This window comes from Aegilops tauschii, chromosome 3 (genome assembly GCF_002575655.3).
Source record: "Aegilops tauschii subsp. strangulata cultivar AL8/78 chromosome 3, Aet v6.0, whole genome shotgun sequence".
NCBI lineage: Eukaryota > Viridiplantae > Streptophyta > Magnoliopsida > Poales > Poaceae > Aegilops > Aegilops tauschii.
The window spans coordinates 582,006,784-582,078,872 of record NC_053037.3 but is presented as its reverse complement, the minus strand read 5'-3'; the positions used below and the strand labels follow the sequence as shown (position 1 = coordinate 582,078,872).

The 72,089-nt window shown below is 45.6% G+C and overlaps 1 protein-coding gene and 1 pseudogene across 5 annotated transcripts; one reads left to right on the top strand and one right to left on the bottom strand.

Annotated features, from left to right (window-relative positions):
• Window positions 1-21,766: 21,766 nt before the first annotated feature.
• On the bottom strand, window positions 21,767-31,777 carry LOC109780474 (probable jasmonic acid carboxyl methyltransferase 2). Of its 5 annotated transcripts, XM_020339059.4 has the most exons (9): window positions 31,138-31,777; window positions 29,088-30,715; window positions 28,888-28,961; window positions 25,319-26,764; window positions 23,493-25,223; window positions 22,913-23,299; window positions 22,572-22,832; window positions 22,100-22,488; window positions 21,767-22,017 (listed from the first exon to the last, which is right to left on the bottom strand). In XM_020339059.4, the coding sequence occupies exons 5-8, from the start codon at window positions 23,565-23,567 to the stop codon at window positions 22,150-22,152; spliced, it is 1,062 nt and encodes a 353-aa protein (XP_020194648.1). In that variant the 5' UTR covers window positions 23,568-25,223; window positions 25,319-26,764; window positions 28,888-28,961; window positions 29,088-30,715; window positions 31,138-31,777; the 3' UTR covers window positions 21,767-22,017; window positions 22,100-22,149. The 5 variants fall into 5 exon arrangements, with proteins under 5 accessions (XP_020194648.1, XP_040241713.1, XP_073367287.1 ...); XM_040385779.3 differs by lacking the exons at window positions 21,767-22,017; window positions 22,100-22,488; window positions 22,572-22,832; window positions 22,913-23,299; window positions 23,493-25,223 and adding an exon at window positions 27,459-28,705 and having other exon boundaries at window positions 26,544-26,764; window positions 28,821-28,961; window positions 31,138-31,258; window positions 31,367-31,463; XM_073511186.1 differs by lacking the exons at window positions 21,767-22,017; window positions 22,100-22,488; window positions 22,572-22,832; window positions 22,913-23,299; window positions 23,493-25,223 and adding an exon at window positions 27,459-28,705 and having other exon boundaries at window positions 26,544-26,764; window positions 28,821-28,961; window positions 31,138-31,471.
• Window positions 31,047-61,902, top strand: LOC109780481 (uncharacterized; annotated as a pseudogene).
• Window positions 61,903-72,089: the final 10,187 nt, after the last annotated feature.

Genomic DNA, 72,089 nt, shown 5'->3' with positions numbered 1-72,089 from the left:
GGATTTTCTGGTTTCTCACAGAGGCATTGAAGCTAACCCGGAGAATATCAAGGCAATCACCTCTCTGGCTAAGCCGGCGTGCATAAATGACGTCCAGCGACTGGCGGGACGCATCGTTGCTTTGAGTCGATTTATAAGCCGGTTGGGCGAAAAGGGCATACCACTGTATCAGATGATGAAGAAAATAGATGACTTTGTCTGGAGTAATGCTGCTAATGCTGCTTTTGAGGAGTTGAAAAGACAGTTAGCTGAGCCGCCAGTCCTTGCTCCTCCTGTCGATAAGGAGCCCTTATTGTTGTATGTAGCCGCTAACACACGAGCCGTCAGTGTGGCCGTCGTGGTGGAGCGCAAGGAGGCGGGTAAGGAACATCCGGTTTAGCGGCCGGTTTACTATGTCAGCGAAGTACTCATTGAGTCCAAGCAACGGTATCCACATTGGCAGAAGCTTGTTTATGGGGTGTTCATGGCAAGCCGGAAGCTTAAGCATTATTTCCAGGGCCACCCCATCATTGTGGTTAGTTCTGCTCCTTTAGGAGATATCATCCAAAACAGAGAAGCCACCGGAAGAGTTGCTAAGTGGGCCATTGAACTTGGGCCTCATGATTTAAAGTATGTGCCACGCACTGCTATCAAATCTCAAGCATTGGTAGACTTCATCAACGACTGGACAAAACTGCAGATGCCTAAGGAGAGGCCAGATAACACATACTGGACTATTCACTTCGACGGGTCCAAGCAGTTGGAGGGCTCGGGGGCTGGAGTCGTTTTAGCTTCCCCTCGAGGTGACAAATTTCGTTATGTGCTACGGTTGATGTTTCCCTGTACTAACAATGTAGCTGGGTATGAGGCCTTGCTCCATGGTCTTCGGATGGCTAAGGAGATGAGCTTAAGCCGGGTGAGATGCTTTGGCGACTCAGATTTGGTGGCTCAACAGGTATCAGGCAAGTAGGATTCCAAGGACCCCCTCATGGCGGCTTATCGCCGTGAAGTTGATGCCATCGCCGGGCATTTTCAGGGTTATCAAGTGGAGCACATTGACCGCAGAAAGAACGAAGCGGCTGATGCCTTAAGCCGGCTGGGCTCTCAGCGTAAGCATGCCGCCTAATACTTTCTTTGATATTCTGCATAACCCTTCTGTCAAGTTGCCTACAGAGGAAGACTTGGCTATTCCTGACCCAGAAGCACAGTTGGTGGCGGCTCTTCATGTTATCCCAGATTGGACAGTCCCATACTTGGCTTACATGACCCGGGGAGACTTGCCTGAGGATGAAACTTTGGCCAGACAGATAACCCGGCGGTCTAAGTCAATGATAATTATCAATGGCGAGCTGCATCATCATAGTGTTACTGGGGCTTTTCAGCGTTGTATTTCCCCTGAGGAGGGTCAAGAAATTTTACGAGAGGTTCACGAGGGGGATTGTGGCCATCATGTCGGCTCGAAATCCCTTGTGGCGAAGGCTTTTCGTCATGGTTTTTATTGGCTGACGGCTCACGTTGACGCAGAGCACTTAGTCAGTAAATGTGACGGTTGTCAGAAGTTCTCAAGACGTGCTCACGTGCCGGCTCAAGAGTTGAGGATGATTCCAATCACATGGCCGTTTGCAGTCTGGGGGCTTGATATGGTTGGGCCTTTCAAAAGGTCCAAGCATAAGAAGACCCACCTCTTGGTGGCGGTGGACAAGTTAACAAAGTGGGTTGAGGCAGAGCCAGTTAGTAAGTGTGACGCAGCCACGGCGGTTCAGTTCATGAAAAAGGTGATATTTCGCTTTGGTTTTCCACACAGCATTATAACTGACAATGGTACGAATCTCTCTAAAGGCGCCATGGAAGAATTTTGCCAACGAGAGCATATTCGGCTTGATGTTTCATCAGTAGCTCACCCCCAATCCAATGGTCAAGCTGAGAGAGCCAATCAGGAAATCTTGAAAGGCATCAGGCCCCGGCTTTTGGTCCCTTTACAACGGACGCCGGGTTGTTGGGTGGAGGATTTACCCTCTGTGTTATGGAGCATCAATACTACTCCTAACAGGTCTATGGGTTACACGCCTTTCTTCATGGTCTACGGAGCTGAGGCGGTTCTCCCTAGCGACATCCGCCATGACTCGCCTCGAGTGGCGGCTTATGTCGAGGCGGACAATGAGCAAGCGCGTCAAGATGCTCTTGACTTGTTGGACGAACAACGTGACGTAGCAGCAGCTCGCTCGGCGATTTACCAACAAGACCTGCGCCGCTATCACAGCTGCCGGGTTATGTCCAGGACCTTTCAGGAAGGTGATTTGGTGCTCCGGCTCATCCAGGATCAAACAGATGCACACAAGCTATCCCCACCTTGGGAAGGGCCCTTTGTGGTCAGCAAGAACTTGCACAACGGGTCATACTACCTCATCGATATTTGAGAGCACAAAGATTCACGTAAGTTGGAGGAGGAGACCCGCTGGCCGTGGAATATAGCTCAGCTTCGGCCTTATTACACCTGAGCCACCGGCTCTCATAATGTACATATTTCTATAGCCATGTATATATTATGATGAATAGTAAAGCAGGACCTCTGTCCTTTTTTCCCCTCAAAAGGTAAATGTGTCATTGTTATTTTCATTATGATATCACATGGTCACTTGGAGGTTGATCCGGCTTATGATCGTATTCGAATCTAGCCGTTAAATATATGATCACTTGGGGGCTTCCTGTTCAAACATAGGTCGTATTCGAACCAAAGAGAACATAGCTGTCGATACCCACTTGATTGGCATATTGCCGAGCTCACTGGGGAGTTTCTTGATCATATTTGAATCATAGCTCAACCTCCTTTGGGAACCGACGTGGATCGTATTCGAATCAGCGTCGTTAAACAACTCTCAAGATCATTTGGGGGCTTCCTGTTCAAACATAGGTCGTATTCGAACCAAAGAGAACATAGCTGTCGATACCCTCTTGATCGGCAACGCCAAAGCCACTGGGTGCTATATGATCGTATTCGAATCTTAGCTTAACCCCTTTGGGACGGTTCTCTGGTCGTATTCGAATCAGAAGCCTCCAAATTTTTGAAGTCTCTTTGTTGCAAACAAGTTCTTTTGATTATATCTAAAGTGTTCAAGGGTGGTTTCTACTCCACCGGCTTAACTTTGGTCAATAAGGTTGATCGCACATGATAAGCATCATGTTACATAGTGGGGTTTTTACTCATTATTCGGATCACATAAACCGGAGGTGTACTTGAAGGATCACAGGTATGCTGTTATGGTTGTCTCAAGGATATAATGGAGGACCGGTTTGTTATGATTCCGGGTTATATGTAAAGTGTATGACTCTCCATGCGGTAAGCCGCCAAGGGACTTGTGATTTGTTTTTCTATGCAGGACAATTAAAGACAGCTCTTTAAACATAAGGAAAACAGAGGATCAAGCATAACCCGGAAGAATATAAAAGGGCAGCTTAAACAATGTTGAGCGCTACACACGTGCGCGATGGCACGACAATATTAAATGTTTGTCCTACTCTATTACATGACTCCCCGAGTCCAAAAGGTGAGGCATCGTCTTTTAAGACATAACCATGAGCCGCCTGCGAGATCAAGGGCGTTGTTGGCCTGAGGTTTCCGGGTTATCCCTCTCCGCTCCTCCGGCTGTTTCCATGACCTGGAAGGTTGATGATTTCCAGTCAATGTCACTCAAGGCTTCAAATTGAGCCTCATCATCAATTAACCCGGCCGGATCAACTTCAGGGGCGAAGGTATGCTTACAAGTTGGAGGAATCAGGCTGACTGCTTCATAGCGTGGTGTTGGGATCCTCTGATTCTCCGCGTCATAGCCCGGTTGATATTTGGTAAGATCTGTGTCATTACCAATCAGTGTGGCCACAGGGCGTACGCTCTTCACGAAAGTGGCGAAGTCTTTCTGGTCAAATGGGGTGCCATCCTCCTTTAGACTGGGATACCCAAGGGCGATGTCAGCCGGGTCTAGCTCAGGTAGAAATGCCTTGGCCCGGCTCAGAGCGGCTATGGCTCCGGCTCTTGCAGAAGCTCGTCTCAACTCTTGGAAGCGTTGAGGAAGTACGGCAAGCCGCCTGAGTACATCCGCCAGATGAGTCAGAACTTCATTTGACAGAGCCACAACAGCTAAGGCACGTTGGGACCCGGTGTAAAGTTGCTCCACCAAGGTATAAACCGCCTTTAGTTTTGTCAGCACGTTTTGATTAAGATTGGAGCTCCTGGGACCTGCATTGCAAAGTCAGGTAAGCTGATGACAATTGAGATGCTCTTTGGAAAAGATGTAAACTGGCTAAACACTTACAGAGTAACTTACCAAAGATTGTGGAGACCATCTGAGATACATGGCGTTTTAAGCCGGATAGCTCGGCGGTTGTTTCAGCAAGAGAGGCCTCCGCTTGTTCAACCCGGCTGAGCAAAGCCGTCATTTCATCCGCCCAAGCTTTTCTCTCTGCTTCAAAATTTTTCTTCAGTTTCTCTTGAGCAGATACACTGAATTCAAACTTGGAGTTGGCCTTTTGGGTTTCATTTTCTTGAGTCTTCAGGCGGTTCTTTAAATCCGAGATCTTCGATTCAAATTGCTTGACGGCGGCCTGTATAAATTCTGGGTCACCGTTAGGGTGATTATAATGCAACATTAAGTCCCAAGCACTTTCCAAGCAAAGACACTTGGCACTTGGGGGCTAATGCATATTGTTGTTCAACTACTTGATTAAAACAAGGTAAGGACCGGTTCAGATGTGCTAATTAAACCGGACCTTGAGTGCTAATAGGTAAGCCGGTTTTCTTGCAGTGCTTATTAAGCCGGTATTAAGTCTACAACATGTTTTATCATAAGTAATAGACTTGGGGGCTGGCATGGTAAGTATAACTATGGAGTAAGAAAGAGAGTTATACCTCAGATTTTTGCTGTATTTGTTTCACCATGTCAATCTCCAGATCCCGGCTGTTGTGCACTTGATTCACATAGCCAGAGACAATATCTTCAATGCTCAGATGAGCATAATCAGTGATGTCCAACTTGGCCCGGCGGCGCTCCAGAAGTTCTTCCTTGGCAGAGCACTTGGCCAGCACGGTAGGTCGTCCTGGTTCGACAAACTCAATCCGGGTGATCTCAACGTCCGGATCATCTCGATGAGCCGGGCTGCGGATCTCCGGGTTCTCAGAACTTTCCATAGCTTGTTCAACAGTGGGAGCAGCGGTGGCCTCAGGAGATGGTACAGCCGGCGACTCATCAGCAGAGGCATTAGGAGCAGCCGTTCTGAGTTCCGCCTCAGCCAGGACCGGCTCTTCGGCTGGCTTATTTTTCTTCGCCCTCTTGCTGGGCTTCACTTGTACACTGCAAGTCAAAGGGCTAGTGCAAAAACATGAGTAAGATAAGTACAAAATCAACTAATCATCATTACCCGGGAGCAGTTTCGAAAGCCGGCAAGCTGGACTACATTGAGTCGCCGGAGGAAGGCGAACCTGGTAGTTTGAGTCAGAAGAATTGAGTGGTTGATGAGGGACGCCCGCCAAATGATATAAAGAATATAAGTCGGAGATAACCTCAGTCCGGCGCTTCTTTGATGCTTCGGGTCAGCCGGAGGAGAGGTCTGCATCTTTGCTGGTCCGGGGTTGCCTCCGACTCTCATAAATCTGTAGCTTCAAAAGAAATTGAGGATCCTGATAAGCTAAAGGATGTGAAAATATTACTTTCCGGGTTACTCTTCGGACTTTCTGTCTTGGAAAAGGCTCGGAGTCGGAGGAAATTATAGTTACCTCTTCATTCATTTCATGACTCGTTCCGGTGTCCTCCTGCTGATAATCCGTGTCAATAAGATGGTTAAAAAAGGAGCCTAAAGAGTCAAGAGCTACCTCTGACTCGGAGGTGTCTTCCAGACGAAGCAGGTCCGAGGCGCTAGGTTTATTCCCCTTCTTACGGGGAGCGGTTTTCCTGACGGCTTTCTTAACTTTTCGGGCTTTCTTGGCAGCTTCGTCGTCATACTTGACCTTCCAGAATTTATCATTAGCCTGTAAAATACAACAAAGGTTAGTAAGTTAAGACAAAATCGTTAAAATGGAAGGTGAAGTATTCAGGTCAATGGTTTACCGCTGGAGCCGGGTTAGCCTTGCAGAAAGGGCTTAAGCCCACTCTCCCGCAATCTGCCAGGCTCTCGTTCAGAAGAGACTTAGTTGTATCATCAATGACGTCCTCAGGTAAGTCGTCTGGACTGTGCTGAAGAGGATCATCCTTCTGGCCCGTGTAATCACACATCAAGCCGGGGCGGCGGCTTAAAGGAATCACCCGCCAGGCAATCCAGACCCGGACCAGATCAATGCCATTTAGGCCGTTCCCCAGAAGAGCTTTGATTTTGTTGATGGTGGGAGTAAGTGGTTGACATTCAGCTTGAGATAATTTTTCTGGCAAGGGGTGATTTGACTCCAGACGCAGGGCGCGAAAGCCGGGCAGAGGGTTCTCGTCAGCCAGAGAAGTGTCTTGGCAGTAGAACCATGTCTGGTTCCAATCTTTCGGGTGGCTTGGCGGCTCAGCGTAAGGGAAGAGACAATCTCTCCGTCGTTGGATTGAGATTCCACCGAGCTCCAAGCTGGGCCCGTTGGCACATTCATTCTGGCGGTTCAAATAAAATAACTCCCTAAAGAGTAGCAAGCTGGGTTCTTCTCCGAGGTACACCTCACAGAACACTTGGAAGTTGCAGATGTTTGACACGGAATTGGGTCCGATGTCTTGAGGTCGCAGATCAAAAAAGTGCAGGACATCTCTGAAGAATTTTGAGTCGGGAGGAGCAAAGCCCCGGTTCATGTGATCAGTAAATATGACAACCTCCCCATCCTTGGGTTGAGGCCTCTCTTCTGACGGGTCAGGAGCACGATAGGACATGACCTCTTTCTTTGGCAGGTAACCCGTTTTCACGAAATCAGCTAAGATGCTGTCAGTGACGTTGGATCTAACCCAGTTGCATGTGACGGGTGCTTTGGGAGCCTTAGGCGGCATTGTGAAAGATGGAATCCTATGACCAAATAAAATTTCCGGTTCAAATTTAAGCCGGAGGAAAGTTTCAGTTCAGTATTCAAGATGGCGGCTTATGAAAGGGCCTAATGATATATGGCTAATTGTGTCAGGTTATTTAAGCCACCGTGGATATCATGAGCAATGAAGTTATTTAACTCTATTATGAATGATCCGGAAATTTCACAAAGCATGGCCTCTTTTAAGCCGGCAATATGAGCCGCCATGGCTAACAGACGCAGTTTTTGCCGTAGTGTTGCACAAACAAGTTATTTAACTCTATTTTGGATCAAACGATCATCCAGAAAAGAAAAATTTCTAGACCTAAAAACTGATACGGAGAAGTTTATAAGCTCTAAATGAGGTCTCTTTGCAAGCAAAAGGGATCTGCTAGTATTGAAAATGGGTGTGAAACGACTACCGCCGAAGTTATGCACTACTCTTGGATCAAAGGAGGCCATTGTGGAAGAACTGCGAAGGAATCGCAAGGAACCACGAAGAACACAGAAGAACTCGCGAACCCTAATGCGGATCTAATATACGGGACGGCGAGGACTTACTGGTGCTGATGAGCAGCGAATGTGCACCGCGATTCTCTGGTCAAGACAGGTCGATGCAGTGGCCTTGGTTGGTGCAGACGGGATGCGCGGCGGCGGCGGCGGAGCTCGGGCTCTAAGGTGTCGAGAGGAGGAAAATGATGGAAAGGGAAGAATGATGAAGACCTAGGTCGGGCCTACTTATAAGGGACGGCTGATGAATGGGCGCGAGAAACGAGGAGGCTGAAGACATGATTATCCAGCTGCAGAGACGCCTCGATTTTCGGGATAGTTATTAAGACAAGGATCCGTTGAGATACGTTTGAGCAGAACGTGCATTAATGGTGGATGACGTCACGGTGTGTTACAAAGAATCCAAAAGATGACGTCATGGCGGGTTATAGCCTTTGCGCAGACAGAAGCCAGAAGATTTTTTATTAAGGTATTGAAGATTGACATGAACCGGTTCAAATCAATCTGGGGCCTAATGTTGGGGATATAACTACTGGAGTCACCCGCCCAGGAAGGGCCGGGTTATGTCATGACGATCATCACATGAAGCCCAATATCAAGCTTGAGGATGGCAGTTCAATAATGGGCCTAAGGCCTAGAGGCGGCTTAAGGCCCGTAGTGATAAACCGCTGTTAAGGCATGACTTGTAATGTAAGGCAAGAATAGTTAAGAGTCCGAGCCGGACACTGTTTATAAGCCGGCCGGGACTCTGAGAGCCGCTGGGTGTTAACCTCTCTATATAAAGGGACGACCCAGCGGCGGTTCAGAAAAAGTAAGATCAGATCGATAGCCAAGCATAGCGCTTTAGCTCCCTGGTCATCAAAACCCTAAGTAATCCAACCTCAACTGGAGTAGGCTTTTACCTTCACCGTAAGGGGCCGAACCAGTATAATCCTCGTGTCCTTTGTCCCGTTTAACCCCTTTAAGCTTCCTAGTTGCGATGCTCCACGACTAAGTCCTTGCACGAGGACATCTGCCGTGACAATTCCACGACACCGGTGGAATTCCTTTCGTCCCTGTAATGACTATGACGGTTTGAATCACAGCTTCGCGAGATTGCATCAAGTAAAAAATCAAACGTCAGTACCGAAGACATATCTATATAGTGCAAATCTAGATGGTAATCAATCAGTTCCTAAGTATGCGCTTGGAAGGGGTGTAATCTAATACAGATGTATTTATTTTACAAGTGTATCTTATCGGCCACGAGCAGATTACCAACCGAAAACAAAATGATGAGCAAAGACCTGTATTTTTTTCACAGAGGTATTTGAGACGAAAACTGTAATCCAAACAAAGCCTAATAGATAGCCTAAAAAGCAAATCTGAAATACTCCCTCCGTCCGTGAATAAGTGTACATCTAGCTTTTGTCTTAAGTCAAAATTTTAAAACTTTGACCGTCTTTCTAGAAAAAAGTAAAAGCATTTATGGCACCAAATTAGTATCACTAGATTCATTTTAAAATGTACTTTGATAATATATCAATTTGATGTTATATATGTTACTACTTTTTTCTAGAAAGATGGTCAAAGTTTTAAAACTTTGACTTAAGACAAAAGCTAGATGTACACTTATTCACGGACGGAGGGAGTACACATCATACCGAAACTCTAATCCAACCAGTTTGGTCGTATGGAGAAAAAACAATTTTTGCTAAAGAAAAACATGTAGAAAGTACAGTTCTTTCAGGCCTGAGAGCTCCAGGCTGCAACAGAGTACTTGCTCCTTGTCCATTTTTTAGTTTTCTTTTTTGAGACTGTGCTCCTTTTAATAAAGGATAGAACTTTTTCTTTGAGAAATATTATAAAACAATTTAAAATATTCTGAAACTTTTTAGTGACAAACATTGATAAAAGTTTTCAAAGCATGCAAAATTTTATCATGAAATTACATTTGTAGAAGCCGTGGCTAAAACAACAACCAAAATGTCATTTCCAACAACATTTTGGAGTGATATTTTCATTTTGTCATGGTTAATTCACGATGAAATTTTACACGTTTAAAACTTTGGCAATTTTTGTCACAAAAGAATTCAGAATTTTCCGAATTTTTTTTCAATTTTTTTTAATTTTACTGTTCACCCGAGCTCATTTGAGCTCGGGAGAAGAGTACTTTCGCTCAACTGTGGGCTTCACAGGGCCCAGAAGCCAGAAGAAAGAGGAACGGTCCAGTCCTCAACTCCTCATCAACAAGATCGGGGAGGAGAGAGAGAGAGAGCAAAGATGAACGGCGGTGGCAGGAAGTTCGGCGCATCGAATCCAGGGCGTTACATGCATGTATCTTCTGCACCTCTAACCCTAGAGGGCAGACAGCCTTCTTTGCTTCGTACGTACTCTCGGGCAATTTGTTGTCCTTTGGAAGCATATTATTTATCATTACCAGCAACTTTCCAAATCCCTTGTCAGATACACCATTCTCTGCCTTCCATTGCAGAAATTCCAGTGTGGTGCCCAACTTTTTCTTGTCAGCTTCGCAATTCGGGTACAACAATCTCTTGTGATCCTCTAACATGTGCTGCAACTTCTTCTTCTCCTTTTCACTTGCGCAGTTTCTCTTTGCATCGGCAATGGCCCGACCTAGATCATCAGCGGGCTCATCTGATGCCTCTTCTTCAGCTTCTTCCCGCATTGCCGACTCAGCTTTTTCCCCCATTGCCGGCTCAACTTCTTCCCCCAATGTTGTATCATCGTATTCAGGGAACCCATGCCCAGGATAGCTGTCGTCGTCCTCTTCTTCTTCATTGTCTTCCATCATAACCCCTCTTTCTCCGTGCTTGGTCCAAACATTATAGTGGGGCATGAAACCGGACACAAACAGGTGGATGTGAGTGGTTCTTGAGTTAGAGTAATTGTGAGCATTCTTACAGTCAGCACATGGACAAGGCATAAAACCATCCGCCCGCTTGTTTGCCTCAGCCGCAAGCAGAAAAGTACGCACGCCATTAATGAACTCGGGAGAGCATCGGTCATCGTACATCCATTGTCGGCTCATCTTCATTACACAACACTGAAAAGACCAAATTAATACAAGTTCATACATAAAGTTCATACAACACTTAAATGCAACAAACAAATAAATCTCTAGCTAAAGCATTTAAATGTAACGACAAATGCGATCAAGATCGCAACTAAGGTAATAATTGATCCAACAACATAATGATACCAAGCCTCACTATCAATGGCATATTTTCTAATCTTTCTAATCTTCAAGCGCATTTTCTCCATCTTGATCTTGTGATCATCGATGACATCGGCAACATGCAACTCCAATTCCATCTTCTCCCCCTCAATTCTTTTCAATTTTTCTTTCAAATACTCGTTTTCTCTTTCAACTAAATTTAACCTCTTGACAATAGGGTCGGTTGGAATTTCTGGTTCACATACCTCCTAGATAAAAATATCTATGTCAACTTGATGGGCATAATTTGTCATAAACACGAAATGCAACAAATAGTTTTAAAAGAGAATTACCACATCCGAATCATAACACGGACGAGGGCCGACGGGGACGGATATCAAAACCATGGCACTATGTATAACAAACAACGTACGAGTAAGATAATTATACGAGTAACTATATATCCAAATCACACAAACATGATTTTTTTTTATATAAAAAGATAAGAACAAGAGGCTCACCACAAGATGGTGCCGGCGACGGGACGGTGCGGGCGATCGACGGTGGTTACGACGGAGATTTAGAAGGCACTAAGTAAACCGCACCTACATATGCAAACTAAGTGTTATTTTGACCTCAAATTCCATATAAATCAAATACTACCACATATATATAACTCCTCCCAAATTACTAAAACCCACAAATTAATCACTATATAAACCATTGCAAGAGCTAATCTAGCAATGAGAGATGAAAGGACAACGTTGCTAACCTTTGTGATCATTTGAATGGATGGGTGCCTTCAAATCTTGACAAAATTTGGGCAAAATTTGTGATGAGCTCGAGAGGAAGAAGGGAAGAACAGAGAGCAGAGGGGAAAGGAGGAAGAACAGAGCGCAGGTGGACGAAGGGTTTATATAGGACGGCCTTTAGTATCGGTTCGAGGCACGAACCGGTACTAAAGGTGCTGGAGGGGCCCCAGACTGACAACATCCTGCCACCACTCTCTTTAGTACTGGCTCGTGGCACGAACCGGTGCTAAAAGTTTGGCACGAACCGGTACTAATGAGAGCGGCCCGCCTAGCCATTGGAACTGGCACTAATGGTCACATTAGTGCCGGCTCAAATACAAACCGGGACTAATGAGCTGAACATTTGACCCTTTTTCTACTATTGCTAGTCCAACTAGGAGGGGAAGGAAGGGGAAGAGAGGGAGAAGGAAAGGGGGGCCGGCCCCCTCCCAATTCGGATTGGGCTTGCAGGGGGCGCCCCACCTCTTGGCCGCCTCCTCTCTCTTCCACTAAAGCCCATGTAGGCCCATTAAGCCCTCGGGGGGTTCCGGTAACCCCCCGGTACTAAATGCCCGAACTCATCCGGAACCATTTCGGTGTCCACACAGAACCTTCCAATATATCAATCTTCATGTCTCGACCAATTCGAGACTCCTCGTCATGTCCGTGATCACATGCAGTACATCAAAACACATAAACTTGTAATACCGATCGTCATCGAACGTTAAGCGTGCGGACCCTACGGGTTCAAGAACTATGTAGACATGACCGAGACTCACTTTCGGTCAATAACCAATAGCGGAACCTGGATGCTCATATTGGTTCCTACATATTCTACGAAGATCTTTATCGGTCAAACCGCATAACAACATACGTTGTTCCCTTTGTAATTGGTATGTTACTTGCCCGAGATTCGATCGTCGGTATCTCAATACCTAGTTCAATCTCGTTACCGGCAAGTCTCTTTACTCGTTCCGTAATACAATATCCCGCAACTAACTCAGTAGTCACATTTATTGCAAGGCTTATAGTGATATGCATTACAGAGAGGGCCCAGAGATACCTCTCCGACAATCGAAGTGACAAATCCTAATCTCGATCTATGCCAACTCAACAAACACCATCGGAGACACCTGTAGAGCATCTTTATAATCGCCCAGTTACATTGTGACGTTTGATAGCACACTAAGTGTTCCTCCGGTATTCGGGAGTTGCATAATCTCATAGTCATAGGAACATGTATAAGCTATGAAGAAAGCAATAGCAATAAACTAAACAATCACAGTGCTAAGCTAACGGATGGGTCAAGTCAATCACATCATTCTCTAATGATGTGATCCCGTTCATCAAATGACAACTCTTGTCTATGGCTAGGAAACTTAACCATCTTTAATTAACGAGCTAGTCAAGTAGAGGCATACTAGTGACACTCTGTTTGTCTATGTATTCACACATGTACTAAGTTTCCGGTTAATACAATTCTAGCATGAATAATAAACATTTATCATGACATAAGGAAATCTAAATAACAACTTTATTATTGCCTATAGGGCATATTTCCTTCAACATTATGGCGCAAGGTATGATTAGAAGGATTGGAGATGGTAAATCTACTAATATTTGGGCCCATAATTGCATTCCAAGGGAAAGCTACAGGAGACCTATCACTTCGTGAATTCAAGATCCCCCTCAGTTTGTGTCCGAACTGATTGAACCTTCAACAACATCATGAGGGTAGAGATTGTCCGTTCAGTTTTCACACCTTTCGATGCCGATGCAATACTAAAGATACCACTATGTACAAGGAGGATTGATGATTTCTGGGCATGGAGTGAAGAATCTCGTGGCAACTCTACGGTTGGCTCCACATATCGCATGTTGGTCCGGACAAAAGTAAGGGGTGGCTAGAGGAGCGTTAATGACCATCCAACACCCACGAAGAGAGCAAGGAATGGAGATTAATATGGAAACTTGAGGTTCCATCAAAGCTTACGGTCTTCATCTGGCGACTATCAAGGCCTTCAATCCCAGCAGGTGAGGTCTTCCATCGGCAGAACATGGCCACTACTGGAGCTAGTTGCTCTGTGTGCAGGGTACATGACACAGGGAGCCACGCTTTGCTAAACTGCCCTGTGTCGCACAACACATGGGTACTGTCTTCTGAACCTGTACTTGATCAACTGAGCATTCACCAAGAGGAAAATGCAAAGGAGCGGATATTTGCAGTCCAATCGGCGTTGTCATTAGAGGAGTTTACCAGGTTTGTAGTGACACTATGGGCTATTTGGTGCACCCGAAGGAAGGCTATTCATGAAGGCATTTTCAAGACTCCTCATGCCATACATGGCTTCGTAACATCATACTTATCAGAGATACGAGTACTCACTCCGAGCGGGGCAACCCAGGTGAGTGCAAATGCTCGTCCGAGAGGTTGGCTGGCACCACCAGAACATCATGTGAAGGGCTTGCTTTAGCCGAGGATCTGAACCAAAATCGAATTCATGTCGCATCGGGCTGCAAAGGGATAGTAGAAGAAGTTCACAAAGGAAGTGGTTCTACCTATGGAGATATCATCCACGAGATTAAACTACACTTGTCAGTTTTATTTCATGTAACAAGTTTAGGAGCTCAAATGTTGAGTCTCACAATTTAGCGAAGCATGCATTGAATCTAGGAGCTGGCCACCATGTTTGGTTAGGCCAGCCCGGTGGAATTCCTTTCGTCCCTGTAATGACTATGACGGTTTGAATCAAAGCTTCGCGAGATTGCATAAAAAAACAAACGTCAGTACCGAAGACACATCTATATAGTGCAAATCTAGATGGTAATCAATCAGTTCCTAAGTATGCGCTTGGAAGGGGTGTAATCTAATACAGATGTATTTATTTTACAAGTGTATCTTATCGGCCACGAGCAGATTACCAACCGAAAACAAAATGATGAGCAGAGACCTATATTTTTTTTCACAGAGGTATTTGAGACGAAAACTGTAATCCAAACAAAGCCTAATAGATAGCCTAAAAATCAAATCTGAAATACTCCTCCGTCCGTGAATAAATGTACATCTAGCTTTTGTCTGAAGTCAAAATTTTAAAACTTTGACCGTCTTTCTAGAAAAAAGTAAAAGCATTTATGGCACCAAATTAGTATCACTAGATTCATTTTAAAATGTACTTTGATAATATATCAATTTGATGTTATATATGTTACTACTTTTTTCTAGAAAGGGTCAAAGTTTTAAAACTTTGACTTAAGACAAAAGCTATATGTACACTTATTCACGGATGGAGGGAGTACACATCATACCGAAACTCTAATCCAACCAGTTTGGTCGTATGGAGAAAAAACAATTTTTGCTAAAGAAAAACATGTAGAAAGTACAGTTCTTTCAGGCCTGAGAGCTCCAGGCTGCAACAGAGTACTTGCTCCTTGTCCATTTTTTAGTTTTCTTTTTTGAGACTGTGCTCCTTTTAATAAAGGATAGAACTTTTTCTTTGAGAAATATTATAAAACAATTTAAAATATTCTGAAACTTTTTAGTGACAAACATTGATAAAAGTTTTCAAAGCATGCAAAATTTTATCATGAAATTACATTTGTAGAAGCCGTGGCTAAAACAACAACCAAAATGTCATTTCCAACAACATTTTGGAGTGATATTTTTATTTTGTCATGGTTAATTCACGATGAAATTTTACACGTTTAAAACTTTTGCAATTTTTGTCACAAAAAAATTCAGAATTTTCCGATTTTTTTTATTTTACTGTTCACCCGAGCTAACTGTGGGCTTCACAGGGCCCAGAAGCCAGAAGAAAGAGGAGCGGTCCAGTCCTCAACTCCTCATCAACAAGATCGGGGAGGAGAGAGAGAGAGAGAGAGAGAGAGAGAGAGAGAGAGAGAGAGCAAAGATGAACGGCGGCGGGCGGCTGCCGACGGGGACCCCGTCGCTGGCCTGGTCATCGGTGGTCGTGGTCGCCTCCCTCCTCGCTGGGGCCTCCGTCGTCCACAACGTCTACAAGCCTGACATGGTACAGCAGTCTCTGCCACCCACCCGTACATTGCACCATGCCCGCAACCTGTTCGACGCAATGCACGCTCACGGCTCGCCACTCTTTCTTTTCTTCTGGTCCACCCGCAGACCATTCCGCCGGTGGAGAGTGACGACGGAGGTGGCGGCGGCATTGACGGCAAGCAGAGCTGAGCTGGTGACGGATTTTGTTCCTTCGCAAGAACCATGTTCTGTGTTGCACTGCCATCTGCGTGCCCCCAACCCTTTCTGTCGGCGTATCTCGTTATGCTTACCAGAGGAGCACAGCACTCTGCTGCTCGTTACCCACTGGAATCAGACTAACATTGTATGATTTACGCATCTTATTCAAAGGGATTTACTTTTTGCAGGAGATATTATGTTCTTATTTAACACGACATTTGATCCCAAACCTCCGGGGCTCTTTCACACTTGACATTCTCATCGATGTCATATGCTGGAATTTGGTTTATCCTTAAATCTCCAGGAGCCTGTACCTCTAAACGGTCAGATAGTGAAGGGACCAAGGCTACTGGAGTGGTGTTAGATTCATACCTTTGAGAGCCAATGTGGGCTGTTGGATGAGCAGAAAAAAAAGCACGGAGCCACTAGGCAAGAGCCTCTCGTAGAATGACCCTGGCACAACACCAGTTGCAGCAACATGCTTCTCGATTTGCCGGAGTGCAACCAGGTTCTTCACGGCCGCGTTGAAGTCATTGAATGGGAGATCATTAAGGAGTAGACTGACTTCCGGAGGTGGCTGTTGCAACTGAAGAAAGTGATTGTGGGTGGCCTCGAGCGTGACCGACACCAGTGCTATCGCGCTTGGGCCAGAGGAGCAACCCAAGTCCGCGATCGCCATCTTTCCATGCGACAACGTGCTTGTGTTGCTGCATACAGAGGGAGTACATCAACGATCGCCACTTCTATCAGGGCCTTCATCCTATTCTGCTCAGGACTCTGCAGTCGACCTGTACTTCTTCAGAAATCTAGTTAAAAGTTCCCCTATACTGGTCTTGTTTTCTTTATGTTGTTAGTTTAGCAAACTCCAGTCAGTAATACAAGATATATCATGAACAAATTCTTGATGTGACAATCTTTGGAAGCCAAGTTTCAGGAGAGGAGATGATACCTGGAAAATGGATTTGCGAGCATAGCTAGTTTCTCCTTCTCCTTGATTCATACTCCCTCCGTCCAAAATTAATTGTCGCAGAAATGGATGTGTATACACATATTTTAGTTTTAGATACATCCATTTTTAACCATTTTTACGACAACTAATTTGGGATGGAGGGTGTATGCACCATCTGTTTGGAATCCACAGATACCTTGAGCCCGAGAGAGCAAGGTGTCATGGAAGTAGGGATGACTTTTCTGGCTAATAGGGTCAAAGTTCTTACCAATCTGGGGGACAGCTCAGAGACAGATTGAATAAAAGATTATGTAAAGTTCAGATCAGGATATAATACATTAACAACCTTTCACTTCTAGTGTTTGTTTTAGATCAGTAGACTTGTCATTTTGAGGCCATGCCTTTGCTTGCAAACTGGAGGTCCAGTTCTTTTCTATGCTCAACTGGGGATAATTTTCTGGCTGCTTACTGGGTGCAATAATAAGGTCAACGACCAATAATAAGGTCATATTTGGATAAGAATAACAGCCTGTCACTGCTAGAGATTGTATTTTTTATTGACCAGCAGAATTGTTATTTGGCATGGTTAAATTTTGTTGGCTCTTACTACTGAGCATATATAGAAACAGAATGATAACTGAACTTCCAGTACATTATCTGTTTTACTGGAATTTCCGGTACATTGTTAGCATTAAGTCATTAACACGAACACCGTCAGCTGAGTAAGATCTTTCACTGAATAAGAACAAGAGCAGTAAATTGGAGTGTGCACACATTGTTATGGAACGGATCACACAGTAAGTATTACAATACTGTCAACTGTCGCCATGACTAAAATTGTAATATAACTGAGTTACACGAAAAAACAAAAAACCCGTCATCTTTCTGAAAGAAAAGGGAGATATAAAGAATAATCAGAATAAGTGTTACAGTCTCGGGCAGTGTTTTAGTCTTGTTTCTGCTCTTATATCCTCCCTGCAGTCTCTTGTAAGTTTTTTTTCCGTGTCTGGTTCATAATCTTCCGAGCAAATTTAATCTTCACAAACAAATAACACATCGGGACCATTTTGTCAAATAAAAAGGAAAAAGAGAGAGAGCAAGGTTACAATCTTGAGCAGTGATATATAGATATGAAAACTTTCACAACACTCAAGGATGTGTTAAATAATCAAGTGCTATGCATTGTTCGTCGCCTTTTAAAATCTCAAGACACACTATAATCTCTTAACAGGGGCCTAACAGGTCACTGTTCTACTAGATACTAACCATAAAGATCAAAGGAGACAAGGTCACAAGGTGTGTAGTGTACCTTTAAAAAATGGCAAGCAAGTATAAACAGCAGTTACCTGGTCATGCCTTCGTGAGTGATACAACCAGCATAACTAGTGGGTAAAATCACTGACGAGAAGTCCCAACCTCCATGAAATCTATGAGCGACACCTGCCCTTCAGCTTGCTGATCGTTGTCGTCGTCTGTTCTCCTCGATGCTCGAGCCGCACTTGGTGTCGCTCGAGCTCACGTTCACCAACGGTTGGTCTGGGCAATTGGGCGACCCCTTGGCGCTGGCGACCATGCGGGTGACCGCGGCGGCGTCCGCGCTCGTCGACGGGGCCGCCCCGCCCTCGCCGCCCCCCTTCGCCGGCTCCGCCCTCCCACCTCGCCCCCTCCCCCTCCCCTGCTCGCCGCCTCTCCCCCTCCTGGCGTATTCCCTCTGCCCTTCCCTTCGCCCTAGCGTCGCTGAACGGGCATGTTGGGCCAATTGGGCGGCCGAGGAAGACTTGGCCAAGGCCGCTGCGGCGGCGGCGGGCCGTCTCCGGCATGCTCGCCGGTTTGGTGACCGGCTCGCGGAGGTCGCCGCGCCGGAATTGGGGCTGCCGCCCCCACCGTCCACGCTTCCCCCCTCCCCCTTCCCTTGTCGGTGCGGCCTTGTGCCCACCGCCCACCACCTTCCCCACCGTCGCCGGTTACGCGCCGCCAGGCCGGCCGACGCGGCGGTGGGGCCCGAGCCCGTGCTTGGGGGGTGGCCGGAAGGGCGGACGTCGGTCGCGCCGCAGTGTCTTGGCGCCACCCCTCGCCGGTGTCGCTCCCCGACGTATGCGTGCCGGTGCGGTCCCCTTCAGCGACGGACGTGGTGATTCCCCGGGGCCCTGCTTTTCGTGCCTTTTGACCGTCCGCGGCGGCTCCGGCCGGCATCTCATCGGCGGCGGCGGCGAGGGTTCGGGAAACCCTAGCTCCTTCCCTTCCTCCTCTCTGGACGGGATGGGCCGTCCTGGCCTATTGGGCTGGCTGGGACGGGGAGTCGCCTCGGCCTAGGGGGCCTGTGGCTAGCCCACCGCTCTCTGGGACGTCCCCCCTCCCTCGCAGGCTCTGGCCCAGGTCCAACTGGCCTGCTGGCAGCCACCCTCTTTAGGATTTGCCGCTGGACCGGTGCCCGCCTCCTTCCCCCGCCTCCTCCCTGCGCCGTTCGCTTCCAGCGCCGCCTCCCGATTCCCTCCTGCGCCGCCCGCGCGCGACTCCCCTCCTCCCTGTGCCGGCTCCCCCAGCACCTCTTCTCCCTCCCTCGCGGCGCAGCCCGCCATGGTTCGGGAGGCAGGGGACGGTGTACCCCGTCCCAAGCGTCGTGTCGGAGCTCGGGACCCGCCGCCTCCCCCGGAGGTGCGCCACTCCTCGCCAAAGGGATCCCAACGGGAGGTCGAGCTGCGGGAGGACCTCCTCCGCTCCAAGGGGCAGTCCACGGCCGGCGGGGGCGATCGGCGTTCCGAGCGTGACCGAGAGCGGTCTCCCGTGGAGTGGCGTGGTCGCGGGCGGGACCGTGACCGCCATGCCTCCTCCCGTCGCTTGCGCTCTCCGCCTCGGTCTGATCGTGCGTCGGCTTCCCCTCCGCGGCGCTATGACCCGCCTCGCCGCCAATCCCAATTCCCCCCGACCGGTCCCAATAACAACAACAACTGCAACGGTCGGGGGGTGTTCGCTAAGAAGAAGAAGAAGCGAGGTAACCAACCTCAGCCGGGCGGCCCGGCCTCCTCGGTCTCTAACCTAACGGTGGTTGCGGCACCGCCCTTAACCGCGGTCGTGGCCACCTGCTTCAACTGTGGGGTGGTCGGGGCACTGTCAGTTTGATTGCCCCAAGCCGTCGGCCTGCTACCTCTGCAAGAAGACGGATCACCCCGCCGCCCTCTGCCCGGACCATCATCACCCTGGGATGCTGGGGTTGTTTGGCTACGCGTTGGATGACCTGGGTTTCTTCCAGATGGACCTCCCCGAGGCCCGGGCCACCCCGCCCATGACCGCTCTCATCTCGGTCTTGGATGGTCGGACGGCTTCCCCGGCCATCATCTCTGAGGAGCTTCGCCACCTGTTCAACCCGGATTGGGATTGGGAGGTGACCCCAATCTCGGACCGGGAGTTCACCACGGTCTTCCCGGACACGGTCAGTTTTCGCTGCCGCACCCACAGCGCCAGGCTCACGCTCGCCCTCAACCAGCTCTCAGTCTGCATCTCGGTTCCTTCTGTGGACCCGCTTGCGGTGGCCACCCTGTCCACGGTGTGGGTGCAGATCCGTGGGCTTCCTCCACCTGCTCGGGATGAGAGTGTCCTCCGTGGCTTGTCCCGTTTGTTGGGCAAGTTTGTGGCTGTCGACAGTGCCTCTTTGCCCAAGGGCCCTGCTGTTCGAGTTCAGATCAAATCCCCCGACCCCTCCAAGCTCAAGATGACGCTCCGGATGTTCTTCAACGACGTGGGGTATGACCTGCACATCTCGGTTGAGGGTGGGACTCCCACTGATCCCCTCAGCTCGGATCGTGGGGGTGACGCTGACCCGGAGTCCGGGCCTGGCGGTGGGGCTGATGCTACGCCCCCTCCCCCCCCCCCCCCCCGTCGCCCCCGCAGTCACTCACCCCACTCGAGGGCTTCCGACGACGACTCGACCGACTCTTGGGACGACCCCCCCCCCCCAGCCGGCTCCTCCCACCCCTCGTCTACTCATTGCTCGGGGCTGGGCTCTCACGACGCCTTCCCCGGGGACGAGTCCGAGGACATCGCGGCTATTGCAGTCATGCTCGACGAGGCTGCCACTCTCTCGCCTGGCGCCACCCTCCCCCCTCCCTTCCTCCCTGCACCGCTATCCTTGTCTGATGAGGAGGGGAGTGGGGATAACCGGGGGAGCATGGAGGTTCATCCCCCATCCTCCGCGCGGCTTCTTTCTCCGGTGCTCTCTCGGGAGGTTCCCTCGGCGCAGGTTCTCCTGGAGGCTGATCTCGCTGCCACTGCCTCCCCCACGTCGTCCAGGCCGCCCAAGTTCCGGGGCCGCCACCGCTCGGCCTCTACCCCGGTCTCGTCAGCCCGGAAGAGCGTCCGGCTCAGGGCGACGCCGCGGCTGGCGGGGCTCCCAGTCAAGGTTCGTGTTTTTTGCACTCGTTGGTTGTGGTTGCTCCTGAGTTGTGCCGTGGGGCTCGGTATGCACGCAATGCGGTGCGTTAGCTTCCTTGCAAAGTCTAAGTATTGTGATCCCTCGACGACACCCCACAACTACTTGTGTCTTTCGTGGTGATGGTCCTTTTAGTCTGCTAGCTAGGTCCCGCCCTTGTTGGGTGTCTTGTTCTTCTCTTCTCCTTGTAACCTTGTTGTACGGTTTTCGGCCCGGTTTCCTTTATAAACAGGTCAACTTGTTTAGGTTTTCGATCCGGTTTCCCTTATAAACTGGATCACTCTCCTGGCATAATGGCCACTTTGAGTACCTCCCCCGGTGATTCTCAAAAAAAGAAGAAGGGTTGCGTAATACTCAGAAAAACTTCAGTATCAAACTCAATCAGCAAAACTTTTGTATCAAACACAGGTGCATACCCACTTCTTCCCCCTCCTTTGGTTCTCTCGTCCTCCCAGCTTTCCCATCCGCCATGGTGAAAGCTTTCAATTACCTGAAGAGCATCTTCAGGTTTTTACTCTCTGGCATCTGTTCGAGCACCTTGCGAGCATCGCCCAAACAGTGCGCTGACCCTGATCACTATGCAAAACTGTAGCGTAGTAGTTGGGCTGATGGAACAGAGTCAGGAGCATGATTACGGACAAAAACTGAGAATACAGTGACAGCCACGGGCCTGAATTAAGGTCAAATGTGTAAAGAACACTTGAGAGTTAAGACGATGAAAAAACGAGCTGGAGCGATAACTAAAAGCTAGAATATGGTTGTAGCGTGAACATGTACTTGGACAAATGAGTCACATATTTTTACAATATATAGAATAGTCCATTCAGATGACAGAATAATAGAAATGTATAAAAAAATCCATAAACATAGAAGAGAAGCAATCACATAGTATGACACAAGAAAGCCCACTCCAATATGTAAATCGATTAATGAAGTGTGAACATGTTGTTGCCTTGTAAACCGGCCAGCAACTCACCATCCTGAGTAACAAGATCAAAGGAAACTGTTGACATTATTGCCTTGAAGAAATCAACGGCTCAGTCTCATTCAAATGTGGCGTACCTTTGGAAAAAAGCAAAGCAGTCACACCAGCGGCCACGATCATCAATCCATCATGCCTTGGCGACCGACAGAGTCAGCATAGCTAATCCGGCATGCTCTTCCTGCAGCAAGCTTCCGTCCAGGTTCCAGCGCCGCTCCGCGATCCTCACGAATTCGTCCATCACATCCCCAAAATGTTGCACGACTATCTGTTCGTACACGGCCCTTATCTGGTTGGCGATCCAGCTTGGGGTGACGAGTGCACTGTCCAGGTCGCTTAAAAAGTCATGCACCAGAAACTCCTTGATGGAAAAGGAACCCTCATCTTGGATGATCTCTCTTAAATCTTCCTTTGAAGGCCCATAGACTGGCACGTAGAAAGAATCAAACTTCGCCTTGTCGATTACACCCTATCAATCATCACGGAAGATCAAGGACTCATGTGTTCATTAGCAATGATAAAATTCTATGCTAGAAAACTGACGAAGTGTACCTCTGAGGCCATAAGGCTTAGAACCTGAGCAAGGATGTCCCAGATGTGAAAGGGCGCGATGCCATCAGAATGCCTCCCTATAATGGAAACAACCATCTGTCCTCCCGGGACTAATTCTTTGGCTCTCAGCTCCAGGAAATGTCGGAAATCATTCCTAAACTGTTGTGCATAAGCCTCAAGGACCATAGGGAGGTTTTCACGCCTAGCATGCTCATCGATGTAGTAAGCCGGGATCTGGTTCCTCGTTAGAAATTCAGGAGGCTGTGAAGATAAAGGTTTTGGTTACAGAATTGGCAAGTTAATGCAATGGATCGATCCATCGAGCAGTGTCACACTTGCACCTTTGAGAGCCAGTGCAGGCTACTGGACGAGCACACAAGATGCACGGAGCTACTAATGAAAAGCCTCTCGTAAAACGATCCCGGTGTGACACCCGTCAAGACCACAGGGTCGTTGATTCGACGGAGTGTGACAAGGCTCTTCACCACCGTGTTGAAGTCGTTGTCAGGCAGATCGTTGAGGAACACACAAAGTTCCGGTGGTGGCTGCTGGAACTGAAGACAGTAACCATGGATCGCCTCGACAGCGACCGACACCAGTGCCAGCGCGTTTGGGCCAGAGGAGCAGCCCAAGTCCGCGATCACCATCTTGTCAGGTAACAAGGTGCTGCTGCATAAGTCTATGATGGCTCTTTCTATCAGGAGCTTCATCCTGTTCTGCTGAGCGTTCTGCAGTCGATTTGAACTTCTTCAGAAAATCTAATGGTCTTTCAGCTAAATAGCATGATTCTTAGCTTCCTCAATTCTCCTTTTGAATTTCAGATATATAGGTCATATTATGAACTCGCGCTAAGAAAAACTACATTATGAACAATTTCCTGATGGACAGTTCTGAGAAGCCAATTGTCAAAGAATAGGATACCTGAATACCAGAGTTGCGAGCATAGCTTCTTTCCCCTTGTCCTTGGTTCATATGCACCATCTGCTTGGAGGCCATTGCTTTGGTTAGAGCGAGGCTAACCTCCAGAAAACCGGATAGAACCAGATTTGGAGGCCACAGCTAATGATGTACATTAACGTCAGTTCTTATTTCCCTCTGCTACCTTGGGATGGCTGCTGATCTTTAAACAACCGAGGGAATACTTTAAATGTAACCACTGATTCAAAGCTCGGGCCAAATTCAACTACAGATAAGGATGTGCCAATAGCTTAACAACCCGTCACTATTAGTAGTTGTTTTAGATCAGCAGACATGTTATTTTAATTTGGTTACATTGAGTTGGCTATTCAACATGGGATTCAAGGTCAAAAGCAAACATTTCAGACATTTTAGAACAGCACAGGCACATTTTTTCTGAAGCTGACAGAAAAAAAAAACTGAAAATCACATTTTATTCTTATTGGGAGTGGTATATAATCTTTTTTCTACAGTGGCTGCACAGAGGATTTTATTTTGCTAATGCTTAATGCTTCCATACGATGCTTGATGAACACAAGCAAGTGCACACTGCATGGATAACGCGAATACTTCAAGCAGCCAAATAATGAACTACCATGTGATCTTCAAATAATAACTTAAGTGTGACGTTGTACAGGGATGGCACTGGTTGGAATTAACTATAAAGTTTTGGTAGCGTGTAAAGAACATTCACACTGCATAAAGTTGCCCAAGCAAAAGGACATCTATTTGAATAAAATATGAATGAGGTGATATGAATCAATCAAGAACCACAGCTGAAGAGTGGTGTGAAAATTTTGGTCAACTTTCAACCCTATGGAAGGCACGGTCCAAAGTCTTCGATGTAGAAGGATGATCTGATCATGATATCTTAATCACGGTCTGATCATATCTTAATCACCTTACAATGCTGACCAAACAACATTATATACTCAAATATTCTAACCAGGAGTATGATCAACACGAAAACCATGAGCTCTCTTAAATAAATATTAGAGATAATACCATGGCGAAAAGGAGCACGTCATCACACATACAAAATCAGTAGAAGTCAGCCACAGTGCAAATATACAAGCTGGAGAGAAAAACACATGTGCCTGCACTGCTAAACTGGGAAAACACACTTCAAAGCCTCCTAGTGGCAAGATTGCAGGAATATCGCCTAGTACCACCTCCGAGGCTACTACTATTATGGTTGATATGAAACAAAATATTACTGTTAAACACTTCTAGATGGAAATAAGAACTCAGAGGATGTACCTTCCATCTCAAGCAAAGGCATGTGGACAGCGAAAGAGGGAAGAAAATGAGCGGAGTAATTTGCAATCGACCACTGAATTCATATTTCTAACTTCGGTTTCCAGATCCTACCAAAACCATCTCTCTTATATAGTGGATCCTACTAAAATGAGCGGAGTAATTTGCAGAATAGTAACACCCTTTGTCGTTATAGACAAACAAGATTGAGAGAACAACTGAGTCCAGGATTTGCAGGACACAAAAGAAGAACTAACCTGTATGTGCTCAATAAGTCTGTCACACCAACAACCGCCAATTAACCCAGGGAAGCTATCCAAGAATGTCTGTTTTTACAAACCAGCAACACGAGGAGTATCGGCCTAGAATGTCAAGACTGGATGTGGGTAACCACAAGTACTCTTTCAAAGCCTGCACAATCAGCCGACGTGGAACCACCTACAAGCATAAAATTCAGTAGTGAGCTATCATATTCAGACTGTCAAATACTAGATTCAGGCTCCAAAATTAGGATGAACATGACTAGTATCAACCTGACCAGCATGTGAACATCGAAAGCAATGAACCATGTTGTGGCAGCACAAATCCATGACCTAGTCACTGAGAGCACCTTGTGAGCGGTCATAACGGCAGTCTGACCCCTCGACAAGAAGATGTCAGTGAGTGATGAAGGCAGCACACCCTAGGCAGGAACGCAACCACCCTGCCGATGCTCGCAGGTCTTCCTGTTATATAGCCTTATATTGGATAGAGAAATTCTGTGTCTATGCATGTTTGATAATACAGACTACAGTTTTGATCTGTTCTCTTTTTTTACAGGATGGGGTTAATTTCATCAGTTTCTCCCTTGTATGTACCAGGTAACAGAAGATGTGCAGAATCTAAAGTTTGAAAGAAGCTCAATAACCCTGAAAGCAAGTTCATCACAACAAATGTGTGGATTCTTCAAATAAGTATCATGGTAAGATCTTTCAATGAGACGGTGGAGCTTATATTGCTTCATTATCTTAGGTTCCCTGTGTTCCATAAAGAACCCAATGACATGAAACAATATTATGATTCTGTTTTGTAGAAAAATATGGTAGTAAAGCTGAGAGAAAAGTGCATTACTACCACCCAGGAGCAGGATAAGTTACAACAAGAGATGGTAAGTATGACTTCATCACAGAAGCATGCATATTCTTCTTTTTCCCTTTTCGTATGATCATGCAGCATATAGGAAAGGTATGATGATAAAGCATGAAATTTTGTTTTGCAACAAAGGAACAGAATATCCTTCTCTGCTTTGTAAAACCAGGGGAGCTATATATACCACTGAGTACAGAATGGTCAAGCCTGGCTCGAAAGCTGTGGATCCATTGCTGTTCTGGAAAATGGATGGTAGCTATACATGCCATTGGTACAAAGAAAGAATGCTGTAGTTGATAGTTTTAACCTAACTTGAAAGAAGCAAAAAAAATCTAAAGAGCCCTGTTAAGACCGTCCAGGCCAGAACCATAAATCTTACCATGAGGGATTACAGAGATGTTCAAAACTGTCTTCAAAACTAAGCTTTGCACACAGGCAATCATTCAATGTTTATGTTGCACTGTAATTTCATAACTGTCTTCTTGTTACTCCTGGCAACAAATGCTATGCCTCATATGATGTGCAGACGTTCCCACAGGAACATCACCAACTAGGACTGGATTTGCAAATGGACAATACAGTAGAAAGCAAAAAAAAAAAACATAATTAGCAGGCAGTGGAACGTTGGGATGCAACACAAACATACAGGTCAGTTTAAAACATCCAGTTCCATTTAACATCCTAATCCAGTACCCAGAATAACTTGTCACTGACTCAAAACACAGCTAACAGATACTGCACATGCTTTCTCTAAGACATGCCTTTTTTGCTCCCACACACTCAGCTGCTAGAAATTAAATGCAGCTCACGCTTCTTTGATCCTCGACCTTCCTCCTCTTCCTGTCGCATTACTGTTTCAAGCAAAACAGACGAAGAATAAGGATGGAGACAATTAATGTTGAAAAGGTCAAAACAAGTGAAAAGGCAACAAGTTGTACAACAAAGTCAAATAATTATCACGCAGCAACCAAAAGTAAAAAATGATCAGAACTGTTCCAGCAATACAGATTGAATGCCAACTAAAGCATACAAGATGGTCACAGAAGAGGGTCTCATTGGAAGTCTAACCACTAAAACAGAGAGGGTGAAAAGAACATCAACCAAGTACCATACTGTTGTTAGGTTGGATGATTATAACATTGTCGTATAAGAGGAAGAACTTCATAGTGGTACATCTGAATCAGAAGAGACGCATAAACACAAGCATGCCATTGTAAAATGCACGATTCATAACTGACATCCGTGTGAGTGATAGTGTGCTCCAGCAAAACCCTTAATTCTATTATACGGCAACATTCCGAAAATACCAAGTATTAACAATCTAAGACATGATAGCTTGAGGGTCACAGTTCCAAAGCAAACACCCATTCCTCTAATTTCTCAACTTATTCCCAGTTCCTTCACTTTCCTTCTCAGCATGCCGACCAAGAACCCTATGCACAGGGGACACCCTCATCCTCCTATTAGATATGTCTCATCTATGCTTCTAATGCGACCACACAAAACCAAAGTATAATAACATCACACAAAGGACAAAAGACAAACCTTGCAGGATCATCCTTGAGCGCAGGGAATGTGGGAGGCCAGATCATCATATACGGATGGATAAAACCCAACCACTGAATCTCGCTTGTCCCCTCATACACTTTATACAGCATCCTGCACTTGATATCCAAATAGAGTAGGCATGGACCCATCTTCAAGAAAACAAACTCAGCATTGCGCCCCACGTGCTTCATCCACACCTGATGTGTGTGATCAGGCATCCTCCATTTAGCACACATCTCACGCAAACATATGGTATCCACCAGCAAACAGTTCTCCCATGTGTGCAGCCAGATGCGCAGCTGAAGCTCGTCCAAATGAATGAGATACACGCCAGAATCATCATCTGCCCTTGACAACATGGTTCGTCTGTCACTGTCACTGATACCAAGCCCTTGTGGAAGCTGAAATGTGGAGGAACTTAAGGCTGTCAAATCCAAGACAAGAATTTCGCTCTGGGTGGACGCCATATAGATTTTATTGCCAACAAGCAGAGGATTCAGTTCCTGTGGCAGAAAAGGGAGCTGCGTCGTTGCCGAGGCATGCACACACCAGACACCATCTTGCAACATATACATGTGCACCATAGATTTTGTTCGCTCCTTAGAAGATTCCATCAACACATAGAAGTAGGACAAGTCGTTGCCGCGTTCTTTGAGAAAGAGTTCACTGAAAGTGCATAAATAGCCATCCTGGAGTTTGTGTCGTGGGTATGGTGGGATGACGACCATACCCCTCTCAGGGCAGAGGGGGCTGAGCACTATATTTTTTGATCCAGGATCTCCAATGTAGCTGTTGAACGTGTTCATGAAGACGTTGCCATTGCAGGAGTCCAAGACGAATTTATGTGTGTTACTGCAGGCATCCAGGATGGAGCTTGCAGAGCGGATGATGGCGTCGAACTCTGGGGGGCGCGGTAGCATCGGCACGAAGCGTGAGCTGCTACAAAACCTCCCGGTGTCGACATAGAAGCGAAGGAGACGGGGCGGGTGGAGCTTGCGGAAGCGGCAGAGGAAGGCAGGGTCGGAGGCGTGACAGAGCCAGCGCTTGCAGACGAGAGCAGCACATACGAGGGTAGTTGGGTAGCCGATTAGGAGGAGGATCTCGATGAGTAGGTTGTCGTCGCTGAGCACCTTGGACACGGGGTCAGCCGGCGTCACAGATTGCCACAGCCTCTTTCCATCCATACACGGCAAGTTGGGTGCGGGATCGACCCTGAAACAGGAGAAGCCACAGACAAATGCCATCTACGGAAAAATGGGTGGAGTTAATAGGTTGGTTGTTAATAGACAAATGCCATAAACGGGATCTTCATTCAGTGTGGTTGCAAATATACAGCACATAGATAGAACACAAACATACATGATACATCCATCCATTCATCCAGCATAACATACAGATAGTCATGAAGAGGGAAACTGGATGTTACCCGCGAGGAACCTCGGCTGGATCCATATCCTATCCACCTCCCCCCTATTGCGGCACCCTCTCTCCTCTCCTCCGCTGTTGCGGTAAGGGAAAGTTAGGGTTTGTGAGGGGAAATCAAGCTAGGGTTTTCCGCAAGAAAGGAAAGTAACATAAAGGAAGAAGGAGATGGAGAAGAAGAGGAAGGGGACGAGGTTTGCTGACCTTGAATCTCTGGCTGCTGCCGGGGACGGGGAGGTCCGGGGCCGCCGCCGGCGCCGATCCTCCGTTCTCTCCGACCGCCGCTTTGCTGGAGTGGAGACTCAAGTGGAGAGGGGAGCTGAGTTTTTCTTTTCTCTTTTCGCTTTAGGAAATTGGGAAACGTGTGTGCAGCCCACTAACCCAACCCTTATGGTTGGTTGGTCTCAAAAGTTTTTTGGCTGAGACCGCATAGCCTCAAAAAAAAAAATTTGCTGAGACGTCCACAGTGTATCTAATAGTGAAGCATCAAATGAATATTGTCGTTTATTTAGTTTATTAGGTAATATACAGAGGCATCAAAATGATTATTTCAGTCGAGATTGCAAGTTGAGTCTGACTGAGCTAAGCACCATCGATCTGTACACTACCCCATATGCGTGAAAATAATTTGCATTTGACTTGAAACTATACTTTACTTTCATCATATACATAATTAAACATTGAAAACCCCCGCAAAAAGGGATAAAAAGAACCAGAAATAATCAGAAAATGTCAGAAAGGGGTGTGGTGACCTTACTAACTATCAATACTAGATGATACCCCGCGCGTTGCTGCGGGACACTTAGTTGACATTAAGGATTTTCTTATAAATGAAAGAACGAAATGCCAAACTGGTATTGAGAATTTGAGAACAACAATGTGACAAAAGAGTAATTATGCATTGGCAGTAGAGTAGGTTTTCTTAAACAATAAACAGAGTGTATTGCAACCTACTGGATTAACAATGCTTTGGTCACTGCGAGATTTTCTTAATTATCTAATAGTGTGAACAATATTATTTGACACTGCACTGTATAGTAATAGGCTAGAGAGGATAATAAAGGGGGGCGTTGAGGAAGCAATTAGATAAGTACATGATATTTATACATTTATAAAGGTAAAAGCTAGAAAAGATATACATCTTTTTTCTTTCGATGGACTGTGAGAGATTTGCAATTTTCATATGAAATAAGAGTGCTAGATTGTCGATTTTATAAAATTTTGATTTGATAGTAGCCAGCCAAGTAAGCGTTTTTTTGTGTGAATTGATCAACAGAAGATTGAACCAACGAATGATGGTGCAAATAGTTGTTTTTACTTGAATACGCTAGCAGTAGCAGGCAACCTTTTATGAAGATAAAAAAGGGGGTTCTCTAAGGTGAGTAACTAACATTATGTGACAAAACTAAAAAAGGGGTCACCCTTAGTGGATGCCAGAATGCATCTTCTGATTAGTACAATGGTTCTTCTCCTACATGAAAGGATTAACTGACAGGTGATTTAGTATCATATCTGCTCAAATGAAATTGCTTTGTCCGACCGAGTCCATATGAACCTATATTAAGATTAAACATTGAGAACATTCCATGTCTATAAATAAACCTCAAGAACCAATAATATTATCATAATGAAATATGGTGTTGGAGGAGTACGAAATTGTTACTATTGAAAATCAGTGAAGGTGCAGAGAACATGATATATTATATTTCAAACGGGATGCTGCAACCACATACATACCATAAGAATCAAACTAAGAATCCTCTATGGTTGTGACAAAGTTGAAAGTAAAAGAGATGAAGTAAGGAGACACATCCACCAAGAAAGGTCCAAACCTGAAATGAATGATGTCTATTAGAATGGCCACGCATGTTAATAAATCAAAGCTGAAACTCAATTAGTATCTAACAGAAACAGTAGTGCAAAAGAATCATCAAAAGAAACACTGCCAAACCACAGGACCAGTTTTTTAATTCTAAAACGGAACTGCTAATTATGCAGTCAAGGGAACATATACAAATAAGATTAATGGAATCCAATTTAGTTAATCTAATAAAAATGGTTTAGCTATAACAAAGTTACCATCCAGCAATCAACTTGTACTAAGTGATTGAGGCGTGGACATGTAGCTCAAAGAATCCAACTTTGGCAAAAAAAAAAGCACCAATGTTAACTGATTCAATCCAGCAGCACCAACCTGAGCATGCATGCGAGGCTGGTACTCATAGGAAGCATCAGATAGGATTAATGGGAGTACCTGAGCTCGGGGACCCGCAAGGAGTTGAACTGCTCCAGCGTTTGGGGCTGTCGTGGGCGTACATCAGCACAATCTTTTCCACCATCTGGCATTCAGTAAGCAGCTCGGACGTCCGCCGGGGCTGCAAAACTCAAACGCGAAGCGCCGAAGCTGTAACAAAATTCTTATCTTGAAACACAATCAAACAAAAAGAAGAACGCCAAGATCGGCGTGGTTGGGAAATCAGGACCTGGTGGTGGTGTCGACGGCGCTGAGGCCGCTGCGGGCACGACGTGTGGGCGAGAAGGCGCGGATGACGATAAGGCTGGAGTTGCCGGTATTGGGGTCCCAGAGCACCACCACCCGCAGTGCTTAGCTAATGCTCTGGAGGTTGGTGTTGACGCCTCCTCCAAATTCTCTTCGTTCAACACGTTGCTGGTAAATCCATGGAGCGGCACCGACGACAGATGACAATAGAGGCTTCAAGGCAAAATCTGACATCTTGGAAAGCAACCTGTTTTTTCGATGGAAGAAGATGAGGGAACAATCAGAAATCTGTTGCTCTCTTTCACAGGGAAAAATAGTGGAGGAGATGAAGAGGATGAAGATTTGGTGGAGAAGAAGAATGAAGCGGTGGTAATAAATATATGGGGGAGTGATTGAGGGGACGGTCGATGGTAGTAATCGTCTAGAGAGAAAACGCTCGGGTGGAGAATAAATAAAGAGACCAGCGAGCCGTCAGTGGGCCTTCGGCAGGAAATATACGTGACCATGTGGAGAATGATTTTTCTCAAAAAAGAAATTGTGGAGAATGATGATGTGGCGTCATGCTGATGTGGATAGTGTGCATGTTAAAAGAATTGTTAGTAGTGGGGATCAACTTCTTAAGAATGTAAGATTTGTCTCTTCCGTCTCTCAAATTGGAAGACGGCTGGGTCCATCTTGAAATTTGACAGAACAACGTAGGTTCCATAATATCTCCTAATCTTTTGAGAAAAATCTAAACAAAAATTTATGTTTGATCCCGTAAATTTCAAGGCTCAAGCAAGCATTTCAGTTGATTCCAAGAAAAAAATATTGCGTGAACATGAGGCCAAAATTCACTTGATTTAGGGTGTGTACGTGAATAATAAGCAAACTTTGCAGGAAAATTAAATTGATTCTAAGAAAAATTTAGGCCTCACATTTCTGGGATCCAGTGAACTATACGTAACCAATTTAGGAAAAATTTAAGCAACATAGACACAATCTTTTGTTTTTAGTGGCAATGGAGTGATAGTAGTAGAGTTTGTTTTAGTGTTGAAGTCAACCTAATTTAGGAATTGATATCAGACAAAATTTATGGATTCAGCGCAGCTTAGCGTCTAAGCGTGCCTAAGCGCCGCCTTTTCCAATAGAGCAATCAGTATCACCCTCAGCGACGGTACTCATTGACAAAGAAAAATCATGGGCCAACCAAACAAGGGCCAGCGGCTGCACCAGCGCGTGCATGGCTATTGCACATAGGTGTTGGTAGCCTCGCACCACATGCCATCTCTTGCTTATAGCTCGCCCAAGGTGTCGGCTAGGGTATATATATACAGTCACGACTCACGAACACAATGCGCACTAGGAAAACCAACCCCATGGTGCGGAAGAACTTCTGGCAACACCAATAGAAGATTGGGGGTAGCGTCGCCGGCCCGGGTCGTCCGTAGTGGGGTCGGCCATGGAGACCATGTCATCAGAATCGATGTCTTGTCTTCTCACACTAGCGTGTACATTCCCAGTACCTCGTAATCCTACATACTACATACTTCCTTTTTATGCTAAAGCACGTAGCTACCTTTCTGAGAGTAGTGGAAGAATCATTGAGAAATGTGTATGTGCTTTTACATATATATAGCCTGCGATGTTCTGTTGGCCGTGAAGTTAAGAAAGGTAAAGAGGCTCCACATGGTGGCATGTGCTTGCTTGGTCATTATAAGGATCATGTGAGCCTCTGCAATCGTTTATTTGGAGTAATAACCGACATGCAAAGCATCTAGATGACCTTCAAGAGCTTGAAAGCATGTCATCTTTGAGTCGCCTACCTGTCATATCCTTTTGGATACAAATAGTAACATTAATAGTAATAATTGACCGACGTAGTACATACACACCCTCACTTTAAGGGCATAATTGATTTGAAAGATTCTAATTGAAGTTTCCAATGCTAGAATCAGGATTTATTTTTTCTATGTAGGTCCCTTGATTTGTAGGAATTTCCATTAAGGATTCTCGCTCTTAATTTTCTATGGACTCGACTTCCTGGAAAGATTATTTTGATTTTTCTTCGTTGTAATCAATTAATCTTTGGCATAAATTCAATCTCCCATGACTCAAATATTCATTGAAAGAGCATTGTCGAGGATTAATTTGCAAACACAATACAGTTTGTTCACGAGGCAGCCAACTATGTTGTTTTGGCCTGATTGTATGATTCTATGGTTTGATAATTAACCAATTCTTTTTGAGCACTTACAAAAAGCATAGAACAAGGAAGTGTCTATTTAATAGCTAGCTGATTTTAAAATGGTGAACAGTCAAGTTTTTAGTCCATCCCTGATTAAGATACAACCACGTGTAGTCAGCTCCCTAGCAAAAACACCAGGCCCCTTCTGCGTGGGGTAAATCGTTAACGGGTGCTTGTTAGTGCTAACGGGTTTCAATTCGTTCGTCCCTGTTTCAGTTCAGTCTCATTTTTATTTTCTATACACCAGGCTAGCCGGGTAGGTCTGTTATCCGATGGTTTCCCACCCACACTTCTCCTATTAAGCAAACCGGGGGGGGGGGGGGGGGGGTAGGTACCAGAAAAAAACAACATACATGGAGCATGTGCCAAAGTTTCCGACAGAGGCTCCCACATCGAAACCGGTGATGCACAAACCTAGGAGCGAAAGAGGTGGTCATGGCTATGTGGGGACTTACAAAGTCGGGGCGATGCTAAGAATCGACCTTACATGTAGCATGAGGGGGATGCTAGTGGGAGAGGAAGCTGTCCACACTAGGAGGCAACCTGTGGGGTGGAGGAGGTAAGATTGGCGACAATGACAATCTCCTTGCATACGACATACTCACCCCAATGTGTGGCATAGTGACCGTGACATGTGCCCAGTGAGCCTTGAATAAACAACAGGCGTAATCTGGGCCACGACATACAAAAACTTTGTTTAATCTCTCATGGGTGGAGCCGACAACAAGGCAAGACCCCAGAGTGGTCAAAGCTCCTTATTTCTAGGGAAAATCATTATTGATCCTTATAAAATATGAATAAAATTCACTACGATATTTAAATTTCAAACCATCTAGAATTTAATGTGGGTCTCAGCCTAGAACAAAGAATTTATATTTTCGCAAAAATAAAAGAAATATTTGTCAAGCGCACATGTTAAAAAAGAACTGAATAATAGCCAGCAAAAAGAGTTGGGGAGAGTTTTTTCAGTGAGCACAAGGAACCCATTTTCCGTTGCAAAGTAAGGAATGAGGGCCTACCAAGCCCAGCCCGTTTAAGAGCTACTCCTCCACTATATATATTCATTCAGTCCCAGGAAGGGAAGACCTACCCACCCACTCCGCCGCCGTCACTACCACTCCACCGCTCTCTTCAGATCTAACGAGATCTAGGGCGTGAGCTTCTGGCCGGCGACCTTGGCGGAGGACACACCACCTCTCCTTCACCGTTGCCTCCCGGACAAGATCTTCATCCAGGAGATCCTCGTTCGCCTGCCCCCAAAGCCCTCCTCCGCTGTTGCGCCGTTTGCCGCGCCTGGCGCGGCGTCACCTCCACCCGCGACTTCCTCCTCACTTGCCACGCCCGCTAGCCCCCCTCCCCCTCTTCTACGCCTACAATCAGAAATGCGCCCGCGGCCGCATCAAGTCCCTAGACATCATTCCCTTCGACCACCGAGTAGGGGTCACTGCCGCCGACCGGCTCCAATCCGTCGCGTGAATTGGCCTCTCCTATCCCGGTCTGGAGGCCTCCTGCGACGGTCTCCTCGTCCTCTCTGAAGGTGAAGGCAACAACAAAAATTTGTTCATCTGCAATCCGGCAACTCGCCAGTATGCTCCACTCCGACAGCTTTCTGGCTTCATGTTTTTGGGGATGTACCCGCACAGCCCAACCGGCGAGTACATATTATTGCTGTACTTTAGCAATGTAAAACTGGCACCTGGTGGCTCCTATGTCTTTTCATTAGGCTCCGGCCAGCCGCCGAGGTACACAGGTTATCCTGATGCATTTGAATTAATGTTCACCTGACCCATTTTGTTCCGTGCTAACCTGCATTGGCAAATTCTAGAGAGCGCAGGCAACATGTTAAAGGTATTTGACACCACTGCTGAGTCATTCCGACAGATGCGTGCTCTGCTTCTTTCTTACCCCGCTCACCTGTTTGAAATGAATGGAATGCTCAGCATGTCCATCTTTAATGAGGAAACCAACAGGACCATTAATATCTGGATGTCACATGACTATGACAACGAGGTATGGGCCTTGAAATACCAGGTAGAATTGCCGGTTGCAGATCTCACTGTGCAGTTTGGAAAGTTTGTCGAGTATTGGAATTTGGTGGTCGCTTCTAGGGACGGTGTGTGTTCATGTTGGTCAAATTTGGCGAGTGGCTACTTCAGGTTGATATCAATGGCAAGTTGATTGCAGGTTTCCATTTCAGAGGCCTCATTTCTACTGAACATCGTCTCAAGCAAACTCTTGTTCAGCATACCTTCTTTCCGACGTTAAAGGGTTGTGTTGTGAACGATTCACCTTTCATCTGATCGGATAGCTGCCTAGTGAGGTGGCGCTTTTGAACGGCCTATCAGTATCCTTATGAACTGCAGTATCGAGTTTGAGCCCGGAGGCTTCTTTGTTGATGCATGTAAAGTTGTGATCAAGAATCTCTTGATGTTATGTGGTTGCGTGAAATCTATGCATGTTTTGGTACCAAATTACCAAGTCGTTCTGGTGTGTGTTTGAAAGATGTGCTCCGGTCTGCCTCTTGTCTCTGTTGTACTCCTATTTATTAGTTTGCAATCCTATTTTAGTTAGCAATCTGCATGCCTCATGTTTCTGTTTCTTCAACTGAAGGATTGACTTTGCCTTTTTTCTAGGTCTTTGTTTTATTCCCTGTACTTATGTATTGCCTGTTCTCAAAGATGAATTCTTATTATTTAGCAATCTTGACGTGTCTCATTTTTCTAAGTTTGGTTCTAGGCTTCTAGCTGACCATTGAATGTGGTAGATTGATTATCCTCTCAATTTCTTAACTTGCTAATATCCTCACGAGCTGCAATATGTATAAGTTGGGTCCACCTATGAGCTAGTTAGTTTCTTTATTATGATCAAGAAGCTATGACTATTACATTGTTGCATGAATTTTGTGTTTCTGAAAATCCTTTTAGCCTGAATGGCTACCAGTTCTGTTGTAGCCGGTGATGAAATTAGGGCTGATTATCCTTTTTGATGATTAGCAAGTTGAACCTTGGGTTTCAAAGAGCTTGAAGCACTACTCGTTAAAGTACATGAATTCATTATAGTCATCTTCAAAAAGTGATTTTTACATCTCCAAAAAGGAAGCAACTCAAACAGATGATGTATATTGATGATGTAGAAGTGCAACTTCAATAGATGATGCAAAATAAAGATGTAAAACCGGCCGACAGCCACGCGGCTGTGTATAACCACCGTGAAACTGAATTTTAACTGTTGATACGTCCAAAACAATGTGAAATAAGTAAATCAAAGCGGATAGTATTGTCTGACTATTTGTGGCAGCAATATAAATCGAATCAGCCTAGTACTAGTATGAATCAAACGAGCCAGTACTACTTGGTTGAGCCAAATCGACTAGCACTAAATATACGCGAGCTCGCGATTGAGTCGATTTAGAATGCTAGGGGCGTGTTTGGTTACATTGCCAATCCAGCCTGGCCCGGCGAGCCTGGCTCTAGTGATCCGGTTTGAGGGGATGTAGGCAAAAAAATAAACCCAGATGCACATAGTTTGGTTGCCTGCATGTACCTAGTTGCATGAGACAACCATTTTACCCGGTGTTTGGTTGCCCGCATTGCATTAGGTGCACATATGACATGGTGTTTGGTTGCAACCTGCACAAGGTGTTGTCACCACTTCTAACTAGTGGTGAGTTTACCACACACAATCTGAACGTGTAGTGCCAGCTAGTTAAACAAATGACAGTTCATCCTAACTACTATGAAATGACAGTTCAAATTATTAAGAGCCATTGGCTAAATAGGGGATAGTTCATCGGTGTTGCTGCTACCAGATCTTCATCTTCATCTTCCTCTTCTTCTGCTTCTGCTGCTACTTCTGCTACTGCTGCTTCTTCTTCTTCTTCTTCTTCTTCTTCTTCTTCTTCTTCTTCTTCCATGTTCTTCAAATCTTGCACTGACCTCTGTTAAGCCACATTGCATCTGCCCACTCCAACCTTTTGTTCTTCCAAGCGTCATTATCAAATGCCTCCACACCATGGCCAGAGCTAACACCATCGTCAGGCTCGACCTCTTCCTCCTCAGGTACGTGTTCATCAAAGCCCCGCTGGAGGATCCAGTTATCCAGAATGCAACAAGCAAGAACAAGCTTAACATAAGTGGAGTATGGGTGGAATGGCTTCTGATCCAGGATCTTAAACCTATTCTTCAGAGCTCCAATGCCCTCTCAACAGTTACTCTAAGGCTGGAGTGTCTGAGATTAAACAGCTCATGTGCAGTCCTAGGATAGTTCCTACCAGAGAACTCGTTGAGATGGTACCTAGTTTTCCTGAAGGGTGGAAGAATACCCGGCCGACATGCATAGCCAGCATCTCCAAGGTAGAACTTGCCATCGGGGATGTTGATCCCACCAGGCGACTCATGTTACCACTGAGAATGTTAGCATCATGCGCTATATAACTCCTCCTAGCCAGCCAGCACATATGTGAACTTCAGATCAAAGTCAACAGCAGCAAGCACATTCTGGCTTGTGTAGTGCTTCCTCCCCTGTATGCTGCAGACTGTGACCTAGGAACTCTGGCAGTGACATGAGTACCATCTATTGCCCCAATGCAATCCTGAAAATGGCATCACAAGCCTGTGTTAGTGCTCAACGTGAACAATACAAGCATATCAAGCCATGAAAAGTGTATATTGTCAATGCTCACCTTGAAGTATGGATACCATCTTGGGCTTCCGCGAATCTTGGGTGGAGTCTGGCCAGATGGTCTCCTGATCATCTCTCCTCTAAGCTCCCCAATAGCAAAAAGCACCTGCTTGAAGTACCTAGAGATGGTCTCCATTGATCTCCTGAACGTGTTGTGAATGACCCTGAACCTCTGGTTATGGCCAACAACATGGAGGAACATGGCCACATGCTCTTCGACACTGGTGTTGATGTTATCTTGTAGCAGCCCCCTGCTCCTCAAGGTCTCGACAAGCCTAGAAAATGGTGCTCTTTTCATTCGAAGCATCCACAGAGCCTCGACGTCATTGCAGTTGTAGATGTAGTTCAGATTTTGGATCCTCTCCTGTTCCCGGATAAACAATGGACCATAGCAGATCAAAGGTCTCCCAGCTCAAGATGGCAATGGGGCCGCGAAACCCATGTCCCCGCGGATTTTTACCCTATTAGGGGACGGGGACGGGCGTATTTTCATCCCCGCGGGGCTGTTGTTGGGCACATTATACAACCCGACACCTTTCGTGGGTTTGCACTCATTTCGGTAGTCCCCGAAACCCGGCAAACCCGGCAAAATACATTTTTTTTACCAAGCACTGATCCGGCGCGGCCCAAACCAAAGCTACCGAGCCTGAGCGACCGAGCCCCCCACCCACCAGCGTCGAAGGCCAAACCAAGAATTCTATTTTAAAACTTATGTAATTGCACATCTTGTTGAACCATGTATGGCTGAAATCTGATCATCTTTGTTGCTGAAATCTGATCATTTTTGTTGCTGAAATGTGGTATCATGCTGCTGAAATACACTCTATATAGTTGTTGAACCATCTAATATTGTTTTTTCTTGAAAATTGCTCAAGTTTTTCTGCTGAAATCTGCTTGTTTTGCCGCTGAAATGTTATTCTTTGTCGCCACTATGTTTGTTTAAGTATTTTGATTTTCTCGTGGGTTCCCCGTGGGTTCCCCGAAACCCGATGGGTTTAGGGGACGGGCAGAAAACTAGCCCCGCGCACGGTGATGGGGATGGGGACGGGTTTACGATTTTCTCGTGGGGATGGGTTTGGGAAGGCAAAACCCGATGGGTTTTGTCCCCGTTGCCATCGTGACTCCCAGCACGACGAACAGCTCTCTGGTGCATGAACATGACCCATGCCTGAATAACACTAATCAGTGTTGCTGCATGAATTATCAGCCTCATCCGTGTGTCCATAACCTAGTTGACATCAACGGTTCATTCAGTGGGAAATCGACCCTACACCTAGCCAAACGGACTAACCACCGACCTAACAAAGGGGGGAGGGGTGCTGCTTACCGGCATCAGAGACGAGGACGGCGTAGGGGGAGCCATGGCACAAACAAGGTCGACCAGACAATGGCCAACAGCAAGGGGAGAACCAGATCCGCTGCCTCTTCCGCCGCCGCCGCCACTGCCTCTAGCGCAGATCTGAAATCGCAGCCGCCGCCGGTGGTGAGGCAGTAGGGAAGAAAGGGGGGTAGTGGCAATGGGTGAGCAAGTGAAAGGGGGGTGAGGCTAGATTTGATGCCGGGACAGCGTGCCAGATTTCCATCTCCCGCCATCCCCCCTCGCCCTCGCGTTGCACCCACCCGTGCGACCTCGCGCCGCACTCAGCCTGGCTCACGAGAAACTGCCGATCCGAGCGTTTCCAGCGAGCCAGGCTCTGGGATGCTTTGGGAAGCATGCGATGCAGGCCCAACAGTGAATCCAGGCAACCAAATAGGCCTCTTCCTTCCCGCGCGGGCCTGGTTGGGCTCGATGCGGGCAACCAAACATGCCCTAGCTAGCTCTAGCCCAGCGAGCGGTTGAACCACGAGCTCAGCCGCCACCGCCGATTCAGAACGCTAGCTCGCTCAGCTGCCACCGCTAATTCCCACAAGCTCGCTCAGCCGCCCAGCCGCTTCTCCCTTTCTCACGCGGCGCAACGGCGAACAAAATTGAAGTGCAGGCACCGGACCTCTTCCCCCACGCAGCCGCACTGGACCTGTTCCTCTGGCCTCTGCCGGCGAGCTGCGGCAACCCGGTGCTGGAGCCCGCCTCCCTGTCCCTCGCGCGCGCCTCTAACCAAGGGGAGGCTTCCCTCTGCAGGTCGCCGCCGCCGCCAAAATTGGAAACCTCTGCCGACTGCAGGACGCCCTATCCTGCACGGGACACTCGCCGCAGGTCGGGGCGCAGCTCGCGTTGCAGGCCACCGCGCGTCAGAGGTCTAGGAAGAGACTGCCGCTGCTGAAGTTCTCGGCGCACTGCCACACTCCCACTTCATCTCGCCGGGGGCGATGGGGATGACCGAAATTGTTGGGGAACGCAGTAATTTCAAAAAAATTCCTACGCACATGAAAGATGTATCATGGTGATGCATAGCAACGAGAGGGGAGAGTGTTGTCTACGTACCATCGTAGACCGAAAGCGGAAGCGTTATGACAACGCGGTTGATGTAGTCGTACGTCTTCATGATCCGACCGATCCTAGCACCAAAGATACGGCACCTCCGCGATCTGCACACATTCAACTCGGTGACGTCCCACGAAATCTAGATCTAGCTGAGTGTCGAGGGAGAGCTTCGTCAGCACGACGGCGTGACGACGGTGATGATGAAGTTACCGACACAGGGCTTTGCCTAAGCACTGCAACGATATGACAGAGGTGGAAATCTGTGGAAGGGGGCACCGCACACGGCTAAGAGATCAACTTGTGTGTCTATGGGGTGCCCCCATCCCCGTATATAAAGGAGTGGAGGAGGGGGAGGGCCGGCCCTCTATGGCGCGCCCTGGAGGAGTCCTACTCCCACTGGGAGTAGGACCCCCCTTTCCCTAGTTGGAGTAGGAGAGAAGGAAGGGGAAGACGGAGAGAAGGAAAGAGGGGGGCGCCGCCCCCTCCCTAGTCCAATTCGGACCAGCCCATGGGGGGGGGTGCGCAGCCACCCCTTGAGGCCCTTCTCTCCTTTCCCGTATGGCCCATTAAGGCTCATTACTTCCCCGGCGAATTCCCGTAACTCTCTGGTACTCCAAAAAAATACCCGAATCGCTCGGAACCTTTCCGATGTCCGAATATAGCCTTCCAATATATCGATCTTTACGTCTCAACCATTTCGAGACTCCTCGTCATGTCCGTGACCTCATCCGGGACTCCGAACAACATTCGTTACATCAAATCACATAACTCATAATACAAATCGTCATCGAACGTCAAGCGTGCGGACCCTACGGGTTCGAGAACTATGTAGACATGACCGAGACACATCTCCGGTCAATAACCAATAGCAGAACCTGAATGCTCATATTGGTTCCTACATATTCTACGAAGATCTTTATCGGTCAAACCGCATAACAACATACGTTGTTCCCTTTGTCATCAGTATGTTACTTGCCCGAGATTCGATCGTCGGTATCATCATACCTAGTTCAATCTCGTTATCGGCAAGTCTCTTTACTCGTTCCGTAATGCATCATCCCGTAACAAACTCATTAGTCACATTGCTTGCAAGGCTTATAGTGATGATCATTACCGAGGGGGCTCAGAGATACCTCTCCGATACACGGAGTGACAAATCCTAATCTCGATCTATGCCAACCCAACAAACACCTTCGGAGACACCTGTAGAGTATATTTATAATCACCCAGTTACGTTGTGTTGTTTGATAGCACACAAGGTGTTCCTCCGGTATTCGGGAGTTGCATAATCTCATAGTCAGAGGAACATGTATAAGTCATGAAGAAAGCACAATAGCAATAAAACTTAACGATCATAATGATAAGCTAACGGGTGGGTCTTGTCCATCACATCATTCTCTAATGATGTGATCCCGTTCATCAAATGACAACACATGTCTATGGCTAGGAAACATAACCATCTTTGATAAACAAGCTAGTCAAGTAGAGGCATACTAGGGACACTCTGTTTTGTCTATGTATTCACACGTGTACTAAGTTTCTGGTTAATACAATTCTAGCATGAATAATAAACATTTATCATGATATAAGGAAATAAAATAATAACTTTATTATTGCCTCTAGGGCATATTTCCCTCAGTCTCCCACTTGCACTAGAGTCAATAATCTAGTTCACATCGCCATGTGATTTAACACCAATAGTTCACATCACCATGTGATTCGTTTACATCGCCATGTGATTAATACCTAAAGGGTTTTACTAGAGTCAATAATCTAGTTCACATTGCTATGTGATTAACACCCAAAGAGTAAGCTGTGATCATGTTTTGCTTGTGAGAGAAGCTTAGTCAATAGGTCTGTCACATTCAGAGCCGTATGTATTTTGCAAATTTTCTATGTCTACAATGCTCTGCATGGAGCTACTCTAGCTAATTGCTCCCACTTCCACTATGTATCCAGATTGAGATTCAGAGTCATCTGGATCGGTGTAAAAGCTTGCATCGGCATAACTCTTTATGACGAACTCTTTATCACCTCCATAACTGAGAAATATCTCCTTAGTCTTCTAAGGATAATTTTGACCGCTATCAAGTGATCCACTCCTGGATCAATATCGTACCCCCTTGCCAAAATCATGGCAAGGTACACAATAGGTTTGGTACACAACATAGCATACTTTATAGAACCTATGGCTGAGGCATAGGGAATGACTTTTCATTCTCTTTCTATTTTTCTGCCGTGGTCGGGTTTTGAGTCTTTACTCAACTTCACATCTTGCAACACAGGCAAGAACTCCTTCTTTGACTGTTCTATTTTGAACTACTTTAAAATCTTGTCATGGTATGTACTCATTGAAATAAAATATCAAGCGTCTTGATCTATCTCTATAGATTTTGATGCTCAATATGTAAGTAGCTTCACCGAGGTCTTTCTTTGAAAAACTCCTTTCAAACACTCCTTTATGCTTTGCAGAAAATTCTACATCATTTCTGATCAACAATATGTCATTCACATATACTTATCAGAAAGGTTGTAGTGCTCCCACTCACTTTCTTGTAAATAAAGGTTTCTCCAAAAGTCTGTATAAAACCATATGCTTTGATCACACTATCAAAGCATTCATTCCAACTCCGAGATGCTTGCACCAGTCCATAAGTGGATTACTGGAGCTTACACACTTTGTTAGCACTTTTCAGATTGATAAAACCTTCTAGTTGCATCATATACAACTCTTCTTTATTAAATACATTAAGGAATGCAGTTTTGACATCCATTTGCCAGATTTCATAAAATGCGGCAATTGCTAACATGATTCGGACAGACTTAAGCATCGATACGAGTGAGAAAATCTCATCGTATTCAACACTTTGAACTTGTCGAAAACCTTCTTCGACAATTCAAGCTTTGTAGATAGTAACACTACTATCAACGTCCGTCTTCCTCTTGAAGATCCATTTATTCTCAATGGCTCGCCGATCATCGGGCAAGTCATACTTACATGAATCCCATCTCAGATTTCATGGCCTCAAGCCATTTCATGGAATCTGGGCTCATCATCGCTTCATCATAGTTCGTAAGTTCATCATGGTCTAGTAACATGACTTCCAGTACAGGATTACCGTACCACTCTCTGGTGCGTGTTGTGCTCTGGTTGACCTACGAAGTTCTGTAGTAACTTGATCAGAAGTTTCATGATCATCATCATTAGCTTCCTCACTAATTGGTGTAGGAATCACTGGAACTGATTTCTGTGATGAACTACTTTCCAATAAGGGAGCAGGTACAATTACCTCATCAAGTTCTACTTTCCTCCCACTCTTCTTTCGAGAGAAACTTCCTTCTCTAGAAAGGATCCATTCTTAGCAACAAAGTCTTGCCTTCGGATCTGTGATAGAAGGTGTACCCACCAGTTTCTTTTGGGTATCCTATGAAGACGCACTTCTCCGATTTGGGTTTGAGCTTATCAGGCTGAAACTTTTTCACATAAGCATCGCAACCCAAAACTTTAAGAAACGACAACTTAGGTTTGTTGCTAAACCACAGTTCATATAGTGTCGTCTCAACGGATTTAGATGGTGCCCTATTTAACGTGAATGCAGTTGTGTCTAATGCATAACCCCAAAACGATAGTGATAAATCGGTAAGAGACATCATAGATCGCACCATATCTAATAAAGTACGGTTATGACGTTCGGACACACCATTACGCTGTGGTGTTCCGGGTGGCGTGAGTTGCGAAACTATTCTGCATTGTTGCAAATGAAGACCAAACCCGTAACTCAAATATTCTCCTCCACGATCAGATCGTAGAAACTTTATTTTCTTGTTACGATGATTTTCCACTTCACTCTGAAATTCTTTGAACTTTTCAAATGTTTTAGACTTATGTTTGATCAAGTAGATATACCCATATCTGCTCAAATCATCGGTGAAAGTCAGAAAATAACGATACCTGCCGTGAGCCTCAACACTCATCAGATCGTATACATTAGTATGTATTATTTCCAATAAGTCAGTTGCTTGCTCCATTGTTCCAGAGAACGGAGTCTTAGTCATCTTGCCCATGAGGCATGGTTTGCAAGCAACAAGTGATTCATAATCAAGTGATTCCAAAAGCCCATCAGCATGGAGTTTCTTCATGCGCTTTACACCAATATGACCTAAACGACAGTGCCACAAATATGTTGCACTATCATTATCAACTTTGCATCTTTTGGCATCAATATTATGAATATGTGTATCATTACGATCGAGTTTCAATAAACCATTTATAATAAGTGTATGACCATAGAAGGTTTTATTCATGTCAATAGAATAACAATTATTCTTTGACTTAAATGAATAACCGTATTGCAATAAACATGATCTGATCATATTCATGCTCAACGCAAACACCAAATAACATTTATTTTGGTCCAACACTAATATCGAAGGTAGAGGGAGTGTGCGATGGTGATCTTATCAACCTTGGAATCATTTCCAACACTCATCGTCACTTTGCCCATAACTAGTCTATGTTCATTCTGCAACTCCTGTTTTTAGTTACTACTCGTAGCAACTAAACCAGTATCAAATACTGAGGGGTTGCTATAAACATTAGTAAAGTACACATCAATAACATGTATATCAAATATATTTTTGTTCACTTTGCCATCCTTCTTATCCGCCAAGTATCTAGGGCAGTTCCACTTCCAGTGACCATTTCCTTTGCAGTAGAAGCACTCAGTTCCAGGCTTGGGTCTAGCTTTGGGCTTCTTCATGGGAGTGGCAACTTGCCTGCCATTCTTCTAGAAGTTCCCTTTCTTTTCCTTGCCATTTTACTTGAAACTAGTGGTCTTTTCAACCATCAACATTTTATGCTTTTCTTGATTTCTACCTTCGTTGATTTCAGCATCACGAAGAGCTCGGGAATCGTTTTTGTCATCCCTTGCATATTATAGTTCATCACTAAGTTCTAGTAACTTGGTGATAGTAACTAGAGAACTTTGTCAATTACTATCTTATCTAGAAGATTAACTCCCACTTGATTCAAGCAATTGTAGTACCCAGACAATCTGAGCACATGCTAACTGGTTGAGCTATTCTCCTCCATCTTGTAGGCAAAGTACTGTCAGAGGTCTCATACCTCTCGACACGGGCATGAGTATGAAATACCAATTTCAACTCTTAGAACATCTTATATGCTTTGTGGCGTTCAAAACATTTTTGAAGTCCCGGTTCTAAGCCATAAAGCATGTCAACTAAACTGTTAAGTAGTCATCATACCGAGCTTTGCCAAACGTTCATAACCTCTGCATCTGCTCCTGCAATAGGTCTGTCACCTAGTGGTGCATCAAGAACATAATTATTCTATGCAGCAATAAGGATAATCCTCAGATCACAGACCAAGTCCGCATCATTGCTACTATCATCTTTCAACATAGTTTTTCTCTAGGTACATATCAAAAATAAACGGGGAGCTACATCGCAAGCTATTGATGTACAACATAGATATGCTAATACTATCAGGACTAAGTTCATGATAAATTAAAGTTCAATTAATCATATTACTAAAGAACTACCACTCAGATAGACATCCCTCTAGTCATCTAAGTGATCACGTGATCCAAATCAACTAAACCATGTCCGATCATCACGTGAGATGGATTAGTTTTCAATGGTGAACATCACTATGTTGATCATATCTACTATATGATTCACGCTCGACCTTTCGGTCTCCAGTGTTCCGAGGCCATATCTGCATATGCTAGGCTCGTCAAGTTTAGCCCGAGTATTCCGCGTGTGCAAATCTGGCTTGCACCCGTTGTATGTGAACGTAGAGCTTATCACACCCGATCATCACGTGGTGTCTCGGCACGACGAACTGTCGCAACGGTGCATACTCAGGGAGAACACTTATACCTTGAAATTTAGTGAGAGATCATCTTATAATGCTACCGCCGAACTAAGCAAAATAAGATGTATAAAAGATAAACATCACATGCAATCAATATAAGTGATATGATATGGCCATCATCATCTTGTGCCTTTGATCTCCATCTCCAAAGCACCATCATGATCACCATCGTCACGGGCTTGACACCTTGATCTCCATCGAAGCATTGTTGTCGTCTCACCAACTATTGCTTCTATGACTATCGCTGCCGCGTTAGTGATAAAGTAAAGCAATTACATGGCGATTGCATTTCATACAATAAAGCGACAACCATATGGCTCCTGCCAGTTGCCGATAACTGTGTTACAAAACATGATCATCTCATACAACAATATATATAATCACGTCTTGACCATATCACATCACAACATGTCTTGCAAAAACAAGTTAGACGTCCTCTACTTTGTTGTTGCAAGTTTTATGTGGCTGCTACGGGCTTAGCAGGAACCGTACTTACCTACACATCAAAACCACAACGATTTTTCGTCAATTTTTTGCTGTTTTAACCTTCAACAAGGACCGGGCGTAGTCACACTCGATTCAACTAAAGTTGGAGAAACAGACATCCACTAGCCACCTGTGTGCGAAGCACGTCGGTAGAACCAGTCTCGCGTCAGCGTACGCGTAATGTCAGTCTGAGTCGCTTCATCCAACAATACCGCCAAATCAAAACATGACATGCTGGTAAGCAGTATGACTATTATCGGCCACAACTCTTTTTGTTCTACTCGTGCATATAACATCTACGCATAGAACTGGCTCTGATACCACTGTTGGGGAATGCAGTAATTTTAAAAAAATTCCTACGCACACGCAAGATCTATCATGGTGATGCATAGCAACGAAAGGAGAGAGTGTTGTCCACGTACCCTCGTGGACCGAAAGCGGAAGCGTTATGACAACGCGATTGATGTAGTCATACGTCTTCACGATCCGACCGATCCTAGCACCGAAGATACGGCACCTCCGCGATCTGCACACATTCAGCTCGGTGACGTCCCACGAACTCTAGATCCAGCTGAGTGTCGAGCGAGAGCTTCGTCAGCACAACGGCGTGATGACGGTGATGATGAAGTTGCCGACACAGGGCTTCGCCTAAGCACTGCAACGATATGACCGAGGTGAAAAATCTGTGGAGGGGGGCACCGCACACGGCTAAGAGTTCAACTTGTGTGTCTATGGGGTGCCCCCCTCCCCCGTATATAAAGGAGTGGAGCAGGGGGAGGGCCGGCCCTCTATGGCGCGCCCTGGGAGGAGTCCTACTCCCACCGGGAGTAGGATTCCCCCCTCCCTTTCCCTAGTTGGAGTAGGAGAGAAGGAAGGGGAAGAGAGAGAGAAGGAAAGAGGGGGGCGCCGCCCCCTCCCTAGTCCAATTCGGACCAGCCCATGGGGCACTACTAGGAAAAGGCCTACTAGTGGCGCACTAGTTTTGCCTACTAATGGCGCACTACTGGTGCGCCACTAGTACCACGCCACTAGTATTAAATCGCCATTAGTATCTGGTATACTAATGGCGCATCACGCCGTGCGCCATTAGTATAGACCAACATGCGCCATTAGTGTGCCTCCCAGGGGGCGATATTTACACATGTGCTTTGCCATACTAATGGCGCAGTGTGGGGTGATGCGCCATTGCTATTTTTGAATTTTGAATTTGGATCTGGATTGCGATTTTTTTATCCATTTTTTGCTCGTTTTTTTGCACGATATTTTTTCAAATTTTGTTCTCGTTTTTGGATCTTGTACGTTCTTTTGCCGTGTTCTTTTGCCAGAGAGGAGTTCGCCGGAGAGGAGTGCCGAGGTCACCGGAGAGGAGGAGGAGGAGGTCACCGGAGAGGCGCTCGCCTACATCGCTGGAGAGGAGGAGGAGGTTGCCGGAGAGGAGTTCACCGGAGGATCGGTGAGGAGGAAGGAGAAACCATGAGGGGAGGGGAGGAGAGGAGAGGAGGAGCTCACCGGAGAGGAGGGAGGAGGAGATCACCGGAGAGGAGGGAGGAGGAGATCACCGGAGAGGAGGGAGGAGGAGATCACCGGAGAGGAGGGAGGAGGAGATCACCGGATAGGAGGGAGGAGAAACCGTGAGGGGAGGGGAGGAGAGGAGGGAGGAGGAGGTCGCCGGAGAGGAGGAGGAGGAGGAGGTCGCCAGAGAGGAGGAGGAGGAGGAGGTCGCCGGAGAGGAGGAGGGGAGTATGGTGGAGGAGAGAAGGGGAGATGGAGTGGAGGAGAGGAGGAGATGGAGTGGAGGAGAACAATGAAGAGGTAAGGAGGAGAGGACCCCGCCCAGCCATATATACGGCATAGTAATGGCGCATCGTGGGCAGGTGCGCCATTACTAACTTTTTTTTTATTTTTTTGATTTATTTTGAATTTTGAAGGCGGGAAGATAGTAATGGCGCACCGTGGGAAGGTGCGCCATTACTAACTTTATTTTTATTTTTTTGATATAGTTTGAATTTTGAAGGCGGGAAGATAGTAATGGCGCACCATGGGCAGGTGCGCCATTACTGAGTTTGTTTTTTTTTTTGAATTTTTTTGCCTCTCCGGATCTTAAAAGCCCCATAACTTTTTTTCTGTTAGGTTTTTGAGGATTCTGAAAATGTTTAACGGGGTTCCCCCGATTAAATTCGGATGTATCTTTTCGATTAGATGATTTTTCATATAAAAAACTTTTTAATCCGAGTTCGTATGCAAAAGTTATGCCCATTTTACAAATTCCAGAGAGATTTTACAAATAAAGTCGAAATTCATATTTGTAAATTTTCTCAACATTAGACCACATATCACATGGGAAACTTATTTATTTTTTATTTTTTTGACATTTCCATCATTTTCTTTTATTTTTTCTAAAACTGAAAAGGCGGTTGGGGGGTGTATCCGGTGGAATTTTTGGGGCAAGTTACTAATGGCGCACCGTGGGAGTGGTGCGCCAACTAGTAATGGCGCACCACACACGGTGCGCCATTAGTAGTTTTAAAAAAAAATTAAAAAAAATTTGAAAAAAATTTACTAGTGGCGCACCGTGGATATGGTGCGCTATTACTAGTTTAACTAGTAATGGCGCATTATCCCTGGTGCGCCATTACTAGTTTTGAAAAAAATTGTTACTAGTGGCGCACCATGAATGTGGTGCGCCATTAGTATCCAAATAGTAATGGCGCACCAACACATGGTGCGCCACTGCTATATAGTAGTGGCGCACCACATGGCTGGTGCGCCATTAGTGTCCATATCATCTATAGTCCTTTTGCTAGTAATGGGGGGACGCGCAGCCACCCCTTGAGGCCCTTCTCTCCTTTCCCGTATGGCCCATTAAGGCCCATTACTTCTCCGGCGAATTCCTGTAACTATCTGGTACTCCAAAAAATACCCAAATCGCTCGGAACCTTTCCGGTGTCCGAATATAGCCTTTCAATATATCGATCTTTACGTCTTGACCATTTCGAGACTCCTCGTCATGTCGGTGATCTCATCTGGGACTCCGAACAACCTTCGGTACATAAAATCACATAACTCATAATACAAAACGTCATCGAACGTTAAGCGTGCGGACCCTACGGGTTTGAGAACTATGTAGACATGACCGAGACACATCTCCGGTCAATAACCAATAGCGGAACCTGGATGCTCATATTGGTTCCTACATATTCTACAAAGATCTTTATCTGTCAAACCGCATAACAACATACGTTGTTCCCTTTGTCATCGGTATGTTACTTGCCCGAGATCTGATCGTCGGTATCATCGTACCTAGTTCAATCTCGTTACCGGCAAGTCACTTTACTCGTTCCGTAATGCATCATCCCGTAACTAACTCATTAGTCACATTGCTTGCAAGGCTTATGGTGATGATCATTACCGAGGGGGCCCAGAGATACCTCTCCGATACACGGAGTGACAAATCCTAATCTTGATCTATGCCAACCCAACAAACACCTTCGGAGACACCTGTAGAGTATGTTTATAATCACCCAGTTACGTCGTGACGTTTGATAGCACACAAGGATTTCCTCCGGTATTCGGGAGTTGCATAATCTCATAATCAGAGGAACATGTATAAGTCATGAAGAAAGCAATAGCAATAAAACTTAACGATCATAATGCTAAGGTAACGGATGGGTCTTGTCCATCACATCATTCTCTAATGATGTGGTCCCGTTCATCAAATGACAACACATGTCTATGGCTAGGAAACATAACCATCTTTGATAAACAAGCTAGTCAACTAGAGGCATACTAGGGACACTCTGTTTTGTCTATGTATTCACACATGTACTAAGTTTCCGGTTAATACAATTCTAGCATGAATAATAAACATTTATCATGATATAAGGAAATAAAATAATAACTTTATTATTGCCTCTAGGGCATATTTCCTTCATGAATCGGCCGGCGGTGGAGGGGAATGGGTAGGGAAGGTCGAGAGGAAGCCAGGCCTATGAGCGGCATCACGGGGTGGCGCCGAAGCTGGCCAGATTCGGTCGGCGATGGCGGCGGCGGAAAGGGAAATCGGGCGGGGAAGCGAAATGAAGGCGGTTGGTCTGTTGGCGCGCAGCTGACGTTTTTACATCTCCTGCACCCGGTGATGCAAATTTGCAAAGCGAGATGTTGTATTTTTACAGCTTCAGGAGGCGGAGATGTATTTTTTGTTGTATTTACACCATCTGTTGGAGAGGGGTTGTTGAGTCTCAGAGATGCAAAATGTAGTTACTTTTACATCTACATCATCTATTGGAGATGCTATTATATATGTAGCATGCTACATACTGGTGAAAATTTCTTTTGTGTAGTTAGCGTTTACCATGTCGATGCAAAATACAAGCTGAACACCCAAACTAATATATTTCGGTGTGTTTGATCAATCTAAAACCGGTGAAAAGTACCTGGATCTTGAAGTGTATTCTCTTTTCGTTGCAAGGTTGCAGTTCTAGCAGAGTTGACTGACTTACTGATTGCATGCGCTGGGATCTATCCATTCCAGGTTGCATTGGAACTTCAACATTTTGCTCTTTCTTCATATTTTGTTGATGACACATAAAAGGTCCTTTGGGCACAGTCCAAGGCTCCAGCATGAACTAGTTATGCCCGAATAGGAGACGTTCCAAAATATTTAATGGAGAATCGGCCTGTCCTTTTATTGAGGTATTTTCTTAGAGCTTACCTTGTGGTTTTATTATTACTAAAATTTTGCAAATATACATACGTTTTCGGTTTCTATGTTTTGTTCTAGCTAACGATAAAATGAGGCACAGATCCTCCTTGTTGGCTACCAAGTTACACCTGAGTTATATGATATTCTCTGTTTTACAAGAGCTCGGAGCACTAGTTTAATTGAAATATTGCATCATAGTCAACTTTTTGTTGAGATGTTTTGTTTCCGTTCATTCTTGTTCACGATTCATTTCATCTGGTTACGTACTGGAACACATTAAAGGCCCCCCTTTGCATGCATTTTTCGCAATTATCTTTTATCAGTTCACTTTAGCTGCTAGATACTTTAAGGAATCAATGCTTCATGTGATGTTTGATCTAGACATAAGCTCAAGAAATGAAAATTGTACTGATAATTAGAAGAATGGTTTATCATGGTTGGGCATTAAGGTTGTGTTTGATCAATCTGAAACTGGCCAAAAATCCCTTCATCTTTAGCATGTGCATTAGAGCGGGCATTCATCACCCGTGTATACAAGCTTTCCCTGCTTTTGTCATGGTCAGGTTCTTCTAGATGGTGGCGTGTACTGTTAACTCCAATCAACACAGCCAAATCACTCCCACTAGTATGCAGAAGTTGAAGTTATTGCGCACAGGCATGTGCTAGTGTAACTCCAAGGGGTGTACAGAGTTTGTGCTGAATGCACATAGTGGTCTGTATTTCTAACAATTCGTTATAGTCAGTGACTAAAACTGCACTGCTGCACACTTGTGATCATTGTCAGTGACTAAGCCTGAATGCCTGATATTATGGTCCAGTTTAAATTCTTACTTATATATCCATGCTACACAATCAAGTGAGTGGGATATCAATATATAAAGCAACACTACAGCAGCTCTGAACTTCCAAGAGCAATGGTAATATATTTTCAGAGATGTATAGTTGAGATTGTGTTGGCGCCGCCTCCTCACAGCGCCACTTCTTCTACCTCTCAACTCTCTCTTGTGGTTTCCCTCAACACACACCATGGAAGGGAGCTCAACACAGAAACACACACGCACAAGGAAGAGCACAAAAGCTTTGCCAGTGGCTCTGCTCCTTGGCGTACACATGGGCTACATTTTTTCTTCCAGCCCTCACGGCCATTTTCCATTGCTCAATGTGACACATATATACACAGAAGGGCACACAGCCAGCCGTCACGTCCGGCCATCACGCACGCACTAACCGGCCAGCACATCCAGCCACTACTCCAACTAACTCCATGCATGATGCTAATCACTAACTACATGCACGTAATGCCATCCACTCCTATCCATGCGCCACCAACACACGGCCAAGAGCCACCGGCTTGGACTCATTCCATGCAAACTACACTGACTCATCTTTTCACTAACTAACTAACCGAGTCACCTGACTAGCTAGTATTGTACTGAACGTCACCTAACGTGGTTTACTCCAACAGATTGTGCAGTCAGCAATCAAAACAGATTTTCTTGCAGCTATATGTATTTGCTAATGACTCATTCCCTCCTCTCAGTTTTTAATCTGGGACATGGCTCAATGATTGTATTCTCCCCTGTTTTTAGCTTGCTCTGAACTCTGAATTCAGTGCATGTGCATGTATGCAGTCAAAATCTGAGAAAAGTGGGAACAAGCATCCATGAATACCCAGTGACAATTAGAACGTTGATAAAGTCATGCATATGTATCTTTTTATAGCATAATTTTATGTGAGTAATCTATACTGTTTTGTGGTCTGTTATTACTGTGTGTTTTTACTCTTGTCCACAAAGATAGTGCTAAGAAAAGTAGGGTGAGGAATTGATGAAGAAAGACCGGAAAGAACTGTTAAGTAAAAAATGCGGAGACGAGGGCAGAAACCCAATAGGGTAAAAAAAAAAACCTGGAGAACAATGTTGAAGAAATACACAGAAAATTTGGATGGGTAGAATAAAAGAGATAAAACTAGCTGGAAAAAATAGATAGAAACTAGTGGCACAATGAATAGGTTCTAGGTGGGGTAAAATGAAAAAATATTCATAAATATGCATAGAATAGTAGAATTTTGTATACTAATATTGTTGGTTGATGGTGTGTTGATACATCATTAGTAGTTCCATATGCTGGCAGGGTGTGTGTGTGTGTCACCCGCATTGTAGATAAGAAAGAAGGAGAATGGCATAGTGACAATGTGCTTGAATCATGGGGATAACGATGTGTCACACCTCAGGGTTTTGTAAAGTATCATGAAGCATAAGGATTACTACTCGATAGCAAGAGGTTCACTAGATAATCATTCATGTTAGTACATGGGTCAATATGGATGTCCATGGTTCCACTATTGATCATTGATCGGAAGATTTTTCGGCCATGACTTTATTTGACCGAAAATGCAGGGTCACATGCACAAGAACCTCCGATCTGTTGAGTAGTAGATGAGTTAGGAGCATAGGAGAATATCACCGGAAAAGTTTCAGAGTTAACATTTTTTTTGAAAGAGAACCAGAAGAGTTTCAAAGAAAACCATATAGGTAGAAAAAGTTCCAGAGGATGTAATAATAATATAGGATGGCTTCGGAATTTACGAGGAGCCCCCTGAAAATAGTATATACGTCATGGGCTGTCCAGAATAGGCTAGGCCTATTAAGGGGCAGCCACATGGGCCTTAAGGCCCATCTAGGCGCCCCTAGCCTAAAAAGGATAAGGGGTGCGTATAGGCTTTGGGGAGGGCCCCACCTCCTTGGCTGCTGCTATCTATAAAGGAGGGAAGCCCCTCCTCCAAGTCTGCCTCCCCTCCGCCCACCTATATATACCCTTGGGACGACCCCCCCTCTATGAGACACAAGTTCTCCCGCAAGTTGGGGAGCTCCTCTCTCCCTCTAGTTCTTCAGATATTTGTGTACGCTGCAAGACCGCTCCTCCCTCTTCTTCTGCTCCATGCATCGACAAGCTCTGGACGGTGAAGCGTTGCCGGATCACTAGTGTCATACATGTGCAATCCACAGAGGGGTCGTACGTTCGATTCTAGTTCGATGGAATTGTTTGTGGGATGGTTCGAGGAACTTTAAGAATGATCTTCACCAACTCTTCTTCCACTGCAACTCCTTGTTGGTAAAGGTCAGATCTAACCTTGTATGTACACCTTCATAGTGATCCTGGTTTAGTTTTGTAGGACATTTTTTTGTTCTCTACTATGATTTCCTACAGTCGTCCATGCAAAATCAGCGCCACTAGTGGAGATTTCATGCACATTTCTCTCAAGTTATCCTGCCTCATTGCATTCCATTGCAATTGATCCGTCGGCAAATTTCTCAAAAGGAAAGGATCCGGTTGTTTCTTGTTTTCCTCTCAATGCGCCCACTTGCAATAATAAGTTGTGTGTTAAACAAGGTCATGGTCTCCCCATGCGGCAGGGCGATTTGAACTGAATACTGATACTTAGGGACCATGAAAGAGGCACCATTTTTAGCTCATATCGGCATCTATTTGATGTGATGATTTGTGCAATCCGAGTTGTTAGCAATTAAGGAGGGACTCATGCTGGCCTCAAAATGGAGCAATCTTCCTGTAGACGTTGAAAGTGATAGTCATGAGGCAGTGAAGATGGTGCAAAGTGGAGATATTAACAAATCAAAATATACCTTCTTGACCAAGGGGATTAAGGATAATCTAGCCGAACATAGCTCTTGTATCACTCATATACGATGTAGTCAAAATTCAGCTAGTTATTTCATGGCTGCTTTATTAGATCCCAGTCTGAACTGCGGCATCGCTCGGGTCTGGGCCAAAGGAAGTCCTGGACATTGTCGGTCGTGATTGTAATTCTTGAGGTTGAGTAATACAAGAATTTTTCATTTTTCACAAAAAAAACTTAGTGCTCACACATGTTGAGTTATATGTAACTAAGTAAATATGCAATTCGTAGAGGACTGGAGTGTAAGAATCAGAATATTAAGAGAAGAGGGGCTGCTCCAACAGAGCAGAAGGTCCCAGAGTTTTTCCCCATGTTCTTCCTGTCAAATCCCTAGAACTCGAATCCGAATATCTCCAAATCTCAACATGGCATCGGAGCGGGTTGATCCTGCGTGATCTCGCTGCAGTCTGGTCAAGCACGGTGCGGTGTTGCCGTGATTCGCCGGTGGAGCTAGCGCCGCTTGTGTCGTCGTCGCCGTCATCGGCTGTGAAGTGCCGTAGAGCGACATCGTCGGCTGTGAGGTACTGTAGAGCGCCGTCGTTGCTGTTGTTGCATCACTGCGTCGTCGTCGCCTCAGTTTTCTTCTGGAGGTTGCGGCAAGGTCCACCGCGAGCGTCAGTCTGTTGTATCCCGTCGCAGTCGCCGACCGGTACGTCTTGCTGTCGCTGAAAAAATTGCTTGGTGCTGCTGTGTCTTCATCGAGCTGTCTCTATCCAAGAAGTAAGCTAGCTAGCTGGATGTCTGATTGATGCAAGGTTAGGCTGTTCCATACGACTTGGCTCAGGTGTGCACTACAAGTACAGTTCATCCTCTGTTTTGCTGTCCGTATAAGTGTGTCGTGTTTTTCCAGAACCTGAGTGTTTGGTGAACTAGTGATCTGGTCGTGACCTGATTGTATGGGAGATAAAAATAAAGATAAGATGGGAGATGCCAGTGTAGACAAATTATGTGAGAGTATGCAAAAGTTATTTGCCCAGCTTGTTGAGCAATCCCAGCAAAAATCTAAAGGAACCATCACTTTGGAGCCTAACCCGGTCAGGCTTTCTGGACCTGGAAACTATTTCAGTTGGTCACGGCATGCTACTCTGATTCTAGGATCTCATGGCCTCAAATATTTTTTGGACGGCACTTCTGTGAAACCAGATGATAAATTGGAGTTGGAGCAATGGGAACCGAATGAGCAGCGTGTTATGGTGTGGTTGTTGGGGTCGATGGAGCCTTCGGTTCATGAGCAGGTTGAGAACCTGCAAACTACAGCAGAAGTGTGGAAGGAAATTGGACAGCAACTCTCTGGCAAAACAAACAAGATGCAAGTGACAAGGGTGCTCCATGAGATGACAAACTTAAACAAGGAGAGAGGTCTATAACAGATTATGCTGGTGAACTGAAAAGGTTATACAGAGACCTTGAGTTCTTTCGTCCTTTCAAGTCTAATGATCCAAAAGACTTGGCTCTTCTTCGTGAATGGTTTCAGCCCATTCTTGTTCAAACTTTTTTGGAAGGGCTAAACCAAGAGTTTGATCTTCGAAGACAAATGATCTATTCAGCTCCGGATTGGCCCACCCTTGATGAAGCAGTATCTAGTGTTCTTGAAGAGGAGACTCGGCTATCAAACCAAGTCGTGACCCCACATGCAAGTGTTGATACTCGTGCTGCTCTCTCTTCACAGGCTCATACTACATCTTCTGTTGCTTCTAACAGTGATCAAGCAAATACTACTAAGTTTGAGTACAGGAGAAAGCCAAAGGTAGTATGTGATCACTGCAAGCAAACTGGCCACATAAAGAAGAATTGTTTTGATCTGATTGGATATCCACTTGGGTGGCAACAACGACATGGACGACTGAAGTTTGGTGATGCCCGAGGGAAGAAGCAAGATCGTGTGCATCTCACTTCATCCACAAGTTAATTATCAGCAGCAGCTGCACAAGCTCTTGAGGAATTTAAATCAAAACTTTTAGCTGCATCCAATGAAGTTCCTGCTGGCTCTGTGTCCAGTTACCATGCATCTCAAGGTGTGTACTACTCGCATCATCCAATTAAATCTGCATATTCTCCTTGGATAATAGATTCTGGAGCTACTAACCATATGACAGGTTCCCCTAAGGAGTTCTCTTCTTATATTCCTAGATCAGGAAAAGATAGGGTCCGTATAGCTGACGGATCCTCAGCCCCTATAATGGGGAGTGGAACTATTAGTTGTACACCTTCTCTATCTTTAACCCCAGTTTTATATGTTCTAGATTTTCCAGTAAATCTTCTCTCTGTCAGTTCAATTACGAAGGCGCTTAATTGTAGAGCTTGGTTTGAACCTTACTTTTGTGTCTTCCAGGAACTGAAGACAGGGAAGGTACTTGGGACTGGCACCAAGCGTGATGGTCTGTACTACCTCGACAATGTTGCAGCCCCGCTTGCACTTGTTGCATTTACCTCATCCACAGATGAGTTGCTATTACTCCACCGCAGACTTGGCCATTTGTCTTTCCATGTTTTATCTTGTGTATTTCCTTCTCTTTTTGCTTCCTGCTACAAGGATAAGCTTGTATGTGATGCATGTGAACTTGCTAAGCATACAAGGGCCACGTATCCTACTAGTAGTGAAAGAAGTCAAACTCCCTTTGAGATTATTCACTCGGATGTTTGGGGTCCTTCCGTCACCACCTCTCTTTTGGGAGATCGTTGGTTTGTAACCTTTATTGATGGTTTTAGTTGATGTACTTGGCTTTACCTACTCAAACAAAAATGTGATGTTTTCAACGCATTCAAAGATTTCTACGCTTTGGTCTGCAACCAATATAATGCGAAGGTGAAATTTTTTCGTTCAGACAATGGCACTGAGTATGTTAATAACGATTTTGATTATTTTCTGTCCTCCAATGGCATTATACACCAAACAACATGTGTTGGTACTCCTTCCCAAAATGGTGTCGCTGAACGAAAAAATAGACATTTGTTGGAGGTTGCACGCTCTCTCATGTTTACAACGCATGTGCCAAAGTTTCTTTGGGGCGAGGCAGTTAAAACAGCAGCATATTTGACAAACCGTATGCCCTCACGCATTCTGAATTTTAAAACCCCAATTGAATGTCTGAGTGGTTCAAATCCTTTTATTGTGCCACCAAAAGTATTTGGATGTGTTTGTTCTGTACATGATTACAGAAATTCAGTAGGAAAACTTGATCCTCGTGCTGTTCGTTGTATTTTTGTTGGGTATTCTCCCACTCAGAAAGGCTATCGCTGTTGGTGCCCAGCTGAGCGGCGTTTTTTTGTGAGCATGGATGTTACTTTTCGTGAAAATGAGTCATTTTATCCCCCTACCTTTGGTGCATGCCATCCTTCTTCCTCTACCACTCCTATTTCTAGGATTGGTCGAGAGGGGGAGAATGTTGTTGGTAGAGATGTTCTTATTCAGTCCTTTCCTGTTCCTTCACTTGGTGACACACCTCAATATGGGCAAGGTACATAGGGGGAGGAAAACACAAACACCATGAACACGGGTGAGAACAATAGCAACTCCAGTGTTCAAGAGGGGCATGAACATGACATGTCATCTACTGAACATGTAGTACAACCCATCACGAGGTGTCTCCAGGTTCCATGTCACCGTCCCCTAATTCAGTGATACAAGACACACCGGAGCAAGGTACTGAACCCTCTACTGTTATTCCAAACCCCCCTACTGTTCATAATCTTCCTATTGCTCTACGTAAGCCTGTTAGACGTCCAGTCACACCACCACGTCTGAAGGATTATGTTGGCCACAAACATGACATCGCCAAGTTTATCTCCTATGATAATTGTAATCCTTTGTTCAAAAGTTTTATTGCTTCCCTTGACTCCATATCCATACCCAAAGACTGGAGAGAGGCCATGCAGGACACTAAGTGGAAAGCAGCAATGATCGAGGAAATGAAAGCTTTGGAGAAAAATAGAACTTGGGAACTTGTGACGCTGCCAATGGGTAAAGAGCCTGTGGGTTGTAAGTGGGTGTACACGGTCAAGCAAAATCCTGACGGCAAAGTGGAACGGTACAAAGCTCGGCTAGTAGCGAAGGGATATACCCAAAAATATGGGATTGACTATGATGAGACATTCGCACCGGTTACAAAAATGAACTCAGTACGAACTCTAATAGCATGTCAGCAAACCTTGGATGGGACCTATTCCAACTAGATGTGAAGAATGCATTTTTGCATGGTGATCTTCAAGAGGAAATATATATGCAAATTCCACCTAGTTTTAGCACTGGTCAAACTGAAGGTAAAGTCCTATGCTTACATCGATCCTTGTATGGCTTGAAGCAATCTCCGCGCGGTTGGTTTGATCGGTTTCGGCGAGTAATTCTCCGAATGGGTTATAACCAAAGCAATGCTGATCACACTTAGTTCTATAAACGTAATGCAAGGAAAGTTGCTATTTTAATAGTTTATGTTGATGATATTGTTATCACCGGGGATGACTTTGAAGAGATTGCTCGGTTAAAATTGCAATTGGGGCGAGAGTTTGAGGTCAAAGACTTTGGGCTACTTCGATACTTTCTTGGGATTGAAATATCTTGTAGCTCAAAAGGAATTTATCTCTCTCAAAGAAAGTATGTCTTAGATTTGCTCTCAGAGACCGGATTGTCTGGGTGTCGCCCGGCTTCTACCTAATTGAGCAGAATCATCGTCTTCATGATGGAGATGGAGGGCCTATTGATCGAGAGCGCTATCAAAGACTTGTTGGGCGACTAATTTATTTATCTCACACCCGTCCAGATATTGCTTTCGATGTAAGTGTCGTAAGTCAGTTCATGCATGATCCTCGAACTCATCATATGGATGCTGTAGTTCGAATAATTAGATACCTCAAGGGTTGTCCTGGTCGAGGATTATTATACACATCACATGGCCATTTGCAAGTAGAGTGCTACACTGACGCAGACTAGGCTGGTTCCATGGACGACCGGAGATCGACATCGGGCTATTGCACATTTGTTGGAGGGAACCTTGTTACATGGCGTAGTAAGAAGCAAAGTGTTGTAGCACGATCTACAGCTGAAGCGGAATTCAGATCCATGGCACATGGTGTCTGTGAAGTATTATGGCTACAGATCCTGTTGATGGAGCTAGGCCTATTCCAATCAAAACCACTGATGTTGTACTATGATAATAAGGTGGCCCTCGATATTGCTAACAATCCTGTGCAACATGACCGAACAAAACATATTGAGATAGACCGTCACTTCATTAAGGAGAAGCTAGATCTCAGAATTATCTGCATGTCGTATGTAAATTCATTGAATCAATTAGCAGATATCCTCACAAAGGGCTTGCCTGATAGATTATTTTCTACCTTCTGTAGCAAGATGGGGTTGTACGATGCATTTGCCCCATCTTGAGGGGGAGTGTTGAGTTATATGTAACTAAGTAAATATGTAATTCGTAGAGGACTGGAGTGTAAGAATCACAATATTAAGAGAAGAGGGGCTGCTCGAACAGAGGAGAAGGTCCCAGAGTTTTTCCCGGTGTTCTTCCTGTCAAATCCCTAGAACTCGAATCCGAATATCTCCAAATCTCAACAACACACAATCTTATATTGAAAGTATCCGGTATTATGTGATAATGCTAGTAAATTAAGTTACAATAATAAGTCAAAAAGAAAACTTACAATAAAAAGTTGCATTTCCAACAGAAAATTAACTGGACCCATACTTGAGAGCTCGCTCGTTGTGCCCGGTGAGAGAAAACGAAACTGCCAAGACCAGCCCGTTTGAGAGCATCAACAATCTTAAAGCACATAAGAAACAGCCCAGCCCAGCGATGATCAAAGTGGCTCCTACGTCTTCACATTAGGCTCTGGCCAGCCGCCGAGGCACGTAGACTGCCCAAGTGACAAGGAACTGATGAACTCCCCCGGATCTATCCTTATCAGAGATAGCTTGCATTGGCATGCAGACAACCTGATAATGGTATTTGACACCACTGCTGAGTTTTTCCGGCAGATGCCCTCTCCGATTGTTCCGCCAAATGACCATGCTGACCTGTTTGAGATGGATGACATGCTTGGCGTGTTCAGTCTTAATGACGAAGAGACCATTGTTGATATATGGGTGATGCAGGACTATGAAGGTCAAGTCTGGGCCTCCAAACGCCGGGTTGAATTGCCGATTGCCGAGCTCATGGTGCAACTAGAAAACTTTGGCGATTGTTGGAATTTGGAGGCTGCATATTGGGATGGTGATGTGCTCGTGCTGGCCAAATTTGACAATGACTCGCTACTTCAGATTGACATGGATGGCAAGTTGCTTGCTAGTCTCCATCGCAGATTCCTCTGGCATACTGGACTTCGGCTCAAGCAATCTCTAGTTTCACAGACCTTCTTTCCGGCACTAGAGGGTTATGTTGTTAATGCTTCGCCTTTCATCTGACCGGATGGTTATGTTCTGAATATTATTTAGCTTTTCATCCGAGGGATGTTGAGTGTGGTGGTGCTTAACTCGATCCTCTATGAACCCAATAGTTTTCTTTGTTGATGTATAAAAAGTTATGATCAAGAAGCTCTTGCTGATGTGTGGTTGTGTTATATTTCTTTTAATATCATTTTGGGCTGAAGTGATTGCTGTGAATGTTGATGCTAAAATTACAAGTCATTTGGATCAGCGTTTGAAATCATGTCTATGTTTTCTTGAACTGAAAAATGGACTTTGCGTTTTCCCTCTTTATATAGTGGTCTCCTTTATACTTAATTGTTAGCAATCTAGTTGCCTCTTGGTCTCTGTTTATTGAACCGAATAATTGACATGTCCTTTTATTGAGATCTTCATTTTTAGAGTTTACCCAGATGTCCATAAATACTAAATACTAGAAAATGTGCAGTTGATTCCTGTTTCTATGTTTTGTTTTGGCTGACGGCAAAGTAAGGCAGATTATCCTCCTTGTTGACTAGCTAGTTGCACCTGATTTCAGAAGAGCTTGCAACAGTAGATAAATTGAATGATTGCATTATAGTCAACTTTCAAGTCAATGTTCTGTTGCAGTTCTTTCATGTTCATGATTCCATTGCATCTGGTCAGGTATTGAAACATAGTGCTATAATTCTGCCTTCGTGTTGTATCATTTAGAATTACATATATAACTTCACTTTAACTGCTAACCACTTTAAGGAATTGTTGCTTCATGTGATCTTTGATCTGAACATATGCATGAGAAATTAAACTTGTGCTGATGAGCCGAAGATTAAGAATTAGGCCCACGATGAGCCGGCTAGTTCCATTTTGATGTATACAAGTTATGGTCAATGAAGCTCCGAATGTTTCATGGTCGCATGAAATTTATACTTGTGTGAATATCCTTTCGGGATGAAGTGGCTATCATGTTGATGCTAGAATTATTTAGTCGTTATGGTTAGCATTTGAAATAGTTGCTGATTGATCTGCCTCATGTCTTTGTTTTTCGTTGAACTGAAGAATTGCCTTGGGTTTTTTATCGATGTCTTTTAGTTTCTTAGAAGAGATCATCCAATGGTTTTCTTAATACTAAATTTTTAGCCAATATACATCAGTTTATTATTTCTAAGTACTGTTGTAGCCGACTATTAAATGTGGCAGATCATCCTCTCAATTTGTTCACTAGAAAGTTGACCCTGATTGTTGGAAGAGCTTTTTGCACTGCTCTTCTGAATATCTTTCGGGATGAAGTGGCTACAATTATTTAGTTGTTTTGGTCAACGTTCAAAATAGTTGCAAATTGGTCTGCCTCATGTCTCTGTTTTTCTCTGAACTGAAGAATTGCCTTGTTTTTTTACTGAGTGGTTTTCTTAAAGATCATCAAGTGGTTTTGTTGATAGTGCTAAATATCTAGCCAATGTACATCAGTTTCCTGTTTCCAAGTATTGGTCTAGCCCACGATTAAATATGGCAGATTATCCTCTCAATTTGTTCAGTAGCAAGTTGACCCTAATTGTTAGAGGAGCTTTGTGCACTGCTCGTTAGATTGAACGAATGGCCGCATTACAGTCAGCTTGTCAGTGAAATGTTCTGTTGCAATTCGTTCTTCATGTGCCCATTGCATCTGGTTAGGTATTTGAATAATTCTGTTATAATTTTAGTTGTTGGTCACAACACATATGATGTGTCATTCCTGCAGGGTAATTCCTTAGCTGTTCACATCGATTGTAGGCTACTAAGCCAATTATACAAGCTGGAGACAAAGAAAATTGGAGTGTGTGGTTACAATTTACACTGTTGATTCAGTATACAAGCATTTACCAGCTGAAACAGTAGTTGCAGCTCGTCTACAAACAGTAGATGCAGAGCAATTGCGAGCATCCTTGCCTGTATTCTTTGCTTTACGATGCAAGGTTGCAGTTCTTGTTTTTTTTAAGGACATTCACCACCCGATCGCCTTTCCTGCAATTTTTTTCAGCCTTGATTCATATTCTAGTTTGTCCGAGAGCTTTAAGTAAGGCCATTGATTTAGTAGCTGAAAACTGGAGGGAGGTTAACTGAAGCTGAAGGTCGGTTAAGAACACCCAGCAGAAGCCGGTGAAAAACATTGAAACACGTGTGAGATGCAGCAGAACCAAACCAAAAGGAGGAAGAGCACTGACAGAAAACTGTGCGGAAAGAACAGAAGAAAATACTAGGTGAAAAAGCAAATGGAAAATGGCTAGAAGTTATAAACAACTAACAAAAAATTATTTGTAGATTAGAATAGAAACAAAGAAAAGAATTACCTAGCAAACATGTACCTAGGATCGTTTGGTAGTTCCTAGGCGGTGTTCACCCTGTTTTCTTGAGTAAACATGTACCTAGCAACAAAATTACCAAGGTGCTCACCTTATTTCCTTGAGTAAACATGTAGCTAGCAAAAGAATTAGCTATCATCCAAAAACTAGTGTACTGTGCTTAGGAACTGTATTTTTTGTCCTTGAAATCGCTTCATGGCCAGACTCTTCGGCATTCTTTCATACGAAGAAGATTAGCATTAGCATTTTGAACTGTATGTTTTTTTTTCTTTCGTACCTACCTGGTTTATGTTTAGTGAGATTGTTCAGTTTTGTTGTGCTTTTATTTTGCTGACTCTTATTTGAAGCTCTTGATCTTGTTACTTGTAAGCATGGTTCTTTTAGACTGGTAGTGTAGGAAAATAAAGAATTTAAACCATGGATCTTGTTAGTTGTTAGCCAGAGCTTGTCTGATATGGATGTTAGTATTGTCTGCTGATGGTGTGCAATCATTTTCGGTACTGCATTAGCAGTTCCCTCTGCTGGGATATGGTAATGTACATGTTGAATATGGTGTATCATTCTAGTTATGGAATAGGGGCCTGTAGGTTCATGGGCTCTGAAAAACTAATCCAACTAGTCGGTGTAGATGATGGTGCTAATATTGTTAATTTGTTACAGATCATGTTGTGTGGAGCTGATGCTGAAAATATCCAAATAAAAGGTCATGAGAATAGAGGAAATGCATGCTGATCCTGTGGTATAGGAACAAGAGTTCACTCAGTAGCGTTTCCATTCTGTTGTGGCGCGATGAAATGCATGCTGAGCATCTCCTTGTGGCGCGATGTAGTACGGTTGATCCCATTCCTTAGGTCATGTTGGTCTTTGTCATCCCAAATGCAGGATGTGACATCGTTACCTAGCGACGCTAATGTGTGCTCATTCCCAGTACCCCACAATCCTACACACACATAGATAGCCTTCTCTTTTTTTGAGGTAGCTATCATTCATGTGAGGTTAGTGGCGGAATCATTGAGAAACGTGTGTATGTGCTCCGAGCATATATAGCCCATGATGTTCTACTGGCCATGAAGTCAGGCCGGGTTGGCAACGGGTCAGATGGCATGAGCTTGCTTGCTTGCTTGCTTGCTTCGTGGTTATAAATGGATCATGTGGGTCTCTGCAATAGTTTACTGGGACCAATAACCCGGACGACCTTCGATGGTTTGAATGCTCGTCATCCTCAAGGCACCAACCTTCCTTATCCTTTTGGATGAGGATAATAATGTCAACAATAACATCGATAGGGATGACGTAGTATGGACAGGTTTTCACTTTAAGGGCATATTTGATTTGAAGGATTTTGAATTAAATTTGGAGGAGAGGATCCGAATGAATTTTTTATGTGAGTCCTTTGATTAGTAGGAATACTTGTTAAGTATTGTGCCATATATACCATTTAATAATAATAAGTTGTTTATTTACTCAAACTTTTTGATAGATTATTTTGAATTCCTTTGGCGAACAAATTTTGGCACATATTCAATCCCATTGGATCCATGTGAATATGAAAATTGACTTGAAAACAATATACCATCTTTTAGAGAGCTTGAAGCACTTCTCATTAAAGTGCATGAATGCATTATCGTCAACTTCTCCGTGAAATGTTCGTTCATTCTTCTTCATGTATCCATTGCATTTGGTTAGGTGTTCAAATGCTATGTTGTCCTTGTTGTATTGTTTGGGATTAGGTTTATCATGGTCGGGCTTAGGTCCCAGATTGTGTTCTCCTTTAGATTCTGTAACTACCATCCATGTTCATTCTCTCTGTGTGACTGGCGCAAGATCATCTTCAGTACCATTGGTCTCAAGCGGATTGTGTGCCTCAAATTCACTCTGATCATTTGTTACTATGGGTGTGTTACGTGCTGTTGCAGGATCACTTGAAGGGCACCCACCCACATACTGGGGACAAATATCTTGTGTGTGGCTACAGTTTACCATGTCGATGCAATATACAAGCTGAACACCCAGATTAATATATGTCAGTGTGTTTGCGTGTTTGATCAATCTGAAACCGGCGAAAAGTATCTTGATCTTAAACTGTATTCTCTTCTTTTCGTTGCAAGGTTGCAGTTCTTCTGGCAGAGCTGACTGACGGACTGACTGCATTCTCTGGGATCTGCCCATTGCAGATAGCATTGGAACCTCAAATTTTAACCCTTTCTCCCTATTTTGTTGATGACACATAGGTCCTTTGTTTTGGGCATAGTCCAGCAGCTCCAGCACGAATCAGTTCTGCCCCAATCAAGACTCTGGCCCCAATAGGATACTGTCCAAAATATTTGGTGAGTGGCTTCTTGGAGTGATGTGCTCGTGCTAGTCCAATTTGGTGAGTGGTTACTTCAGGTTGACGGGGATGGCAAGTTGGTTGCCAGTTTCCATCGCAGAGGGCTCGGTCCTACTCAAAACCGGCTCAAGCAAACTATTGTTCAGCATACCTTCTTTCCGACACTAGAGGGTGATCTTGTCAATGCTTCGCCTTTCATCTGGCCAGAAGATTTTGTTGTGAACACTTAGCCTTTCATCTCAGGGCTGTTGAGTGTGGTGGTGCTTCTTATGGGCCTAGCACTCCGTACCACATAGCTGCAGTGTGCATTAAGCAGATCCACTATAAGCCCGCTACCTTCTTTGTTGATGTATTAAAATTTATGATCAAGAAGCTCTAACTATTACATGGTGGTGTTATATTTTGTTGAATATCCTTTTGGGTTGAAGTGACTACTGTGAGTGTTTGGGCCGGAGTGCTTGCCAAGAGTGTTGATGCAAAATTACAATTCGTTTGGGTCAGTGTTTGAAATGTTGCCAATTATTCTGACTCGTGTCTCTGTTTCTTGATCTGAAGATTGGACTCCCTCCTCCCCTCCCTCTTCCCTCCTCCTATATAGTGGTCATCTCAGTACTCGATAGTTAGCAATGTAGCTGCCTCTTGTCTGTTTATTGAACTGAAGAACTGACTTGTCCTTTTATTGATGTCTTCCATTGTAGAGTTTATCTGGTGGTCATCTTAACACTGAAACTTGAATATACATGTGTGTCTTGTTTCTGTTTTTTTTTTGGCTCTAGCCGATTATCCGCTTGCTGACTGGCATGTTGCACCTCATTTTCAGAAGAGCTTGGAACACTATTCTTGTTGAATTAAGTGATTAAATTATAGTCAGCTTTTTAGAAATGCTCTGCTGCAATTCATTCTTTCTTCGTGAATGAATTGCATCATTTGGAATGTTGTGCTGCAATTCATTCTTCATGAATCCATTGCATCATTCCGAATATTCTATTATGATTCCAGGTTCTTGTTGCATCATTTGGAATTCTCATTTCACTTTGGCTGCTAACCATTTTAATGAATTGATACTATGCCGGCACTATTCCCTTGACAATTACGATCACCTATGTAGATTTGATAGCAAAGATAAGAAATGGACTAATTAGGGCGGGTGTTTGTTATTTGAGTTGGAAAGTGTATTGCAATTGCCTTGATTGTCTCTGTTACAACCGAGAGTATTCATAGAGAGGGGGAGAGAGTCCCGAGAGATTAGGCACGCAGGCCATGCGGGAGTGCTCAGATCCTACATTCTAGGATCGGTACAAAGCGTGACAATACAACGTTACAAGTGTACAAAATATACAACTTAACACCCCCCCCCCCTCAGTCGGAACTCCGTTGGGCAGGATGTTCAGGCTGGATCGAAACTCGGTGAAGACTGGCGAGGGCAGGCCCTTGGTGAAGACGTCGGCATATTGCGAGCTGGATGGTACATGCAGAACGCGTACTTCGCCAAGAGCCACTCGATCCCAAACAAAGTGCAAGTCAATCTCAATGTGCTTGGTCCGTTGATGCTGAACCGGATTGCTCGCAAGATAGGATGCACTGATGTTGTCGCAATACACCACGGTGGCACGGGTGGGTGGTACCTTGAGCTCATGTAGAAGTTGCCGCAACCAACAAGTTTCAGCCACACAATTAGCAACACCACGATATTCAGCCTTGGCACTGGATCGGGAGATGGTGGGTTGCCGCTTGGATGACCATGAAATGAGATTGGCTCCAAGGAACACACAAAAACCGGAGGTGGACTTGCGCGTGTCCGGACACCCGGCCCAATCGGCATCAGTGTATGCGATGAGGTCTTTGGAGGGAGACCGAAAGAGCTGGAGGCCGTAATGCGAGGTACCCTGAATGCGCTTCACGAGCTGCCAATGGATGTCGCGGGGAGCATGCATGAACAGGCAAGCTTGTTGGACAGCATATGTAATGTCCGGGCGCGTGAGGGTGCATGTAAGCATGTTGCCGCGCGCGAGAAGCTCGAGGGTGTATTGCTGTTGGCATAGGAAGAGACCGGAGTGGTTGGTGGTGACATTGATGCCTAAGAAATGATGCAAGGCACCAAGGTCAGTCATGGCAAACTCTCGCTTGAGAGAGGAGATGATGTGGGTGAGAGTGTGAGGAGAGCTTGCGGTGAGAATGATGTCATCCACATAAACTAGGAGATATGCAAGAGAGTTACCATGATGGAGGATAAACAGGGAGGTGTCACTCTTGGATGCCCAAAAACCAAGAGATAAGAGAAAGGCTTGAAAGCGCAAGAACCACGTCCGAGGATCCTGTTTGAGTCCATAGAGTGACTTGTTGAGAAGACACACATGATCCGGCTTGGAGGAGTCCACAAAAACCGGCCGGTTGCGAGCAATACACTGTTTCATTGAGCTCACCATGGAGAAATGCATTCTTGACGTCAAGTTGATGAATGGGCCATGAATGAGAGGTGGCAAGGCTCAATACCACCCGAATGGTTGCTGGCTTGACCACTGGACTGAACGTCTCGTCATAGTCCAGACCCTCTTGTTGTGTGAGGCCACGAATGACCCACCGAGCCTTGTACCGTGCCAAAGACCCGTACGTGTTGAACTTGTGCCGAAAAATCCACTTGCCCGTAACCACATTTGCACCTGCAGGCTTAGGCACCAAAGACCAAGTGAAGTTGTTCATTAATGCATTATACTCATCTAACATTGCTTGACGCCAATGGGGATCCTTAAGGGCGGATTTATACATGGGAGGAATGGGTGAGATGGGTGAGGAGGCGTCGGCGAAGAAGAGCCGTTTGGGCATTAAGTAGCCAGTTTTAGCACGTGGGGTAATTTATTGTGAGTTCTTGGGTGGCTGTATTTGGACTGCATGGGGTGGAAGAGGTGGCGTGGGCGTACGAGGCGGGGAGCGATCCGAGGCGGATTCGGTGGGGCCGGGCAAGCCAGTAGGCGGTGGACTGGGCGCATGGGTGGGCGAGGAGCCCGAGGTGGATGCGGCGGGACCAGGCGAGGTGGGCGCGCGGGCGGGCGCGCGATCCGAGAGCGACACGGTGGGACCAGGCGAATCGGGCGTAGGGGTGGGCAAGCGTTGCGAGGGCGATGCGGCGGGGCCGGGCGAGGCAGGCGCGCTGGTGGGCGCGTGATCCGAGGTGGATCCGCGCATGGGGGACGCAGCAGCGGGTGGGGGCGGCCATTGGGGGGGGGGCAGCGGACGACGTGGGAGGGAAGGGTTGGTGGGGGGCAGAATCTGGTGGAGGGCGGGGCCCGAGCGGGGTAGGTGGTGGCGATCCCGGTGGGAAGGCTGAGCTGGGCTGCAGGATTGCATGGGGATTGGTTGTGGACATGGAGGGGGTGTGGTCTTGTGTGTGGCTGGTGTAGGGAAAAATGGTTTCGTCAAAAATAACATGGCGTGAGACGATCACACGGCGTGTGGCGAGGTCAAAGCACCTGTACCCCTTGTGTTCGAGGGCATAACCAAGGAAGACGTAGCGGGAAGAGCGAGGGGCAAGTTTGTTAGCCATGGTTGCATACTGGTTGGGAAAACAGAGGCAACCGAAGACACGAAGGTGGTCGTATGTGGGTGGAATACCGTAGAGAAGATAATGTGGTGTATGCGGCGCAATGACACGGGAGGGACGCCGGTTGAGGAGGTAGGTGGCCGTGTGAAGATCTTCGACCCAAAAAGGGGGCGTGAGGTTAGCTTGAAGAAGAAGTGTGCGCATGACGTCATTGGTGGTACGAATCATACGTTCCGCGTTACCATTTTGAGGGGAGGTATGGGGGCACGAGAAGCGATAGGCAATGCCGTTGGAGGAGAAGAAGGTGCGGAGGGATGAGTTGATGAATTCACCACCGTTGTCACATTGCATGCTCTTGATGATCACGTTGAATTGGGTATGCACAAACGTAAAAAAGCGTTGTAGGACAGTGGACGTGTCAGATTTGTTGCGTAGAGGAAATGTCCACGAGAAATGCGTAAAATCATCAAGCACCACAAGATAGTATTGGAAACCAGAGAAGCTAACAACGGGTGATGTCCACAAGTCACAATGTATTAAATCAAAAGGAGCATATATTTTGCTGAAGGAAGATGGAAAAGGTAAACGGGGCTGGCGTCCAAGTTGACATGCATTACAAGGGGAGTGAGGAGCCTTATTACAATCATGAGGAAAATGTTTGGCGAGGGAAGAAAATGTGTGTGCTCCGGGATGCCCAAGGCGACGATGCCACAAGTCCGAGGAGGTGGCGGCGAGGAGAGCGGACGCCGGCGCCGGTTTATTACCAACAAAGGGGTAGAGATCGCCATGGCTAACGGAGATCATGAGAACTCGTCGAGTGCGAAGATCCTTCACAAGAAAACCACACGGGTAAAATTCAATAGAGCAAGAATTGTCTTTAGTGAATTTACGAACTGATATGAGACTAGTGACTACGTTGGGAGAGACAAGAATGTCATTAAGGCGAAAATCGTGAGGAGAGAGGGTTGTAGAGCCGGTGGCAGTGTCAGGGAGAGAATGCCCATTACCGACAACAAGGCTAGAAGGTAAATGCGAAAATGAAGAACTTAACGAGGTCAGGTTACCTTGGGTGCCCGTCACGTGCGAAGACGCACCGCTGTCGAGGTACCACTCGGGTGCCGGGGGCGTGGCGTAGCCGCCGTTGCTGAAGGCGGCGTTGAGCATGGCGAGGTGGTCGCACGATGGATGCGGTGGCTGATAGTACGGAGTAGACGGCACCGAAGAGGGCGTGAAGGCAGGGTACGCCTGAGCATGAGCGCCGGGGCGGGGTCCAAGGACACCAGCGGCGTTCGGCGGGATCCATCCAAAGCAGGGCGACGGGAGGGCCACCCCGTACGGGGCGAAGTACCCCGTGAAGGGAGAGAAGGCGGTCGCCTGGGGACCGCGCCCGGAGTGGTCGCCGCGGCCACGGTCACAGCCGTCACCGGAGCGGTCACCACGCCCGTGACCAGAGGAGTGGGACGGCGGATGAGGGGCGTCCGGGGTGCGATCAGAGGGGCGGTCGGTCGGGCGATCGCCTTGGCCGCAACCACCAGATGAGCCGGCCGAGGAGCCACCACCCGAAGAGCTGCCGCCCGCCATGGCGAACGCGGATGCGCCTTCCGCAGCCGCGCGCTGCGCCTGCGACTCCTCCGCGAGGACGACGCGGGAGAGGACGGTGTCGAAGGGAAGGCCCTGGTCACCGAGGACGACGCGGATGGTGTCGAGCCGCTTGTCAAGGCCATGAAGGAACTGGGTGGTGAGATCCACCTCGGAAACGGCATGATCTATGTCAGCGAGAGCGTCGGTGAGAAGTTTGAGACGACGGGCGTACTCGGACACCGAGAGGTCACCCTGCTTAAGGTTGCGGTATTGGCGGTTGAGGATCATGAAGCGGGCGTCGCGATTGGCGAGGAAGAAGTCTTTGATCTTGTGCCAGAGAGCGTATGTGGTGGTGGCGCTGACAACGTGATCACACATGGTGTCCGAGAGGGTGGCATAGATCCACAGAACGACATGGACG

Coding starts and splice junctions, on each gene's coding strand:
- LOC109780474 (XM_073511186.1), bottom strand. CDS start 28,865: ATGACTATCTGTATGTTATGCTGGATGAATGGATGGATGTATCAT. Junction 28,706..28,820: donor TGAATGGATGGATGTATCAT/GTATGTTTGTGT, acceptor ATTTTTCCGTAG/ATGGCATTTGTCTGTGGCTT. Junction 26,765..27,458: donor CTCAAGGATGATCCTGCAAG/GTTTGTCTTTTG, acceptor TGCTTGAAACAG/TAATGCGACAGGAAGAGGAG.